The 60,948-nt window shown below is 36.9% G+C and overlaps 1 protein-coding gene across 1 annotated transcript; it reads right to left on the bottom strand.

Moving 5' to 3' along the window:
* Positions 1-6,819: 6,819 nt before the first annotated feature.
* On the bottom strand, positions 6,820-28,479 carry RIOK2 (RIO kinase 2). Its single transcript, XM_032627553.1, has 10 exons — positions 28,306-28,479; positions 25,521-25,659; positions 24,656-24,772; positions 21,778-21,953; positions 18,670-18,758; positions 16,476-16,667; positions 14,867-14,959; positions 13,191-13,715; positions 12,433-12,529; positions 6,820-8,151 (listed from the first exon to the last, which is right to left on the bottom strand). The coding sequence occupies exons 1-10, from the start codon at positions 28,369-28,371 to the stop codon at positions 7,987-7,989; spliced, it is 1,659 nt and encodes a 552-aa protein (XP_032483444.1). The 5' UTR covers positions 28,372-28,479; the 3' UTR covers positions 6,820-7,986.
* Positions 28,480-60,948: the final 32,469 nt, after the last annotated feature.

Genomic DNA, 60,948 nt, shown 5'->3' with positions numbered 1-60,948 from the left:
ACAGTTCACACATTAGATTTCACTGTCAACTGCAACCGTCTCTAGTCATATGGCAAAAGCAAAATCAAAGTATTGAAACAGGGTAGATGACTACAGTGAAAACCAAAACGATATTTTTAGAAATCCTGTTAAGGGTACCACTCAGAAATATGAGAAACGGAATCGAACTGACATATTCAGTGTTCAAAATTGATCACCCAATGATAAAAGTGGAAGGCTGAGTGCAACAGCACACACAAAGCTCCCAGAGAGTACCGATAATAATACAGATGAGTAATATTCTTGTTGTTAATTAGTTCATTACAGGTAAAAACTGATAAGGAGGCAGGGGCCACCAACTGAAATAACATCCAGAATGTTAGAAAACATAATGCAGCGAAGAATCATCTTCGGTTGAAAACAGGAAGTACCTCCACTATCCTCCTTGCTGTGTCACTTCATACAATGCTTGGCCCTGGAGGAGGAATCTGGGGTAGGTGAAATAGGAGAGTTGGCCTGTTGATAAGGCTACAGTGACCTTGAGAGTACAGGTCCTGAAAGGTTTTAGCACAAGGTATGCAAACTCCAAAGAGTAGGCGTTAATTAACTGAGTCTGAGCTTATTTAGAACTATTCAAAACAGAAACAATGGGGAGCAATTGACAGCGGCTCCTTCCAAATTCCAGTGGAGATGGGTGGGGGAACTGGTAGGTCCTAAATATACCAGATTGGCCGGAAGAGGGTCAGAGCCCTGTGCAATGTTGCTGGGGGCTTGGGGGAGGGGGAAGAAGGGCAAGGCTAGGAAGAAACTGACTTTGCAGGGGTAATGACTAATGACTGTTCAGTGTCAGCTTTGTTTAGCCTCAACTAGGAAGAGGCCAGTAGGAGGAATGAAAGGCTGGTTAGCTTCAACTTTGTTTACTCTCAACTGGGAAGGAACAAGTAAAAGGAATGAAATGGCTTCTTAGTGTTAATTTGTTTACTCTCAACTGGGAAGAGACCAATGAAATGTTTGAATCAAGGAAGGTATTATAATGAGAGGGTCAGTTGGAAAGGCAACTTCAGATTATCAGACAAAAGTTTAAAAACACAGGCAACGTAAAAGAACTTTATCTCAGATATTCGTTCATTGATATTTTGCTATATTCAGGAAATCATTATTAAGTACTAATCTGAACTACATGATAATTAGAAAATTGATAAATCTCCCATCTACAGATTAAAGGAATGTACATTCTCTCATTTTTATAGAAAATTATGAAAAATGCCTTCCTGAAATAATTTCCCTCCCCACCAGATAAAAACACTAGGGAACTGCCCTTTGTCTTTGCCAGGGCAGTCAGAGAACCAAAAAGCACAATGAAAGTAAACCCTTCATTTATCTGCACCTTCTGTTTCATATAATTTGGGGATCCTGAATGAGCCCAGGTCATCTTGATTGTTTTGTGTAACCAATTACCCAGTCCAATCTTGGTATTTTGTCTCCAAAGAGAAGTAAAATTGATTCTTCAAGAAATACTTTAGAGGCCAAAGATATCATTGGAGGAGGCTTTGCTAGTTCACGGGTTAACACTTCCAAGATAAACAGAGGTATTTAAAGGTGCAGGAATTTGGATGTTCAAATTTACTAGATTGGAGAAAATGATGCCAAGCCCTTGGGTCATAAGATATGTGTTCTATGAAAACTGAATTGATTACTTAACTGTGGCTGGCTGACTTCCAGCATAATAATGTATTTTGAAAAGAAGAGTTAAAAAAAATATTTAGCTTGCTTTTAGAGTGGACTATGCCAGTGGCCTTTACAACAATGTTTTATCTTTAATTAATGTTTATCTGATTATTGGTTCCTCTCCCTCTCCTTGCATTTTCTCACAGGACCACCACCCCTACTCCCCCTGCTTCCCACTTTCCAGGATAGGAATTTATTGGTTGTTGGGGAAAAAACATATAAGCTGTGGCTATAAAATGATCAGATTCATCTTAAAAGAGTTATCTGAACTCCAGTTAAACAAAAGTCAAAACCACCCGAGTATACTGGTTTTCCTATCATTCGCCTTACCGGTAGCGTGAATTCCATCTTTTCTCTCTCACTCCAAACCTTATTCAGTCTATGTGACTTTGGAAAAGTAATTTTACGTCTAAAGATGTTTTCCCATCCCTAAAATAAGAACTCCAGTTTTATGTTTTTATCTAAAAATAAAAATAAAGATGTGGTCTTCTATAAGGGGCATGCTGGGGGGGGGGGGTGAGACACACACCCAGTTTACATGGACTAACTAGAGCTACCTTCTTCTTTAGATGATGTCATGTTTCTGGGGTATGAGTTGTATGAAATGTTTAAATCTTTGCAACAGCAAGCAAGTTAAAATGAAAATCTAGACTATGAAAAAAATTATACTTGATTAAAACAAACCTAGGGAAAATGTTTTTGGCTATAAACAAATGACAAAACTGAGATTAGTTGATGGCAATGTTAGGTTCAAGCAAGCCAGTAACTTCACTGCTCTATATATTTTAGATGAAGCTTCCTGTAAAGACTGCATCATTAGTATACTCTTAATTCAATTCAGGCCACACTTATGGATATGCTTACATTAAGATAAAAGCCTTGTGCCCATCCATTTCACACTATAAACTATAATTTCCATTTCACTTCCTATGCAGTCACCACCAGAGCAATGCACTTAGCATGCATCCTGCTGACACAGAAGAAACATTATTTCTTTTCAAATTTGTTTAAAGAAGGAGGGATAGGAAACTGTATAGAAAGGGGGCTTATTTTTCCACAAATTGAAAACTGGAGAAAGACCAAGTGAGACAAAAATATATTCTTATGATCCTCTCAAGGTACCTCATTAGCCTTGAGCTCAAGGAAAAAGAACTACTCCACCAGCACCACCCTGCTTCCTAGGGAAAACGTTTTTGGCTATAAACGTTTTTCCACCTCCTCTAAACCAGAAATATTCCACTCAGGGCTTCAGTCTACTGAGATGGGTTTCTTGGGCCCGTGAGAAGATGAAAAGGCCTGTTATGGAAAAACAAGTGAAAAAATCCACCCACTTTCTAAAAATGGAGGAACTTTGTGAAAGATAGGACTCAAAGCCTGGACCTGGTTGTGAGGACTTTTTCTCGTATCTCCACGGCACCAGGAAGACAAGTCACAGTCTGTGTATCCTAGTGACTTGTAGAATTTAGACCCCAGGCCGGAAACAAAGGTCTAAACCACTCGAATACAGTGGTTTTCCTACCATTCACCTTGCCGGTAGCATGAATTCCATCTTTTCTCTCACTCCCAACCCTATTCTGTCGATGTGACTTTGGAAAAGTAATTTTACATCTAAAGACATTTTCCCATCTCTAAAATAAGAACAAGGCAATAAAGACTATAACTCTAGTATGATAGAATAGGATTCTATTCCAGGTTGTCTTAATTGGAATACTTAAGCTGACAAGACAACATGATAACACTTTAGATTCTAGTTTTCCTCCAATTCATTGTCTAACATTGACAAAGTTCCCTTAGTTCTATTCCCTCCTCCCTTTAAAACCAAATAATTGCACTGCTTAAAATCTACAATCACTTTTTTTCCTAATACATCAAGTTAAACTTAAAATTTTTCATATATAGGATGGATAAACAAGTCCTACTGTATAGCACAGGGTACTATATTCAATATCCTGTGATAAATAAGAATGGAAAAGAATATGAAAAAAATATATAACTGAGCCACTTTGCTGTACAGCAGAAATTAACACAACACTATAAATCAACTATACTTCAATATTTTTTCAAAGTCATCTTTAATTTGGACCTTTGCCACACAACACTTTCCCCCATGTACAGTATAATAAGCATATTACATTGATTTCTGACTTGTGAATTTTCTGCATGATTTCCTCTTAGCAAGCTCTTTCAGTCTACCTATTCAACCAAATCTCTCCCCCTTGCCCAAAACAACTCAGCAAAGCACTCTGGCCTTTCACTTATCTACTATCCTTGGAATTTCCTCAGCACTAGATCAGTGGTATCAGGCTCTTTAGTATAGTCTTTGTATTGTCATGTAACTGTTGTTTGTTCCTGTCTCTCCAAAAGACCTTCAGTTAAGAAAAATTTAAAAACCTGTGTACTCCTTCCCCAGATACCACTTTACACAACACCAAACCACTTGGAAAACTGATGTGGACATGTTTCTTGGTTCCTAATGCAGGCCAAACCTCTTCTACCAACAGCAGAGTTATAGTAAGCAGGGTTTTTTTTTGATTCATTTATTTCAAGTGGTTATTTTTTTTCTAAATGGAAGCACATAATACTGTGACAAATGTCCTAAATAGCACATCTATGAGCATGCTCCTATTTATGGGATTAAACCTACAATAATTTGATTCTAAATGTTACATAAAGTTAATTTTAATGTCATCATTATTTATAATACTAAGGTAAAAGAAAATCCTAAGATCTTTAAAGTATATCAATATTAGTCTTTTTGAGTGTTGTGGGCTTTGGGGTTATTCCCACACTCCCAGTTATTATGCAACTGTGCAGCTCATGATTATTCTGAACTTTACCTCATCCCCAGCCATTACAGTTGCAGAGTACTTCATAAAGCACATCAAGGGCAAACTAAGATAATGGCCTGATGTTCTCTAGGAAATTGTTCTGAGAAAGGATGAAGAACAATGAAGATGGTGAGCCTTGGCCTACTCAGAGCACTGAATGTGAAACGAAACAAACCTACACCTCAGGGAAGTGCTCTGAACTCAACCCCCTATCCTGTGGAAATGGCTGATAAAACTATGAGGCAGCAGGTTTACCTAAGTTTTTTAATTAGGCAACTATGTGTTTTGTCAGAAAATTTACAGTGCACTTAACTAAAAGAAGGATTATCTTGAACTGCACTAACCTTCCAGTTAGTACCCTTTAAAGATCTTTATGATTCTGGAGAAAGCTCAGAAGCCATCTGTACACCAAAGAACAGACTGATGGTTACCAACACTGCAAACTTGGCACAAATACAAACTGCATACCTTGCAGGAAAAGCATATTTCAAGGGAACATCAAGTAGACAATGGAAAGCTGCAAGCAAAGTATCTGTACGTCTTGATAAAATCATAGTTGAAATACCTTGAAAAATGGAAAGATTCCTCTGGAATCTCCCTTTTGGTAACCTTAAGTCATTTGAACAATACATACACTAAACATACAGTCAGCCCTCTGTATCCTTAGATTCAGAACCCACTGAGATGGAGGACCCACCGTCTGCGCTTTTATTTAAGGGACTTGAGCATGAGAGGATTTTGATACCCACAGGTGGTCCTGGAACCAATCCCCAGGGATACTGAGGGACCAGCATCAAGCACTGTGCTAAGCTGCTGTAAGGTGTTATTTCATTTAATCTTCAGAACAACCTCGAGACAGGGACCATTAAATGTCTTCATTTACAAATCAAAAAAGCGAGGTTACAGAGGCTACAGAAGGTACCTGGGAAGTGGTAAAACCAGGATTTAAATTTGAAACTCCCAGATTCAACAAGTGTTTTGCGTCATAATACAGTTTTACTATATTAGTAGTAGACTTAAAAATTTTTATTGTTCACTATGGATGTTTTAAAATCTGAGTGTTAAATCTTGTCTGATTAAGGCAAAGTCTCTAATTTCTACATGATGGCTACTCAAAAACATCTTTTAAAAATCATTGTGATTGGACCCAGAATAATTTGTTTAGGTTTGTACATTTGACTAATTTGTTCTGTAACTCACAGGAAATCTTAGGCTATTAAGGGTAAGCACTATGTTTATTTGCCTTCTAAGTTCCTCAAATAGAAGTTAAGCTTTTTATGTAATAGGTACCCAAAAGGTGGACTGAGTCAACTGAATAAAGCTGAGTAGGGTGAAGTCATAGTTTCCCAAATTGCTTTTGAAACTTTTAATATAAGAAAATGTATTCCAAAATAAATATTCTGTGGTTCTATTATGCTGTCTTCAACATTATGTTATCAAAATGCTTTAAAGTAGATAGATTATAAAAAATGAATAGGGCTTCCCTGGTGGCACAGTGGTTGAGAGTCCGCCTGCCAATGCAGGGGACACGGGTTCATGCCCGGGTCCAGGAGGACACCACATGCCGCAGAGCTGCTCGGCCTGTGAGCCATGGCTGCTGAGCCTGTGTGTCTGGAGCCTGTGCTGCGCAACAGGAGAGGCCACAACAGTGAGAGGCCCACGTACAGCAGAAAAAAAAAAAAAAAAAAAAAAAGAATACCTGAATTTAAAGATATACCTAAAATTCAAAGCTATGTAAATACTTTCAAAATTAATATAATTTTCAAGGGAATTAGATGTGACATTTTCTTGCATCTGTATTATTACAGTGATTTTATTAGATAGGTCTTGTGAAGGAACAGTAGAATTAATTTTGCAAAGGTTAAAGGGAATCTGCTGTCTTTGTCAATCTTGGAAAAGAATCTGCTATCATATCTCCTGGCCAATGCTAAATACAGATGCAAGTAATTCAAAGACATCCTGGCTGGTGACTGTGGGGTGACACTGCCATCTAGTGGCCATTTTCCACTGCAAGGGACATCCCTCTTACGGGCCATGCTGTTGCTGAAGAGACCGGATTATCATCAGGTACAGTACCTAAGAACCCACTTTCACATCTCACTGGATTATAAAGTCTTTGAGGGAGAAACCATGCCTTATGTATTTTCTTTTTTCCTGCACCCAGTGAAGGGAGTACAGCTGAATGTGGGGCCTAATTAGGGACGATGACCCCCAATCCAGTTGAAAATCCACCTATAACTTTACAATCAGCCCTTGCACATCCACAGATTCCGCCAACCTCAGATCACGCAGTACTGTAGTATGTATTTATTGAAAAAAAATCTGTGTATAGTGGACCCTCGCAGTTCAAACCGTTGTTCAAGGGTCAACTATATTTGTTATCTTTGACGTGAAATATGTTCTTGACCCACCCAGTTAAGAATATCAGAAAGAACTGTTCACTTCTCATCCCTTCTACTTCCCCCCACCCTTAAGTCTTCTACTTCTGTTTAGGCTGCATAAAAACTGGAAACTGTAAAAATCATGGTGTGACTATCTCAAATTTCTGTTCCCATGACCACATTACCAATTTAAGTAGCAGAAAATAAAAGGAGACATTGCCGGTTTACCCTTAATACAAGAGACTAAAAAAATATATGGCAGTGAATCCTTCCTGTGGCTAAACAAAATGCAACCAAGTCGTTAGCAGATTTTCTGAAAGATAAACATCATTGTAATTACCATTCCAATAGCTATACTTTAAAGTGCTAGACATTGTTCTAAGTGCTTTCTGTGCACTGTCTCATATAATCCGCACAACAAGGCTACAAAGTAGTTATAAATCCAATTTTAACACTAAGAAAACTGAGGCAGAGAAGGAGAAAGAGGGAGAGAGAAATAAGACTTGCCTAAGGTTGTTTCCACTAGTAAGTGGAAAAGCTGGAATATGAAACCAAGCAATCTACCTGTTTGTGGTAGAGAACAAAACCAGGCAAAAACAGTGATATTTCGATTTTAAAAAATACTCAAGGGCTTCCCTGGTGGCGCAGTGGTTGAGTCCGCCTGCCGATGCAGGGGACACGGGTTCGTTCCCCGGTCCGGGAAGATCCCACATGCCGCGGAGCGGCTGGGCCCATGAGCCATGGCCGCTGGGCCTGCGCGTCCGGAGCCTGTGCTCCACAACGGGAGAGGCCACAACAGTGAGAGGCCCGCGTACTGAAAAAAAAAAAACAAAAAACAAAAAACTCAAATATTCCTAACAAAAAATTACTTGGAAAACTGGGTTGCTTTAGCAGAATTACTATAGTTATTCTTTAGAAGACATGTACCGAATGAGTCAAATTTATTGATGAAAGAGGGTTTACTTATCTATTTATATATATATATATCTGCCTTGGTCCAAAAAATACTAAAGGTGGCTTAAAAAGGGATCATAGTAACTTTTTGAAAAATATTCAGGTTCTTAAATATATTACTCTCCCCAAAAGCTAGCTGCTTCCAAACTTGATTTAATATTTTGCATGTTTTCTCTCCGTTGCTTTGTAAATATATTTGCTTCTCCTTTCTGTAATCGTCGTCTCACAGCTGATTTTTGCTGTTTTGTCAACTGACGCTTCACCTTCTGTTTCACCAATTCCTGGAAAGATTTCATGAATTAGTATCACTGATAATGGAACATTCTGATAAGGAGTAAACATTCAATAAAACAAAGATTTACACTGCTAATATTTTTCAAATTTCTGTTAAAAGCATGAGTTTTAAAAATTCCACTGACAGTACTAAATTAAACAGCAATAAGAGAAAACACCAAACTGTTATAAAACAGGAGGAATTAAATTCCTAACAGAAATACAGATTACAGCAAAAAGTAGCACATAGTAGTGAACCGTCACATTTCTTTAAATAACAAATCATCATAGTGCCACCTAGTGGTCATCAGGAAAACTGGGAAAAACCAACCAACCATAACCAACAAGATGGAAAGAAAACAAAAACAAACGAACAAAACCAAAACAACCTGCTTATTCCTTTGCTTTCTAGGTAAAAGGAGGCATGGTTTTGTAGTGGAAAATTATGTCTGAAAGCATTTACTACTGGTCAAATATACGCAAGAGTGCCTTCATAACTTCAGGTGTAGAGATGACCTGATGGCAGCAGTTACTCACGGAAAAGTCCTCATACAGTTTCTGGGAGAAACAGTATGTTTTCACATGGTGAATGGTCATAAATTCAAATTATTTCTTATCACTTAAGACACAGGCTGCCAATGTCAAATGACTTACAAGATGAAGAAAAAAATCTGAATATTCCGTTCACATAATTTTTTTTTCCTCTGAAGCAGCCTGTTTAATTGTGTATAATCTTGCATCATCCAACCTCTCCTAAAAAAAGAGTGAACGCTGAAAGGGTTGAAGCAAGGGTCTCTTCTTAATATGCCCCACCCCATGCTAGGTACAAAGAAGCATTTATTAAAAATCTGTCAAGTTAAAAAATTAAAGACTAATGGATTTGAGAGGTAAAAAGGAGCTAGAAAAACCAGTCTGCCTAACGCACTGTTTCTTGGACTGTATATGTATAATATAAAACTCTGGATCAGATAAGTTAAATGCAGACTTCAGATATTTTACATAGTTAGGCAGACAGGCTTTAACAAGTTATCCCTCTTTATTTTAGTCTAATGATTCTCAGTGGGAGAAAAAGTAAAAGAAGATAAAGCGAAACAGAAGAATAAAAATGCCAGTTCCTGCAGAGGCTGATATCCCAGGAGATGCAGTTCCAGGAAGGCCAGAGTCTTAGAAGCACCTGGTTGCTATCCCAGAAATTTCATTACTGAAAGCATTAAGACTGGCTGAAAGTTTAACACATGAGTGACTGGCCTCTAGGACTTTTCTCTACCCTAGGAAGCCAGGCAACTATCATAGCCTCCTCACCCCGGCAGGAGACCAGAAACCTGAATCAGATCAGCATCGTCTTAACTATCACCAAGAAAACAAAGCAATACCTTCAGAATTCTGAAGGTCAATTATTTCCAAACCACAACTCTAATACTTAAATTCTCAATCAGGTGTGAGGACACGATAAAAAGACATTTTTAGTAATAAAAAGTCCTCTCTCCCACCCAAACTCACTCAAAAAACTACTAAAATCCGTTCTGCCACATAAAGAAGTAATAAACTCAGTAAGGAAAAGAGATAAAACTAGGAAAGAAGGTACCCAACAGGAGACTGAGACAACAGTAGAACATGCACCACATTTAAACTAGAGGAGTTCAGACAGAGGCCTCTGGGATAGTTCCAAGAAAAAAAAAATCAATTTATTTTCTAAATATTCTGCTTGAACTTCCCCTTCGTTCTTTACTTCAATGAGACCATAAGATAATCATATCAAGCAGCTAAAGAAAATAAGGAGGTAATGAATTACTATGCATATACCTCCTAATTCAGAACAATTTACAAATCCTACAAGGTTAATTTTCATGTTAAAAAAAAGTGGGAGAAAAATCCACACTAGTATATTTTTTAAAAAAGATGATGAAATGCGAAATAAAATACAGTTGATCCTTGAACAATGAGGGTGTTGGGGCATTGACCCACTGAGCAGTCAAAAATCTGAGTATAACTTACGAGTCAGCCATCTGTATCAGAGGTTGCTCTGCACCTGCGGATTCAACCAACCACAGATCATATAGTACTGTAGCATTTACTATTAAAAAACCCCACATATTCAAACCAGTGTTGTTCAAGGGTCAACTGTACTTCTGTATAATTTCGAGGAGTACATGAAAAAAATGAATGAAAATCATGTACTTTGTTATTGTTTTGTTGTTTGTTGCTACTGATGGTGGCCATGTATGTATTTTTTTTAAATCAATATACCTTAATGTTTAGCTGGAATTTAATTCTGTTACATATGAGAAAGAACAGCATTCATAAATGGCAACTTTGCCAATAAATAGGGAACTATAAAAGTATTTTAAAGAGGAAAACAGATTTTACAATTTCAAAGAACACAGAGCAAATCTTTTAGTTTTGCAGACACGAAAACAACAATCATCAAATTAACGAAGGTAATAAAAGTGTGTTTTCTCCTGACCCTTTAAAAAAAATGGAATACAACCTCAAGGAAAATAGTATGACCAAATTCCCAAAAGAATTAGAAGTTAACACAGTCAATTTATTTCCAATGATTAGAGGGAAACCTTTTTTGATTAAGCTGGCCAGAGAGATCTTTTCCCCCCTTAGACTAAAGGCAAATCTGTATTTTATAATGCAGTTTATTATAGGCTCGACCCCATTTGAAATATAAGTTCCTTCTGTTAGCTGTAAGTTAAATGGCATAAAGACAAGACCTAAAGACAATGTTAGTGTCATCATCTTTATATACAGGAAAGAGCATAACTTAGAATTTAAGAAAGTAGCAGGAGTAATCTAACTTTTCTTTATATGCAATTGCCAATTTTACAACACTGTATTGGGCTGGCCAAAAAGTTCATTCGGGTTTTTCTGTAACATCTTACAGGAAAACCCTAATGAACTTTTTGGCCAATCCAACAATTAGATATAAATGCACTTATGTTTTGAATCTGATAAAATCAAAGAAAGGAGGGTGAATACATCTCAATAAGTACAGAAAAATATCAAAGCCAAGAATGGACAGGCAACCATAAAGTGAGAGAAATTCTTAACCAAGACAGGTGATAATACTTAAAGGGAGATATTATCTTCCATCATAATTAAAAGATGTTTCAAAGATTTCACAGACTTAAATTTTATGTTCAGAAAATCAGGTAAATTATGAGGCCATCAGAAGAGTATATAAAATCAGTGCACTTACAGAATTTTATTCTTTTATTTTGGTCTCACAAGTTCCAAATGTTTCTATTATTGAGTAAAGATACCAGTACTACTAAAAGTGTACCATATTAATAAAACAGAGTACTGTTATTTTTAGCTTATTTTTTGATAACTGATTTAATTTTGTAAATGTCCCGTATTACCCTCCACAGGGTGTACATTTTAACTTGTTAACAATATATCTGAACTTAAAAATGAAAAGTTCAGGAAAAAACAAAGTTCTTTCCCTGTGAATTCACTTTCTAAATAATAATTTGATTTCCTCCTTTCTACCTTCTAAACTGACTTTCTTCTTTTGCTCATTTTAAGTAAAGTTATCACTAAAAACTAGTTTCAATGGTATTCAACTTAGTACCTTCAACCAGAAGGAAAAAACCTACCACACCAATTATGTAATTTTATCTCTGCTTAAAATCTACAAAGGAAACAAACTGATTCTTCCTTCAGGGTAGCCAGGAGAAATGGCCGGCAGGCATAAAAGCTCATCAGTAGGAGCTGGACTATACGTTCATTATCCCGTCCAGAAAATGTCCTTTATGAAATTCTTTTGGACATTTGTTGCTAAATGTCCCACAAAAGCTTGAGACACTGAAAGTTTTACAATTACCTATTTTCCTCTTTCAAAATTTAAGAACAAGCTAGCTAGCGAAGCTCGTGCATTTTCACATTTGAGGTGCAGTGCTGTCACTAGCTGAGTAATCTTGAGCAAAGTCATGTAACTTGTCTGGGCCTCAATTTCCTAATTGTTAAAATGCAGGGACAAGATCACATGAGAATCTACAAAGTCCCCCTTGGATTTAAATTTCTATGATTTTCATCTTTCAAATTCAAGCCAACTTACATGCTGTGTTTTCCCTGAAAGCGCTGATCGTTCCAGCTAAAAGTGAAGTGAACCCTCTCTATTTCCTAAATTTGCACTTGTTATCAATTTTATACTATCAACATGTGAAGTCCAAATGGCCAAGGTGGTCCTGTACATCATCTAATCCTCAGAGCGCCTTAGCTTAATAATCTGTCCACAGTAGTGCTAATAAACACCTGGGAAATACTGAATGAATAGTTACCGGAGGAATTGTTGAACAGCTTAACACACTGCCCGCAGAAGTAACACTCAGAGTTCTTGTTCTATGTTGATTAACATCTTCCATATTTTCTTCATCTCTAAAATTAAAATCAAAATTTAGTTAATTTTAAATAGTTAATTATGCTTAATTTATATCATATTACTACTTTGAAATACATAAAGCCATATTTCATCAAACTACCCCAAATCTAAAAGTTAAATTTTAGACCTTTTGCTAATCTAAGCTGAGGCTGATTCACTAATATTTGTCAAAAAAAAAAAATCTTAAAGGAAAAATAACATAACAGTAATTTTAATTGCACATTAACAAATAAGTACAGAAGGTTCAAAGCACGAGGGAAAATTCATTGTAAGTAGATATTTTGAGAGCACACTTACTGCATGTTTATTGGACTATACATTAACCAAACATACATTAGATGAATAATTATTAAAAAATACAAATAATTCACCCATCTAAAACCTCATCAACTTATCAAGAGACCTTATTAACTATTTGAAAGTAATCAGTTTGAATTTGAAAGCAGAACTGCTTAAAATTGAATAAATAGGCTGTCTAGCATAAGTCAATTGTAGAGGGTTATTTGAATTTTAACTATAAAAGAGTTATTTGCTTTCATTTTGCACATGATGATGCAGAATATAGCTGTCATGTCATTTGAAAAAAACATTCATTTACCAGAATCAAAGTCTAGGTCTCCAGATTAAAGTAAAAAACCAATCAACAGAAGTCTATACCTGAAAGGCCTTAATTCTTTGTTTACTGATGACAAGGCAATCACATGAGGGCACTCATCTTCATACTCCTCAGGGCCCATGAGGATTCCACCTTGACCTGTCTTATCATCTTGCCTGGTGTCATGTTCAGTTCTGCTATTCTCCTCAGAAAACTCAGTTACAGAACTGTTTGTAACAACCTGCCCTTTTATTTCTTCTAAAGGCTGATTGAACTCAGTCATTTCAAAACTACGTGCATCAGCACTGTCCTCTGACAAACTGTCTTCCTTTACTTGTTCCAGGTCTCCAGAGGATCTGTAACAGCAGTCAACTGATTCACCTATAGAGTCCTGTCCACTTTCAATATGTGACCTACAGTCCTTTGCTTTTTCTGATATCTCTTCATCAGAAAATGAGAATTCAGATCCCTCCTCTGTTTCAATATTTTTATCATCTGGACCTACTGGATGAAGTAGTTCATCATCTGCCTGCATTTCCTTTGTGTAGCCGCTGGCAGAAACCTCTACATCAAGAGAGTCCTCCCTCCTAGGAAAAGAAAAGAATGTTATGCATTTAGAGAGCGAGAAAAAAAATCCACCTGACATGAATTAAGTATTTAGTGTTCTGATAAATTACGACTCTCAAATGAGTTTAACAGTTTATATATTTTAAAGGTTTTTCTCTGCCTAAGAGGTAATACTTAAATCACTTAACTACACAAGTGTAAAGGACATAGCTGGTTATCATCTAAGAATAAAATGACTGTGAGGGACTTCCCTGGTGGTCCAGTGGTAAAGAATATGCCTTACAATGCAGGGGATGTGGGTTAAGTCCCTGGTCAGGGAAGTAAGATCCCACATGCCGCAGGGCAACTAAGCCCGCACGCCACAACTACTGAGCTCTCATGCCTCAACCAGAGAGCCTGTGTGCGGCAAACTATAGAGCCCACACGCTCTGGAACCCGTGGGCCTCAACTACAGAGCTCACATGCCCTGGAGACTGAGCACCACAACTAGAGAAGAGAAAACCTGCACGGCACAACTAGAGAGAAACCTGCACGCCACAAGGAAAGATCCCTTATGCCTCAGCAAAGATCCTGTGTGCTGCAACTAAGACCCGATGCAGCCAAAAATAAATTAAATAAATAATGAATCTTAAAAAAAAAAAAAAAGGAATAAAATGACTGTGAAGAGCAACAGATATTAGTAGAAAAGTTACAGAGACTTCAGTTGATACTGACTTAATAAATTAACTTTCAGAGGAGGCTAAAGATTTTAAGTTATGTCAATCATCCCAAACCAGAAAACAATATCTTAACTACATATACAAAATGAGAACATTTGGCTGTGAGAATTTACATATAATTATGTTCCATGAATCAATTAAATATAGCTCCTATAGTGAATAAAGGAAAAACACAATTTCTGATAAACACTTGGCTTGATTCCTTAAAAATGGGTTATTCACATAGCATCCTATATTGAATAAGCGTTCTCGAATTTATAAGAAACTAAGTAGGTTCCTCCTCCCAATTCAGTAAGGTTAATGGACCACAGGTAGGCATAGTTTCTAAGTTTCATTTGTATATTATATAGCAATGATACTGAACAACAATAATAATGAAAATTTTTTAGATGAAAGTGTTAACTTTTAGAACTAAATAAATTCTATCATTTTATGCAACATAGTATACAAACCTGATATCACTAAAGGTTGGGAAAAGCTCACTTTCATAGCTGAAACGTTTCATGAAGAAATCTCTGATGCATTTAACATCTCTGTCAAAATACCTGCAAAAGCAAGAATCATTTTTTATATAGCCTTTGTTGTTCATCTTTTTCCTTATTAGCCAAAGACAACATCCTTGTTATGACATTCTTGTTACATGAAAGAGAAAAGAGAAAAGGATGTTACTCAAAAGAAAAAAGAAACAAATCAGCTGCTGGTGTTTGAAAAACTAAAAGCCCAGGAACAAGGACTATAAGCTGTCAATGGCATACAGTTCTTATGGTTAGAAAACTCAACGTTTTCCCATACTGTGAGACATATATATGAATCCCAGAAAAAAAGATAAGGGCCTGCAGTTTGGGGGCAGATTTCTACTTTCCCTCTCTAGTTTCGTCTGTCTGATTATAGTTCCCATCAGCTTCAGCTATGTTCACTAGAACCTCTAGTCAACTGGGAAAGGTGAAGACAGAAATAAACTAGTGACTCATAAGAAAAAGTTTGGGGACTAATGCTATGTTTATATTATCTTTATTACCCATTAGCTAATATGCAGTAAACATCTATAGGAGATAACTAATGCTGTGGCTTATAAATGGTTATCTGGAGACATGTTAATCTGGACTGAGAGTAGAAGGACCTCTGAATATCAGGTTGCTTTTTAGGCTACCATAAAGCAGCCAGAACAGATTGAATTCTCTAGAAGGTTTCCAGAAAGGGAGAATTAAGAGACAGGATGACATGGAATTGAGAGAACAGGAGAAAAAAAATAATCTTAATTCGATTACACTCAATTGCATCATAGAATACAAACACATAAAGGAAAATATCCTGTCATATTTCACAATTTGGCTGTTTAAATGGTCAAGTAATATGAGAAATAAGATTATCACAGTATATGAAGTGATTCTGCCCTGTGTCAGGGATGAGGTTTTACGTGAATTCCTTTCTCTTATCAAAATAAAAGCTAAAAACAACATGAGAGATATTACCAGTCTGGTAACTGAGTTCAGGACAAAACCGTAACTTTCATCAAGGCCATAAAAAATTATTAAATTATGCCTGGTGAAGCCCTCTTGGAGGCAACCATGAAGCAGAGAGAAAAGGGGAAAGGCAGAGAGGATGTGGTTCTAGGGTTCCTCCTTCCATGTCCCTACTTCTTCTGAGCAGGCTTTTGTTTTAAAAATTGGGCTTCCACCGAAACGTTTGTTTGAATAAAGAGTTCCATGGCTGAGAAAGTTTCACTTTCGCAAGTCTGTCAGGTTACAAGAGTAATTCAAATTCTTTTGATGATTTATAAAAGTAGGCAGTTTCTTCAGATTTCTAATATAAAGCATTATTTTAATGAATAGGTTTTAAAAACTGTATCAAAGTGCATTTTTTTTCAGTTTTAAAATACTGAGGAGTAAGAAAAATTCTTAGGGGGAAAATCAGAGCATTTTGACATCCCAATTTTTAGACTCTTAACATCAGCCACTTCAAACCAGTTATTAACCCCAATGACAGTATGACAAAGCTGAAAAATTATTAATAAATAAAAGATGACTGCATCACACATAAACAGTTACATCCAGAATATACCATTCAGCATTGGTATGAGAAGTTGAAACCATCTGTGGAAAATCGATCATGGTGATGTGGTCATCTTTATCCAAAATGAGATTGAATTCATTGAAATCTCCATGAATTAGCCCATGATTTGCAAGTTTAACAATTAGTTCCATAGCTTCATCATATACTGATGCAGGATCTTCAACATGGTGTATCTGACATCTGAAAGTGTAAGTGTGAAAAAGGTTATTTGTCCTCATTTATGATTTTAATGAAAGCAAGCATGTGTGTATTTACATTTAAATATTATTTCCATTTCATCATGCCTCCCTAGCAGTTTTCTCTTCAATCCTATCAGCATACAGATATAACAGCTTTAAAAAAAAAAAAAAAAGACACAACCCATTCAATTCTGTATCTTCTTCCCAGTACACCACATTCTTTCTTTCATCTTAACAGCCAAACTCCTCTAATTGTGCTTTCTCCAATTCAATGAGCACTCTAATGAGCCCATTTCAAACAAGCTTTCATTCAACCTTGTTCCAATGAAATAGCTCTCGTCAAAACTACCAATGACTTACATGTTGCTATATCCAATGGTCAATTCTCCACCTTCATCATTATCTGGTCTGTCAGTTAACCTCTTCCCCCTCCTTGAAGCAGCTCCTTTCACTTGACCCTTGGTACACTAACTCTTCAGGCTGTCCTCTTTCTGCCCTGATCATTCCTTCTTAGTTTTTTTAGCTAGTTCTTCAGCTTTTCCCTGACGTATAAATTTTGGAGCTCCTCAAAGGTTAATCTTAAGACCTATTATCTTAACCATTCTTGGTGATCTCATACAGGCTCATACACAGACTTCAATCTAGACTTCTCTGAGCTTCGGGGCATCTCTAACTTACCATGTCCCAAACTGAACCTCTGATTCTGCCCCACCCTCTAACTCCAAACTGTCTTTCTGCAGTCTTTCCCATTTCTGTAAATGGCAACTTTATCCCTCCAATTATTCAGGCCCCAGATCTTGGTGTTATCCTTACCTGCCCCTTCCTTTTTATCAATACCCAATCCCAAACAAATCATGTAGGCCCTGACTGTAAAACATATCCAAAATCTGACCACGTTTCATTACCTTCACCATCTACCACTCTGATCTAAACTACTATCATCTCTTGCTTGCATTATTACAATAATTTCCTAACTTTTCTTCCTAATCCTGTCCTAGTCTCCTTTTAGTCTATTTCCAGTACAGCAGTCAGAGTGATCCCATTAAAACATTAGTCAGATCATGTCTCTTCTCAATTCAAAATCCTCCAATGGCAGGGAGTTCCTTGGCAGTCCAGTGGTTAGGACCTGCAGTTTTCACTGACACCAAAAAAAAAAAAAAAAAAATCCTCCAGTGGCTTCCTGTCTCAATCAAAATAGTCCTTAATACTATTGCTACAATGGCAATCACATTAGGAAATATAAATGTATCAAATCAACCTTAAAGTTACTGAATGTTATATGTCAAATATATCCTCCCCACCAAAATAAATAAATAGAACATCCTTGCAATGGCTTACAAATCGTCTGCTGCCTCTGTGATCTCATCACTTACAATTTCTCTCCTTACTCACTCAGCTCCAGCCACAGTGGCCTTCTGTTTCCTGAACATGCAGGCATACTCCCATTCCAGGATTTACGCATTTGCTCTTGCCTCTGCCTGAAATGTTCCTAGATATCTGCATGATTTCCTCTGTCACTTCTTTCAGGATTCTGCTCAAAAATCCCCTTATCAAGGAGACTTTTCCTGGTCACCCCATGTAAAATAGCAGCCTCCTACACCCACCCACCTCAACACTTCCTGTCCCCCTTACCCCACTTTATTTTTATGCATGGCATTTACCACCATCTGATGTATCAAATATTTCCTTGTTTAGCTATTTCCTGCAAGTTTCCTTCCATTAGAAAGTAAGCTCTATGAGGGCAGGGACTTTGTTTTGTTTACTGGGGAGCCTAGAACAGCGCTTGGCACATACTAGACTGTTTATTTACTGACTGAGTCAGAGAGTATAAAATCCATATTGTCAGAATGAAACTGAATTTTCAATTTGCCTTTAAGTCTACTACTTTATGTTAATTTCTAACCTCCCAGAAGCAATATTCCATTTACAGAAAAAAAATTATTTTTTAAAATTGAACCTTATAATTATTTATTAGGACTGAAGGTTCCAAGAATTATACTTACAGAGGATAGCCTTTTATGAGTTCCATGACCACTGCATGGCGATTATAATCAACTGGCTTTGGAACTGGAAATTTCCTTTCATACAATGCCTAAAATATAGCAACAGGTAAAAAGTAATGAAGAGGTCATTAATTTTTAGGGAACAATAAAATTAAATGTACCTGTCCACAACCAGAAAAAAAACATATAAGCCTTTACAAAATTACAGTTAACACATGATTATTTATGTACGGTTTATTCACTGCACAGAATGAGCTGTACATAAAAACAACATTGTAAACCAGTTTTTGTAATTCACTTTTTTTTTGGCGATACGTGGGCCTCTCACTGTTGCGGCCTCTCCCGTTGCGGAGCACAGGCTCCGGACACGCAGGCTCAGTGGCCATGGCTCACGGGTCCAGCTGCTCCGCAGCATGTGGGATCTTCCCTGACCGGGGCACGAACCTGTGTCCCCTGCATCGGCAGGCGGACTCTCAACCACTGCGCCACCAGGGAAGCCCCTGTAATTCACTTTTTTACCAAACATTCATTTACTGAACATTTACTAAATATTATACACTGTGCTAGGGTTACAAAAATGAGTGTGAAAATGTCTCTGCCTTCAAGAAGTTTCGTCTCTTACGATATGTATATCTTCTATTTTGTAAGTTTCTGTCATTTACTGGGAGTGTGCTTAAAAAATTCAAATGGAAATAAATTGTGATTTAGGAAATATTCTGTCTTCTGGCATATCAGGAAATGAAATATTCCAATATATTAGGCATTTCAGTTTATATAGCACTGGCCTTTTTCTTCTGACCACAATATACAATATAAATCTATTATGTGACAGGGCTTCCCTGGTGGCGCAGTGGTTGAGAGTCCGCCTGCCGATGCAGGGGATACAGGTTCATGCCCCGGTCCGGGAAGATCCCACATGCCGCGGAGCGGCTGGGCCCGTGAGCCATGGACGCTGAGCCTGCGCGTCCAGAGCCTGTGTTCTGCAACAGGAGAGGCCACAACAGCGAGAGGCCCACGTACCGCAAACAAACAAACAAAAATCCATCATGTGACAAACAGTCACTGTAGTCACAAATAAACACCGTAGTGGTCTGAGTCAAATGTTACTACCCACCATCCATAAATCCATTTTTTACCCTATGTTTAACTTTTTCTGTCTTTTTGCTTACAAAGGCCTGTTGTATTACTTTCTTCAAAATATCTTAGATTTATGCCCTCTGCCATTTGGAATGCTACCATTTCTAAGCAGGCCTTTGTCATTGATATCTGAATCACGCCAACAGTGGTTCTGGTTCTTGCTACCACACCAAACCTTTCTTCAAGTGTACCAATACCAACTAAGACGCTTACGTCAATGCTCCATTTTAAAAAAAAACTACAATGGCTGTAAATATCGACTTCAGTCTGAATAACTTTTCCTAGTTTTCAAAACTCTTTAATCCACTTATCCAGTCCTAGTTCTCTCAATACTCTGTCCAATAAACACTCTGGAGTGTGATCAAGACAGTCACCTTAGTGACTGTCCCCATACACACAGGGCTCACACGAATATTCATGTCTTTGCCATTCTGGTTCCTTTGCAAAGTACACTGTCTTATTGTCTTTTCCTTACAGACAAATCATATGCAACTCCATTACTCTACTCAACTCCCACTCACTTATGAAACCTCCTTCATCGATCATTCTACTCTACAGAAGATTCTCTAAACTCAACATATAATTTGACATTTAAACTGTTCTGTTTTAGGTGTGTTCATGTTATCTTTCCAACTTTAAGACACACACTGCACTCGTTATTTCTTTGGTATCTGCTGTTCACCTCTGCCAACAAAATACTTAATATAGAGGTAGGCACACAGCTGACACTCAATATATGCTTATTAACAGGGTTAATTTTAAGAGCTGTCTACTCTACTTCCTCCCTTCTTTGGACAGGAACTGAACTACTTCCCTCTCTCCAAAGACTGTCTGCTTGGCTACATATTTGTTATTTTTAAATCCAAATGGTTTTGAACATGCTTTGGCAGCTCAACAGTATGTAACAACTCTAACTATTGTCATAGTGGTGTAGCCCTTGTACCATAGCTTAGCCCTTAAGTTATAGCTCAATCTTATCTTATTTTCGCTTAGGAAAAGAGAGAATAAATTTAAGAAGCATATTTATCCACAACCAGGCTCTATTCCTGTGCCTTCATATAAACACACCAAGAAGACACTTAATATAGTTTGGGGGAAATGTGTAACAATTCCTACCAAACTGCCTACTTACTATCACAGGATACAAACCACTGAAATAACACAAAAAACACAACATGTATGGTATTGATATCACTTACTTATACTGACTAGAGGATTCTTCCCTCAGGATTACTAAAAATTTAAGCACATGAATTAAAATAACCTACTCAAAGAACATCAAACTGAAATTCCCAAGAAACAACAGGTCATACACTGGAGTGACTTTTAATAATTCAAAATTTTAAAAAAATAAGTTATAACAAATAAATCCTACTGGAGAGAATAATAAGAATGCAGCTATTTTCTAATTTAAATTATTAGTGAAGACAATTAATTTGGTTATTATTAAAGATATTTAGTAAATCTATGTTGAACATAATTTGGGAGGTAAAAGGTTGAAAACTAAAGATTTTTACCATTTCTAATATACATACAAATTCATGAATTGATATTTCTTCCATTGTGGGAAAAAAAAATACCAGTAAACTTACCTGAGAGACTAAGGTTTCTACAGAAGGTAATTATCTGGTGTTTTCAATTAGAGACAGACATATGCATAGACAGGTATAGATTTACATTCACACATACACATTTGTGAGGCAATTACATCACTAGTTATTTCAGGCTACTCTATCTTGCTAATATTGTAGAATACAAGTTGCCTTTATGCATTTATAACAGCTAAAAATACCTTTGTGTAGAAGGAAACCACGAGAAAAACAAATACCAGAAATAGTCTAAAGAGTTAAAAAGTGACTGTTAAGGATTGGGACTGGGAGTAGGGAGATGCGGAGGCAACAGACCGATGCATGTCACTACAACCTTTTAACTACACATATTGTTTGGTTAAAAATATAAAATTAAAAATACCTTCATATAAGCAAATTCTTTCATGGCAGAGAGACGAGATAAATAAAGCCAAGACATGTTATGCCTGTGTTTATGATAATCACGCTTGTTTTTCAGATTTCGAAAGGAGGTTCTTCCCAGTCTGTGAAGCTTTAATGCAAATTGCTGCCCTTCTTCATTTGCAACAATGTAAATATCTAGAGTCAAAATTTTAAAAGGATCATTATTATATTTTTATTCCAGTAAATTTAAACAATTCCAATTTTCTAACTTTGGTTTTATTTGTACCAAATTTTATCTTTCCTAATAACTAGAAATAATTACCATTCAGCAAAATTCTTTTTATGGTAATTTTAATTACAATACAAAATGATGACATGTATTAATATCTACTACAAAAGAAAACAGGGATGCAAAGGTGTCAAAGGTTACTGCTTCCAAAGATGCTCAATGCTCAATTCCATTTAGTGGGAATACATCTAATTGTTCCTTAGTGTCCTACATGTACGAGCAGTGATTAATAATATCTTCCTTTTCAACATAGGACTTGTCTGGCGGTCCAGTGGTTAAAACTCTGCGCTTCCACTGCAGGGGACATGGGTTAGATCCCTGGTCGGGGAACTAATCCTGCATTACCACACAGCAGGGCCAAAAAGAAAAAAAAATTCTTTCTTTTCAACAATGTGAAGTTCAATTCTTAAATTGCTTCAATGAATAAATACTGAGTATCCAAATATAATCCTATAATAATCAGAATGGAGATCTTCCCATAAATATTCTATCAAACAAGTTTCTATTTTAATACTAACATTTAGAACATGTCCTAATTACTCATGAGAGAAACAGCCTCTCATGTTCGTGAGATTATAAACTGACACAATTTGGAAGGAAATTTGGTAATATCAAAATTTTGAATGTGCATAACTTTAGCTCTAATAATTTAATTTCTAAGACTGTAATACTTGGCAACTACAAGAAAGACACCTCTGCTAATATGAAATGATGTCAGGGATGCACCAAGTGGAAAAAAAATCAAGGTGTAGAATTGTAAGTACTGTTTGCTTTCACCTATGATTAAAAAGATATGTGGGGCTTCCCTGGTGGCACAGTGGTTGGGAGTCCGCCTGCCAATGCAGGGGACACGGGTTCGTGCCCCGGTCCGCGAGGATCCCACGTGCCGTGGAGCGGCTGGGCCCATGAGCCATGGCCGCTGAGCCGGCGCGTCCGGAGCCTGTGCTCCGCAATGGGAGAGGCCACAGCAGTGAGAGGCCCACGTACCACAAAAAAAAAAAAAAAAAAAAAAAAAAAGATATGTGAATGTATATACATACATCCTCAGTACATTATATACTTGTATTTACATAGAATATTTCTAGGATATGTACAATATTAATAAATAGTGATAGCTTTGGGAAGTAGTAACAGGAGATGGAGACCTGGGTTAGGAGTTAAGATTCACTTTTTACCGTACTCGTACTCTGTTTTGCAAGTAATGAAGTTCTTAAAAATTAAAAGAAAGCCATTTTTTTAATTGAAAAAAATTGGACATAAAAAAATTAAGAGGAAAAAGAGGTGTTTCATTACATCATTTTATACATTTTTACACACACACACTCCCGTATTTAGTAACTCTAATATTACTTATTAAATATATACCATACTCTGGATATTAATATAGTAGACATACAAACCATATGAAGTACCAAAACAACCTCCTTTGGAATAGGTTTCCTAATAGTTCTTTTACTTCTAATTTTAATTTTTTTTTTTTGCGGTACTAGGGCCTCTTACTGTCGTGGCCTCTCCTGTTGAGGAGCACAGGCTCCGGACGCGCAGGCTCAGCGGCCATGGCTCACAGGCCTAGATGCTCCGTGGCATGTGGGATCCTCCCAGACCGGAGCACGAACCCGTGTCCCCTGCACCGGCAGGCGGACTCTCAACCACTGCGCCACCAGGGAAGCCCTAATTTTAATTTTTTTGCTCTCTCAGTTTAAAGTATGTAACTATACAGCATAAACTTTGTAGGACAAAAAGTAGTGTATAAGAGAGCATGGCATAAAGAAAATCTCTCTGTTCTTTATTTTTACCACACATAAAAAACCACTACATAGGTATTTGTTTAATGCTATTTTACAATTTTTTTCTGTGGTTCTACACATATGGTTCTACACATATCTAACTTTGCCCTGTTGATCATACTGCTGTGATGGAAAGTGTGGTTTTTATAACTTCCTTGTGATACTTTTTAAAAATATATTTATTTATTATTTTTGGCTGCATTGGGTCTTCGTCGCTGCACGCGGGCTTTCTCTAGTTGCGGTGAGTGGGGACTACTCTTCGTTACCGTGCATGTGCTTCTCACTTGGGTGGCTTCTCTTGTGGAGCACAGACTCTAGGTGCATAGGCTTCAGTAGTTGTGCACGCGGGCTTAGTAGCTGTGGTTTGTGGTCCCTAGAGCACACGCTCAGTAGTTGTGGCACACGGGCTTAGGTGCTCTGTGGCATGTGGGAACTTCCTGGACCAGGGCTCGAACCCATGTCCCCTGCATTTGCAGGTGGATTCCCAACCACTGCACCACCAGGGAAGCCACTTGTGATACTTTTAAAAATTATTACAAATGTTCAATTTATCAGATATTAAAATAAGAACAAATAAAGTATTTGCCAAAGATTTCAGTTATTAGAGGAAAACCGATTCTTGGTATAACTGAACTTTCAGTGATAGACTTATGAAAAAACAGTAGTTTACTAAACTAAGGGTAATTTCAAAATCTGTATTGCTTTCAACCAACTTTTCAATTTACTGTTTAGTTAGAAAAATAGAAAAGATGAATCCTTTCTCAAGGGGAAACATAAACTAAAGCAAATAAAATGCACTCAATAGTACTATCAGCACTTACCAGATTCTTTGCCAACACCCATCTGGTTTCCAACAGACTCAACCACCTGTCTAGAAGAAAGTGTTTTCAAAGCTAGGTAATCATAGCCTGCATTTGTCAACCGATAGCCCTGGACAGCTAGAAAAAAATCAAATGAGAAAGACCATATTTTAGTTACTCTGTACCATCAAGTCACATCAGGTCAAGAGAAAAATTTAAACAAGGGAAGTCTTAGCTGGAAAAACACTAGCTACCCAGGCTTATGAGTTTTAGCATTTCTTGCTGTAATTTTTATTTCTTCTCTAAAGCAGTGTTACTCAAAGTGTAACCTACAGACTGATACCAGTCTATAAATGTTTGTTACTAGTCTGTGACAAGTTATAGAAACTAAGTGGTTCAAAAATTTTTGTATCAATTTGACTAAGTTATTTTATGTCTTCAATTCTAATAAGAAGGAATTTGTGCCTGTATTTTGTCAGTTTTTTATTTTTCTAGTAATTATTTTTATTATTTTATAAAGGTACGGATCCATAATAGGTGGAAAAAGAAAAACTCATCCCTCACCACTATGGTTTGAGAGGTAATGCTCTAGAGTCCTTTGGCAGACTGTACTTGCCAAAGACAGCAACAATATCTTAATCCCACTTGTTCTTCTGCAATTGGAACTTGCTAATCCCCTATGAGGAAATGGAGGCTATTTCTCTAGCCTCCTGGATCTGGGTGGGCCCTGTGATTGCTCTGACCAATAGAACATGGTAGAAGTGTACTGTGTCAGTTCTATGTCTAGTGCTTTCCTAGTCTGGCAGCTTCCACCTGCTTTTTGGAATACCTGCTCTGGCGGAAGCCAGTTACAGGGAAAATCACAAACGGTGCCTCAAATACTTACTTTTGGTTCGCTCCCAAGCTATAAGTTTATGTTTTACTAGTTCTCTTAAAACTTTATTACAACCACCATGTTTAAGGCTGGCTATAGAAGCAACCAAACTGCAGGGAACAATTTCATGGTTCTTCATGCCCATTTCAACCTGCAATTGAAGAAATCAAAATGCAATCATAATCAACATAGAGCTGTTGTCTACCAAAACCTTGTGAAAAACTTAACTTCTCCGTCAAACTTTCCTGACCATGCAGTTTCCCAACCAATTGTGAGACATAATTATTACCTTCTCTAGACATATTTTAAATCACAATTTGGTATATAATCATTGATATTCATATTCTCTCTCTCTCTCTCTAATATACTATATGCAGTTCAAGAGTATGAATTGTGAGTGCTTAACAGTTACTAACATATGGTATGTACCAAAATACGTATTGACATCCAAATATTTGTGTTTAATAACTACAGATATTCCAGGTATTTATTAAGAAGGTATTTAATGAGAAGATATGAAAGGACCTGAAATGTAGACCAAAAGTTTTAGATTTTATACTTAGGAAAGTAGGAAACTCATGAAGATGCTTAGGCAAGGGAGATTTAAGGGTTGTTTTAAGGATGTTAATCTAGCAGGAATACGCAAAGTGGTTTAGAGAAGGCAAAAACTGGAGGTGCTGTATTGGAGAACTAAGACAACAGTCTGGGCCAGAGAAAACAGAAGCCAGGACAGGGAAGAGGTGGTGGTAATGGAGGGAAAGAATTAAAGAAATTAGTATGAGAGGGATTGGCACTGGATGTGGGAGGGTAAAGTGAATGAAGAGTCAAAGGTGAAGTGAAAAGAAAGAAGACGCTTTAAGATAGTAATAATTATTATTATTTTAATGGAGTTTGGGAAAGGAGTGAAGGGGTAGACAAAGTTGATTAATTCGATATGAGCACACTGAGTCTGAGGTGTTGGAAGGTCCTTCATGGAAGGTACTTCAGATGAAGATGTTTAAGGAAAATTGGAAAGGCTGATCTGCACTTGGGAATGAAGTCATAACTACAGGGAAAAAATCGTCAATTACTTGATGGAGGTAAGCGATAAAGTCATACATAAAGTGGATGTGATCATTAAGCGAGAGATAATGGAAGAAAAAGGAGGGATAAGGGACAGAACTTGGGGGGGAAATTCACACTGAAAGGTAAGGGCAGCCAGTCAAAGTATGATTATTGATGTAGGAGGTGCCAGAGAAGTAAAGGGAAGATGGTCAAGGAAAGGTGGCCACTGATACCAAAACTAGTAACACTCAACTGAGACTGAAATATTTAATGAATTAGGCCATTCCTTGGTGAGCTTCAAAATGAACTTAAGAATTGCAAAAATAAAGTTTTGGAAGATAAATCTGGCATCGTTTTGATGTCCCAACCAAAACCTCACACTTTAAACTTAACTAATCTTCCATGCTTTGTTCTGTTTCTCCCAGCCTCTAACATTCTCTTGACTCCCCTATTTCTGTCAGAGGCATTAAGGAGTGAGTTAATGTGCTGAGGAAGTAGAGAAGGAAGGTATCTTTTGACAGTAGGTATTTAGAGAAAGTGTGGCTGAATTTCAGAATCTATGGGAGGAGAAAGAAGTGTCTTCCAAATTTTACACTGAATTTGCATTTGATAGTTTATTCCTTAAGAATAAATGCCTATTTAAGCAAAAAATAATAGCTCCTAAATAAATGTGTTTTATTCTGCAAATGCCTAATCTATGTGTTGATCTTTGTGCTATAAGACTAAGACCATAAAATCCGTTTTTGTCACTTCCTTAACAACATTCAGTGGCTCCCCTATACTTAGAATATATTCAAAATTCTTTACCAAGCCTGCATGACTATCTATAGCACATGATCTGGCTCTCACCTTTCCCAGTTACATCTCCAACTCTTCAGTCTCTTGCTCACTATGCTCCAGCCACACTGGTCTTTCTAATCTTCAGAAATTGTTCCTGCCTTGGGGCCTTTGCACTCACCACTGTAGCTTCCTCTCCCTTCAATTCTTTCCAAGGACTTCACTGGACCGGCTCTTTCTCATTCAGCTGTTATGCCCGCCCCGCATTCTTTCTTTTACTTAGCAAATATTTATTCAGTACCTACCAAATACCAGGAACTTTATAAAAACAGACAAGATTCTTGCACTCGGGCAGTCTTCTCTGACTAAACAATTTAAAAACAGTATTCAGGCTCCCTGCCTCCACCATGAGAGGTCTCTATTCCGTTATTCGCTTTATCATCTTCATAGGACTTATTATCTTCATATTACCCCTTATTTATTCGTTTACTTGATGATTTGCCTCCTTCGTCTTGTCTGTCCTGTAACCCGTGGAATTCTCTAAAACAGTTACTACATATCCGATAAGTATGTGTGGATTGAATGAAACTGAAGGAATACTATGTGACTCAATCTGTGAGTAGGGAACTCAATGCTATCAATTACTCTTCAGGATTCTTAAACCCTTCTCAGCTGGTCAGAAGCCCAGGATCAGAGAAACTTCCCAGGCTACAGAGATTCGATGTGGCTCTGCAGAACGGGAGCAAAATAGGAAGGAAAAGAGGGGTCTTTGCTTTACGTGGGGGAAGATAAAAAGCTTCTGAACAAAGGCTTTTGAAAAATCCGACTGTCCGGTCTTTCGGTCTTTTCCCCATTCCCAACCTCGGCCGCGTTCCAGGGCCTAAAGCGCGCTCAGCTCCCATCAAACTTGGAGGAAGAGGAAGAGCACGCGCGGTAGAAAAGGTCAGGGGAGAGGGAAAAATGGCGAACTTCTTACCGCGGTCAGGACCCTGAAGTCATCCCGGCTCATGTAACGCAACTTGGCCACATTCACCTTCCCCATGGCGGCCCCGGACCCAGGTCAGACTCCTGTTTCAACAACCAGACGGCGATAGGAAAGCTGGCACTCCTGCTTCTGCCGCGCCTCACAGCGGCCGGGCGGCTCGCGCCTGCGCAGCTTATACTACAGGTCCTTGTTACTAAAAAGAGGTACCGTTCTCACTGACTTGGGGGCAATAAAACGTCTTCTGAGTCTTATGAAGCAATTAGTACGGAACAAAGGAGAGTATTTTTTTGTAAAGTGATTTTGTTATGTGGCTTAGTCGGCGGACTCTAAGTGCTCTCTATCATACGCCATTTATTTTTCATATCTGTCAGGACCGGCTGCCTAAAGGATGCGACCCGCCTCTAAGAGCAGAGTGGTAGTTTAATGGGAGGAGCACGTTTAACAGCAACTCCTACTTTAGGCGAAGTGACTTCCACTAAGAGATGGAGAAAATGAACCTGAGCCGGGCGCCGGACGATCCAGGAGGTTAGAAATAGAGTAACCGCACTAGCAGGCCCCTGTCTAACTGCGCATGCTCAGGACAGGGGCAGACGTGGTTAAAGAGAACTCTGGCATCTGCTCACTACTTGGTTTAAGTTGGTCCCCGAGCCTCCGGAGTGCGCCTGCGCCTGCGCCTGCTGGGGGGTGGAGCCTGGAGTGACGTGTAGAGGCGGGGCTGTAGCCGGCGTCTCTCCCGCGCTTTTCCAGAAAAAGTGCGCATTTTGACGTTTCTGAGCTTACCTACGTGGGTTGTCAATTGAGGACCCGATTTAAGGGCTTTAGGAGAACTGCCGACACCCGCCCTGGGACTCCAACCTACGTCAACAAAAATGTAGCCGGAGCGGGGCCGTAAAGAGCTTGCACCCCGACAAAGAGGGTGCGTACTCTACTTTCTTACAACAAGTATAACAAAACTTGTATGATAATGTTTGCATTTATATCTCGTTTCATGAACTATATTTTAAACCTTTAAAAGGCGTGGGCTTACCTGGTGTTGCAGTGGTTGGGAGTCCGCCTGCTGACGCAGGGGACACGGGTTCGTGCCCCGGTCTGGGAGGATCCCACATGCTGCGGAGTGGCTAGGCCCATGAGCCATGGCTGCTGAGCCTGCGCGTCCGGAGCCTGTGCTCCGCAACGGGAGAGGCCACAACAGTGAGAGGCCCGCGTACCGCAAAAAAAAAAAAAAAAAAAGCAGTTATTTTGGCTCGCTACTCACGTGAGGTGAGGGTGCTGCATTTGCTCGCGGAGGTTTGTGGGCCACTGCTGTTCAGCCTCTCCCTGGGTCTAGCCTCAAAACTTTTAATATAAACTTCGGAAATCAGTCTTTACAAAGAGTTCCTGTCCTTCCCCCGCCTCCGGTTTTTCACTGACGCGTGTGCTGATTTTCATCTTCTCAAAGCCCCCACTGGGTATGTTGCTCTGTCCAGACACAGAACTAGCCCTTTAATAAAACATGCACTGGAATTCTAAGGCAGGCAGTTGAATCTGCCCTATCTTTTCAGCCAGGATAGTTAATATTCTGAAATAGAGAATAAAGAAAGCAGAGCAACCCTCTATTCCCTCAACACAACCTTTGCCTTCTTTTTTACTTGAATTCAGTAAATTTTTGATTAACCAAGCTCAACTAATGGAAATCGTCATTGAAATGGAATTTTTTTTCTGTAATTCACATAAGACATAAAAATGAAAAGTTTTGGGATTTCCCTGCTGGTGCAGTGGTTAAGAATCAGCCTGCCAATGCAGGGGACACGGGTTCAACCCCTGGTCCGGGAAGATCCTGCATGCTGTGGAGCAACTAAGCCCGTGTGCCACAACTACTGAGCCCCTGAGCCACAACTACTGAGCCCGTGTGTCACAACTACTGAAGCCCGCGTGCCTAGAGCCCATACTCTGCAACAAGAGAAGCCACTGCAATGAGAAGCCTGTGCACCACACCGAAGAGTAGCCCCTACTCACTGCAAGTAGAGAAAGCCTGTGTGCAGCAACGAGGATCCATTGCAGCCCAAAATAAATGAATAAAATAAATAAATTTATTTTAAAAAATAAAAAGTTTTTAAGGAAACCAAATGACTAACTTATGGAGCAAGAATGGGATGAGAAACACGAGTCATTTGGGGTCTATTTATAATCTAACACTTTAGCAGACATTATTAATCTATTGTGACACAAACCTTAGCTTACTTCTTAACTCTGCTCCAGGCAACCACCACTAATTGATTGGATTTGGCTAGAATTGCTGTCTTGGTTCTGGCGTATTCCCTGGGGATAATCACACTGAGCCCAAATATTTTATACTTTCAATATTAATATACATCTATTTTTAAAACATCTTATTCAATGCTTTGAAGAGTAAAAGTGATTCAAGTACTGTTCAATATTCTGCTCTACTCTACCATACCATGCTTAGTAATGACAAACAAAAAATGCACAATATTCTTCATTCACTCATTTACTGTTTATCTGTATGTCAGAATTTTTTCTCGATCTTGGGGAAACTCAATCCCAACCCTTAAGCCTTGTGGTGGAAGAATATGAGTAAAAAGTTAGAGAATAGTATAAGAGGTATGCAAAGGATTTATCACATCATTATTTCTTCCTTCCATACTCTGTCTCCTACCCCTCTCCCCTCCACATACGGGGCTTGTCCTCACAAGCTGCAGAGATCTTGACTGTCCAGAAATTAAAGCTCAAACTTCTTAAAGTTCAGACTTCTTAGGCTGGCATTTAAAATCTTCAGTAATGTATCATTACTTCCAAGTGGCATATACACTTGCCTAATTGAACTACTTTGTTTTTACCTTGTACAACTCCCTTGATTTTCTGTCTCACTGCGTTTTCTCTTCATCTCTAATGCTCACTTTCCCTTCCCCTTTTCTTTTTTTTCTTTACAGTCACTGTATATGTAAATCCTACCTGCCATTCTTAAAATGCCATGCATTCCATAAAGCTTTTGTTTAATATCCTTATATTAGTTTCCTAGGGCTGCTTAACAAATTACTGCAAACTTGGTTGCTTAAAACAATCAAAATTCATTCTTTTACAAAAGGTTCTGGACCATGCTGCAACCAGAGTGTCTGAGGGAGAATGTTTCTTGCCTCTTCCGGTTTCTGCCAGCATTTGGTGACTGCTGGTGTTTCTTACCTTGTGGTTGCATCACTCCAGTCTCTGCCTCTGTAGTCACGTAGACTTCTCCACTTCTGTGTGTGTCACCCTCTGTCTGTGTCTTATAAAAATACATGCGATTACATTTAGGGCCCACCCAGATTCTTAACCATATCTGCAGTTTATTTTTTTCCATAGAGGGTAAATTCATAGGTTCCTTTATATTATGAAAGGGTTGGACTTGACTTGGTGTTTCTAAACTTTTGGTTAATGTAAGTCCCCATCTCAGCCCCATAATCTCCATTCTGCTCTGGTTGAGAATCACTCTCTTCTGTGTATGCCTAGGAACCAAGAATATTTGGTTAACATTTGTTTTATGAAAATAATATTTTTTTCATATTGATGACTTTGATAGCACCATTTCCCTTTGGAACTACTGGACAGGTGATCAGTCAGACCAGGTTTAGTCAGAGGACAGAACCCGTATTAGTTATTCAAAAAGAATTTAATATTAGGAATTAAGAATTTGGCATAAAGCTAAATAGAAAACTGAAAAGGGGAAAGGAGAATAGTAAGACACCACAACTACCAGGAGGACAAGATAAGGATTGGTTTGGCAGGTGTTGCACAAACTGCAAACTACATTCACATGTTATTATGGAAGGGTTTTGCTGCTGGGCTGAAGAAGTGTTGGGACAATGCTAACAAGAATGGCTTACCAAAGAAGCCTGGAGGAAGCAAATGAGATGCGGACTGAAGGAACAAGTTGATTCTTTCTCCTTCTAGGATTCCTTTTCAGCAGAATCCAACATGGAGGCAGCTGGCAAAACAGAAATGTGGTTTACAAGGTCTCAGCCCTGGTGTCAAAAAGTATAACGTAGAAGTCTGGGTTTGGACTTCTAAAAGACAATAGCTTAATAACTGACACAATCTCTGAAATGCTTTTGAGAGTTAAGATTCTGTTAGCCTCTTAGACTTCCACAGGCTAATACTCAATTAAGAATCTTTATGGTTTGCTTTTTTTTTTAATGTACTTTGATACAGAGAGTAAATGTTTCAGATTTTTGATCTTCTATTTCATTGCCTTACTTGAATTAATGAATGTCCTTGCTTTAGTCCTGTTCTTGTTTTGTTGTTGTTGTGTTTTTTTGTTTACAAGAGTTAAAAATAATCCCATTATCCTAATAGAGATTTTTATTAAATAAGGGCTTTTGGTTTACCTAAAATAGTGTAATTGTCTTGGTTCCAAATTAGAACACTTGGTATATTATTCCAGGTTACTCTTTCAAATGATGGAATTTTAAATGTTTCCACACATTAAATTTTACATAGTTTTATTACTTTTTCTTTGAATAATGAATCTGAGCTTTAAAAGTATTCTTCAGACTTGGGGTATTTAACTGGTCCTCTGTTAGAACAGTTTTTAGTCTAAGCTACTGCCGAACTTCCAAACTTGGTTAAACATTCTTACCATTCCTCTTTTTTTTTTTTTTTTTTTTTTTTTTTTTTTTTTATGCGTTACGCGGGCCTCTCACCGCTGTGGCCTCTCCCGCTGCGGAGGACAGGCTCCGGACGCGCAGGCTCAGCGGCCATGGCTCACGGGCCCAGCCGCTCCGCGGCATGTGGGATCTTCCCAGACCGGGGCACGAACCCGTGTCCCCCGCATCGGCAGGCGGACTCTCAACCACTGCGCCACCAGGGAAGCCCCCATTCCTCTTTTAACGTGGCTTAATATGCTAGTCTTTAACATGAAAACATTATTTGCTCACAAGGAGTTCTCATGAAAGCAGACTTTATATAAATTGTGATACTCAGCTTTCAGTAGGAAATGGTCAAATAAATATAGAAGATTAAAAATGAGGTGTTCAAAAGTGGAATGGTTGTTTAATTAGCTGAAGAGTACCTAAAAATGTCTGTTGACGTAAACTGACATACATGAAAATGTATTTAGTCATTTGTATTTATCAGTTGAAACTTTATTATAAATAATAATCTATGAAAAAACTTTAAAAAATATTGTCTTTAAGCTATTATATATCTAAAACTTTTACCTTCTATTTAAAATTTGATTGTCCCAAAATACACATTCTCTAAGATCCCAGTTGTGAAAATGAGTTCTAGTTAAGCTAATGAAAAGCAGTAACTGTGCCAGACCCCCAAATACTGCAAATTCTCTCCCATAGGTAAATTTATAAACACCTCAACATGCTTTCTCAAAGTTCAGCCTGAACAGGGCAGTTCATATACTGGGTTCTTTCATCATAGTTTTGGGAAGACCACTGGTCTTGAGACATGTTCAAATGGTTCTACTTTTATTACTGCAGGTGTCCCTTTTCAAACACGTCTCCCAAGTATAAGATTGTTTAGTTATCTTGGAATTTGTAACTTTGTTAAACTGCCATCTATAGTCAGAGGACATCTGGAAGCTTTGGAATTAGCTTTTTAAAAAGTGACTATGAAAAAAAAAAAGTGACTATGGTAATCCTAGTCACAAATTCTCTGATACTCCAAACGCATTTATTAACCTACTAGGGATTTTTCGCCAAAGAAGTCAGAAGTTGGCTGTAACTGATCTGTGGTTGCCGCGTGAATATTAGTTCATGTTGAATTGATTTGTTTTTCTGAACACATCTTAACATATGTTAAGCCTGTATGGAATAAAGCTCACACAGTGTAGTTTAGCCAAAAATAACCTGTTGGCTGGTAATTTTTAGAACTTTCACTATGTCTAAAAATATTAGAGGTGGTGTCTTCTAATACTTAATACATGGCCTCTTTACAGTCACTGAAGGAGTTGATTATTTAGTTTGTGAATGAACAGAACGCTTCTCTTGAGTTTTTCCTCATAGCTCCTGCTCTAGGAATTTTCCTACCTGTTTAAGTCAGGGTAGGTAGATAAAAAAATGAGGTGAAATGAAAACTATGCTGTTTTTATTGTTTTAATTTTATTGGCTCTGATGAAATATTTCAGAATTTGAAGGAATTGAACTGAAGGTCCTAGCTCATGTAAGGATCTTTTCTGTTGTTGTTTTCACTATTTCTCTACATCACTGAAAGTAGATCTCAACATTAGTTTCTTAAATGTCAAGATAGATTATAATTTATGCAGGTTTAAGATATTTTAAGACTAAAGTTTTAAAGAAAACTTTATTTTTAAAAATATTCTGAATGTAGCATTTCGTGTTAAAATTTTCAGTAATTTCCTTTTCAATATTAATTTTTAATTTTGAAATTATTTAGAAGTAATTATTAGCAGAATCTGCTAATTATCGCCAGTGTCTTTTCCTTTTAGCAATAGAAGCTGCTGACTTCCAGCTGGGTACATGGCCCCTGAACTAGAGATTATATTTCTGAGCCTAGTTAGAGTTAGGTGTGATTACATGTGTAATTTTTTTCCTATGGCATGTGAGTAGAAATTATAAACGTAATTTCTGAGTCTTGCGTTTAAAATATTGGGTATGTAGATCCGTCTATTGCATTCAATTCTCCTGAAGGCTGTACTTCGACCATCACAGTAGTGAGCCAGCTTCAACTATGTAAGTGAGGGCAATACTCTAAGGGGATGTCAGAAAAATAAAATGGAAGGGCCCTGGTCCTAGGTGACCCCATGGAGCAAGCTGTCTTCTCATGAGGTAAAAGTTTATTCTTCCATAAGGTAGAAGTTTATTGCTCTCTTAACATGAGAGAGCAATAAACCTTGACCTTATTTGAGCTGCTGTATTTTGGGGTCTTTTGTTATAGAAGATTAATCTATACCGTCACTAATACAGATAGGATTTTAAGTGAAAAATTTTCTGATGACTTGGAGTTTCAAAGGAGGCTCTAGGGGCCAAGGCTCTGGGGGCCAAGGCTCATAAATGCTAAGTATCTACATTCTAAATTTAAGCACTAGTCCATCTATGCATAGTTGGAAAAGGGGGTTTTCAAAACTCATTTCTACTGTCATTAACATATCACCTTACTAGATATAAAAAGGCTGAAAGATGGAGGCCTGTATTGAGTATTTCTTGTGACAGAGATGTCAGTGTTTAATGATGTTTCCTCTCCCACCTTTCCCAGAGAGAGGAGAGTGGTGCTGGCCTCTACCTCAAGTAAAGTGATGGGGCCTTGAAGAGACCCATTTGGAGAACTTCACATTTGGCACTGAAAATTTAGAAGATATAGGGCCTGGCAACGGTCTCACTCCTAAGAGTCTTAAGTCAAAAGGTTGGCTGGAGAGGTCTTCGTAAAACCAAAAGGAGAGGGTTATATTGAGGTCATCCTGTGCTTCCAGAGTTTGGTTGGGTGGCACTCAAAGGGGTTAAAGAATGTTGCCCATTTACAGCAAGTGACTGAGTGTAAAGCCTTTATGGACACCTGTATCATGCCAGGTGGGTCTCTTTGTCGTCACCACTTGCTGAACATGAGCTTCAGGATAATGTCATATTCTATAATGTCGTATTCATGGGCTCTGCATTAGGTTTTATTGAAGACAGTGAAACTTATGAATCAGTCAGAGTTTAGTCAGGAAACATATCAATTATTTTAAAGGAAAATTTTTAAAAATTAATTTATTTATTTATTCGGTTTTGGCTGTGTTGGGTCTTTGTTTCTGTGCGAGGGCTTTCTCTAGTTGTGGCGAGCGGGGGCCTCTCACTGTTGCGGCCTCTCTTGTTGTGGAGCACAAACTCCAGATGCGCAGGCTCAGTAGTTGTGGCTCACGGGCCTAGTTGCTCTGCGGCATGTGGGATCTTCCCAGACCAGGGCTCGAGCCTGTGTCCCCTGCATTGGCAAGCAGACTCTCAACCACTGCGCCATCAGGGAAGCCCTAAAGGACAATTTTATGTAAAGAATCATTAACCAAGTATTAGAGAACAGATAACTCCTTTAAGTCGGGGGTACAAAAGGGAAGAGGTTGGTATTTTAAAGTCTTAGAGGTTTAGAGGAGGAGTCTTGAGCTGGGACTCAGACCTCTGAGGTGGGGTCATTGCTGGTACTTTAGGAATATGGATGCTGGACTGAGAACTCTGGTGAGGGCCACTGGCCATCTGGTACTGGCATATCTGAGGGACACAATGAAGGTGGTTTTGGGAGTGAAGCTGCAACCCACTGCTGCTTTAGGATAAACTGTTTCTGCTGAGGGTAAAGTATCATTGCTGGCAGAAGCTGACAGAAATAGGAAGCATACAGGGAGAGGCCAGTTCTTTTCTCCTCTTCCTTTCCTCTAGCTTTCTTCGAATGGCCCTATAGACAGAACGCAATAGGGAGCTAGGTGTTCCTTTTGGATAGGATCTTGGTTTGAATGATTCCAGACCAACATACTTACCATGAATTCCATATTTTTAAAAATTTTTTTATTTTTATTTTTTGTGGTACGTGGGCCTCTCACTGTTGTGGCCTCTCCTATTGCAGAGCACAGGCTCCGGACTCGCAGGCTCAGTGACCATGGCACATGGGCCTAGCCGCTCCGCGGCATGTGGGATCTTCCCGGACTGGGGCACGAATCCGTGTCCCCTGCATCGGCAGGCGGACTCTCAACCACTGCGCCACCAGGGAAGCCCCATATTTTGTTTAGGATTGACACATTTTGGTCAGCCATTGGAGAGGTGTGCAGTTACTTCCCAGATGAGGCCCTGTCTGTTCTGCTGTCATAATCTACTTTAGTTTTCTCAGGAACAAGTCATTCAATAGATGACTTTGTCCCCCAGCTGCAGGGAATACATGAGAAGTTTTCCAGGTTTTTTTGGTCAAGTCCCTCTCTTTAGGCTTGGGGTAAAGTGAGGATATCACCCACACCCTCTCTGGAGTGGGTCAGAATTACAGCTTTCTTAATGGAAATCCTCTTTGCAAATATTTTCATAATCCTTATCAACAAAATTCTTTATAGCCTTGATAAAGGTGACTTGTCTATCCATTTCTCAGCTACCTATTTTGAAATATTGTGGTATGAATGGCCCTGGTAATAGTGAAGGAGCTGATGTTGAAGATGCATGTGAAGAGTTTGAATAAGATTGTTTCATCAAATTCTTAAGTGGAACAAAGCAATATTTCTAGATTACTATGTAATCTTATGTAATTTAAGTATATATCTAAATTAATTAATTTAATATTATTAATAGGTGTATGGGGATTCCATTTACATAAAAGTTTATATATTCATTTTGGAAAATAAAACTTTTAAATTGGACTTGCCCTTGAAAAAATAGGAAATCACTTTATATTAAGGGTAACCTTATATCTAGACATATACAATGGCACATAAATGTGTCATAAACCACAATTTAATTAGGCAAGGAGCCATAAATCAGTGTTTTCCTATCCTCTTGATATTTAACTATACCAAGTAATACAACATTGGGGTCTGTACCACCATTTTTCATACCTCTGATGAAGAACATGTAACACAAATATATGGTTAACATTTCAACAGTTCTTGCCCATTGAATTGCTTTCTAATGGTGGATTATGTATTTCTAGGGTTTATATATCTGGCATCTATTTTAATTTTGATGAGGTATTTTTTATTTTTGGATATTGTATTGCTGATGGTAGTTTATTAGCCTTTAAAATGTCCTTTACATAGCGACATTTCTAATTTACCTTGTACTTGAGACATTAGCTTACTCATCTGAATCTTTCATCATTTTTGACTTTGATTTAATCTTTAAGAATTTTAACATTAATAATAATTTAGAAATATGCTAAAGTGTTTATTATTACAGTTATCTTACTGACTTAAATACTGTAAATATGTGTGTGTATCTATATTTCTGGAACTCTCAGTTGAGTACTTTCTTTTTTTTTTAATTTAATTTTATTTATTTTTTTATACAGCAGGTTCTTACTAGTCATCAGTTTTATACACATCAGTGTATACATGTCAATCCCAATCGCCCAATTCATCGCACACCCCCCACCCCCCAGCGGCTTTCCCCCCTTGGTGTCCATACGTTTGTTCTCTACATCTGTGTCTCACTTTCTGCCCTGCAAACCAGTTCATCTGTACCATTTTTCTAGGTTCCACATTTATGCGTTAATATATGATATTTGTTTTTCTCTTTCTGACTTACTTCACTCTGTATGACAGTCTCTAGATCCATCCACGTCTCAACAAATTACCCGATTGTGTTCCTTTTTATGGCTGACTAATATTCCATGGTATATATGTACCACATCTTCTTAATCCATTCGTCTGTTGATGGGCATTTAGGTTGCTTCCATGACCTGACTATTGTAAATAGTGCTGCAGTGAACATTGGGGTACATGTGTCTTTTTGAAGTATATTTTTCTCTGGGTATATGCCCAGTAGTGGGATTTCTGGGTCATACGGTAGTACTATTTTTAGTTTTTTCAGGAATCTCCATACTGTTCTCCATAGTGGCTGTATCAATTTACATTCCCAACAACAGTGCAAGAGGGTTCCCTTTTCTCCACACCCTCTCCAGCATTTGTTGTTTGTAGATTTTCTGATGATGCCCATTCTAACTGGTATGAAGTGATACCTCATTGTAGTTTTGATTTGCATTTCTCTAATAATTAGTGATGTTGAGCAGCTTTTCATGTGCTTCTTGGCCATCTGTATGTCTTCTTTGGAGAAATGTCTATTTAGGTCTTTTGCCCATTTTTAGATTGGGTTGTTTGTTTTTTTAATATTGAGCTACGTGAGCTGTTTATATATTTTGGAGATTAAACCTTTGTCCATTGATTCGTCTTACCCTACTCCTGGTTATACATCCAGAGAAAACCATAATTCGAAAAGATACATGTGCCCCAGTGTTCATTGCAGCACTATTTACAATAGCAAAGGCATGGAAGCAACCTAAATGTCTATTGACAGATGAATGAATAAAGAAGACGTGGTACATATATACAATGGAATATTACTCTGCCATAAAAAAAACCTAAATAACGCCATTTTAGCAACATGGATGGGCCTAAGCCCATACTGAGTAAGTAAGTCAGACAGAGAAAGACAGATATCATATGATATTGCTTATAAGTGGAATCAAAAAAGGCTACAAATGAACTTACCTACAAAACAGAAATAGAGTTACAGATGTAGAAAATAAACTTATGATTACCACGGGGGGAGGGATAAATTGGCAGATTGGGATTGACATATATATACACTGTGTATAAAATAGATAACTAGTAAGGACCTACTGTATAGCACAGGGAACTCTACTCAATACTCTGTAATGGCCTGTATGGGAAAAGAATCTAAAAAAGAGTGGATATATGTATATGTATAACAGATTCACTTTGCTGTACACCTGAAACTAACATAACATTGTAAATCAAGTATACTTCAATTTAAAAAAAAATGAAAAAAATGTTTTTCCCATTAAAAAAAATTGTTGGAAAATCCTTTTGATTGTCAGAATTAGAGTAATGATTTGTTAATGTAGGTCTATTTTAGATTTGTCCTTAGTCCTAGGGTTTCTCTCTTCTTTTAGATTTTGGTTCTTACTGTTAAGGAAGACCCTTTTGGGAGTTGCAACTGAGTACCTGAGAAATTCTACAAGATCCTTCCATTCCCTTTGCCCTGAACTTTTTCTAGCTTTGTGCAGCTTCTCTTTTTTTCCACTCAGCTCTTGGCAGCTACCGTCTGCTAATTCTCATGGAGTCTTATCTTGAAATGCATGGTTCTGGCTGTGGCCAAAGTCCTGAAGGAAACTACTATGCATAATTCTATGTTACCTCCTCACCACAACTCCCTCCTCTGTGAATCCTGCCCCATAAATTCCAGTTGCTGCAATACTCCAGTCTCCAGTCTTTGCCTTGTCAGCTCCGTGAGAATGACAGTTTTTACTTGAGCTCCTCCTCACTGCACCAGGTGCAGAAAGAGCCCCAGAGGCTCACCTGATTTGTTCCCTTTTGTACTACAGGCTGTCCAGTTTATAAAAACAGTAAGTCATATATTTTGCCCAGTTTTATAATTGATAAGTCCAATACTAGTTACCATACAGTGGCCCAAAGCAGAAGTCTATGCTCCTGCAAATCCTTTATATAATTATCTTATCTTTTTTTCACTCAAAATCTGAATGTTAAATGAGTACATAAAGTCTTATAAATCTTTTTTTTAAATTCCTCTGCTTTTACAAAAGCTAGAAGAGAAGGGAAAATGCTTCAGATCATTCTGTGAAATCAGTATTACTCTGATACCAAAACCAGATGAAGACATTACAAGAAAAGACAACTACAGATAAGAATCTCTGTGAATGTAGAGCCCAAAATTTCTCAACAAAATATTAACAAACAGAATCAAGCAAACTTAGGAAAAGGATTATACACTATGATCAAGTGGGGTTTATCCTAGGAATGCAAAGTTGATTCAATATGCAAAGCCCAATCAATAAAATGGACCATAACAATAGACTAAAAACCCATGATCATCTCAAAACACAGAAGAAGCACTTGAAAAAAATCCACATCTTTTCATGATAAAAACACTTAATGTATTAGAAATACAGGGAACTTCTTCAAACTGATAAAGGGCATCTATGAAAAATTCAAGGTTAACGTCTCACTTAATGGTGAAAAACTGATAGCCTTACCCCTAAGATTAGGAACAACTCAAAGATGTGCACTCTAATCACTTCTATTCAACATTGTACTGAAGGATCAAGCTAGGGCAATTAGACAAGCAAAAAAAATATAAGGCATCCAGATTAGAAAGAAAGAAGTAAAAGTACCTGTATTCACAGATGACATGAGCTTGTGTATAGAATATCTTAAGGAATACACACACACAAAAGTGATCAGAACTAATAAATGAGTCCAACAAGATTGCAGTGTACATGATTAGTATGCAAAGCTTGATTCTGCATCTATTCACTAGCAATAAATAATCCAAAAATGAAGTTAAGACAATTCTGTTTATAGTAGTAACATCAAAAATGAAAAAAATATTTAGGAATAAATTTAACAAAAGTATAAGACTTGTACACTGAAAACTACAAAACATCATTGAAAAAATGAAAAAAAGACCTAAATAAATGGAAATATTGGATTGGAAGACTTAACATTGTTAAGACGAAAATCCTTTCCAAATTGATTTATAGATTCAATACAATCCCTTTCAAAATCCCAAATGCATTTTTTTTTTTTTGCTGGAATTGACAAGGTGATTTTAAAAATTCATGTGGAAAAGCAAAGGACACAGAATAGCCAGAAAACCTTGAAAAAGAAAAAAGTTGGAGCACAGTTTTGAATTTCAAAACTTACCTCAAAGCAACAGTAGTGAAAACAGTGTGGGACTGGCATAAAGACTGATATATAGATAATGATGTAGAGTTGAGAATTCAGAAATGTGCTGGGACAACTGGATATCTACATGCCAAAAAATGAAATTGGACCCCTACCTCACATCATATATAAAATTAATTTAAAATGCATCAAAAACCTAGATATACCCAGTTAGCGTTGGAGAATTTATTGTTGGTATGGGAAAAAATCCACAGAGTTCGTGTCAGAAGTGTCGGGAGAAAGAACTACACAGGTTTCCTTTTGGGATGATGAAATGTTTTGGAATTAGATATTGGTGATGTTTCACAACTTTGGAAATATCTAAAAGACACTGAATGTTACTCTTAAAAAATTACTCTGCTGTGTTAATGAAGAAGCCAACCTGAAAGAACCAATAGCCAAAGTTGGAATAATCTGAACAACACAATAAATAACAATAGTATGGATTATAACCCAAAGAATAAAATAAATATCTGTGAGTCCATACTGACATAAATAAATAATTAAGTAAATAAATAAATGGAGAAGGGACAAATTTTCCTTACAAAAGAAATTCAAATAATAAATGTAAAAGGAATAAGGGAAATAGAAAATCACAATTAACGTACCACAGTAATAATTGCTGCAGGCAAATCTACTGATGAATGCTAAAATTAGTGGGCAACACTTTAAGGAGAAACACGGTATTTGCATAGCCTGGAAGTATCTCCCCCCAAATATTTATTAATTATTATAATGATTTAACATATGTTCACAAATGCTTTGATACTCCTTCCTCTAGGAGGTTGAGCTTAATTCTCCCTCTTCTGGGTGGTCTGGATTTCAGTGACTCATTTCTAATGAATAGAGTATGGAGAGGGAAACAGTAATTTTATAGTAAGAAACCTGACTGACATTACCTTAGTCAAATGATTAAGATTACCATCACTAGTTTAGTCATGTGGATACCATATACCTTGTGGTATGATGTGATGGTAAGGGCACTTCACCTCTCTAGTATTCTCAAAAATTCCTAACCCTGGTATTATCATGAGAAAACATTAAGCAAGCCCAAATTGAGGAACATTCTGCAAAATACCACAAGACTGCTCTTCAAAAGTGTCAAGGTCATGAAAAAGCAAAGACCAAGGGACTCACAGATACCGGTGGAGAGTAAGTAGTCATCAAGACTAAATGTAACATGGTATCCTGGCTTGGATCATATAACGGAAAAAGAGCATTGCTAGAAAAACTGGTGGAATCTGAATTTTAGTTTATAGTGTTACGCCAATTATAACTTCTTAGTTTCTATAAGTGTACCATGCTTATGTAAGATCTTAGAGTTGGAAAATTAAAGAAAGCTGTACCTTCTTTATCATGCTCTGTAAACCTAAAATTATTTCAAAATAAAGTTTTAAATATTACTGTAACTTGCATGCTCTGTAATTTCTCCTTTTCTTCCATTGGATAAATTATTATCTTCCTCCCTCAGAAAGGATCCACTTAAAAATAATACGTGATTGGGCTTCCCTGGTGGTGCAGTGGTTGAGAGTCAGCCTGCCGATGCAGGGGACTCAGGTTCGTGCCCCGGTCCGGGAAGATCCCACATGCCGCAGAGCGGCTGGGCCCGTGAGCCATGGCCGCTGAGCCTGCGCATCCGGAGCCTGTGCTCTGCAACGGGAGAGGCCACAACAGTGAAGCCCGCGTACCGCAAAAAAAAAAAAAAAAATGTGATTGGCCCTTAATTTTGTGGGCTATTTATTATTCTTATTTAAAAGAAAGTCTTTACAATCCTCATCAATCTAATTATTATATTTTAAAACCTATAACAATATACTTTTGTTTCTCTGATTCCAGAATATTATATTGTTTTGTTGAAAAATCTGAATGTTATAGAGTACTTGATCCATCGAATAATTTTAACATATGTTTAAATTCAAGTGTCATATTTCAATTTATTTTAATTTACAATATGATGTAGGTTATTTTGCCTTTCAATAATGACAAAAATCAGATTAAACTAATATTATACTATGAGGGTTAATATTTATTTATATTTTACATTTTACCAATTTCCAAAACGTTTTCGAGTTAGATTACAGTAAAAACATACACAGAGTTATTTAAAAGTCATGTTTTGGAAAAATAAGCACCTGGAAAGGTAATTGTTATATTAAAAAAGTTACACAGAGTTTTCACAATATTTTCATAGCTTTGTAAAAGAGAATGCGTATCTAATCTAGAAGAACATATACTAAAATTTTAAGAGGAATGATTATCTTTGAATTGTAGTATTTAAAAATTTTCTTTTCCCTTTTCTGCATTTCAGAAGTACAATGTATATCATTATTTTTGTAATCAGAAAAACAATGTTATAAATGTACATGCACACATACAATAGGATAGAGGTAGGAAATAGCACAGAGAAAAGAAAGTCAATGTATTTTGTTCTCCTGAATAAATTAATCTAAAATTTACAAGATTTGTTCATTTCCTGAGGCTTATAAAATAGCTACAAATTGTTCATGCTTAGTGCTTTAATTAATACACACACATTTGAACACAGATGAAAACCTTGTATATGTCTCCATTCACACAATACACTCACACCCTGTTTTTGGTGCAGTGAATCCTCAATTCTTAAAAAAAAAAAACTTAAAAAATTTTAAAATTTATTTATTAGTTTGTTTTTGTTTATTTATTTTTGGCTGCATTGGGTCTTCGTTGCTGCGCATGGGCTTTCTCTAGTTGCAGTGAGTGAGGGCTACTCTTTGTTGTGGTGTGCAGGCTTCTTACTGCAGTGGCTTCTCTTGTTGCAGAGCATGGGCTCTAGGCACACGGGCTTCAGTAGCTGTGGCACGCGGGCTCAGTAGTTGTGGCGCACGGCTTTAGTTGCTCCACAGCATGTGGGATCTTCCCGGACCAGGGCTCCAACCCGTGTCCCCTTCATTGGCAGGTGGATTCTTAACCACTATGCCACCAGGGAAGTCCCAATATACTTTAAATTTTTAATGGCTGGCTGGCCATTATATTGTACAATGACACTCTACTTAGCCTGTATCATAAGGATAATTTAGAGTTTTTAAAATAACTGAAGCTTAAATTTCAGAGCTTTTGCTTTACTCATTTAGAAAGAAAATATTTGTACAATGCTTGACTTCCGTGACTTAAATCCTATTTGAATCTCAAATATTAAACTAAATTGTGATGCATTGACACATTGTTGAATATGTTGTTTTATTATTCATTAAAATCGAATGCCTTTAGGACTTCTCTGGTGGCCTAGTGGTTAGGATGCTGGGCTCTTTCACTGTGGTGGCCAGGGTTCACTCCCTGGTCGGGGAAGATCCCACAGGCTGCGGGGTGCAGCCAAAAAAAAAGGAATAAAAAACAATTGAATGCCTTTAGATTGTATAGAAGAACCAAAAAGAAGACAAGATCTGGTCTACTCTTTCTAAATTGTCTACTAGCTTTTACTTCTCGCTGGCTATTGTATCCACATATAATTTTTATGATATGGTTTACTTAATTGTTGGTGTCTACACATAACTCTGCTTGTCCTGTCATTAAAAAAAGTTCATGGATTTTACAACAGGCCTTTCAGCTTTTTTTTTTTTTTTTTTTTTAATTCCAGCTTCTAGAGAACACTAGAGATTGTCAGAGGTCTGACCTGAGTTAAGTGGGGGCATTATTGTATTTTTATATTTAACTTAATTAAAAAAATGTGACCAAACACTTTGAGACTAGTGCTTGCTTATGATCTAAAAACAAATTTCTTACATTTTTGGCAAGTCTTTATTGCAGAAGGCTTTAGTTGAGGTATAGTACCTTTAATTAAGTACTCACTGTACTTGGCTCTTCCATGGCAAGGCACTTAACTTCTCTTGTGGAGATGATAACGCATCTAAGGTTTTGAGGGGATTAAATGAAATGTGTATGAAAAGTGCTTAATACAGTGCCTGGAGCATAACAAGTGCAAATGTTTTTTATCCAAGAAAGGAAGAGAAACTGAAAGAAGGTCAGTATGGATGGAGAAAGGCAGAATGCTGTGCCACTGGAGGAGGAAAAGTAGGCAAGGCTGAGGTCAGGCTGTGTTATGATTTGGGACTTTATTCTAGGGTAAGGTGGGAATCACTGAAGGATTTTAAGTAAGGTGTGACATAATCAGGCTTGAATTTTGAAAAGAACATACACGACACTGTTTGAGACTGGAAACTAGAGGAGCCGGGTACATATTCTTTCTTTTGGACTATATGTTAATGAGTTGAGTGTCTCTGATTTAAACCTGTGGTTTTAAATCCTTCCCATGAATTTACAGCAGGATTCTTGGCTTCTTTTCTTTTGATGTAGTCATAGTACACTCGCATGTCGTGCAGCTCCTGTGTTGTTGGTATTTTATGAACAAGTTTGTCTGTGTAGGGCCACCCACATTTGGTAGAGAATAGGCAGAATGCCAAGGAGCAGGCCAGCCTTTTATGTGACTCTGCAGTATGATGCATGGTACTTTTGACTTTCTTCTGGCTTCCTGGATTCTCAGGTAATGCCTGCGTTTTACATGGAAGGTAAGTTTCCTTTCCAGGGTTTATTACTTTAACTCCCAGACAAGAAATGGCAACTCTGGGGCATAGGTGCTACCATTTCCCTATTCCTCACTGATCCTGGATTTTTTCCCTCCTTGGAGTGCTGGAATCTTTATAAGAGCACTCCATGTAGCTATCAAATTGTTAGAGTTAGCAAGAGCGTTAGGACTTACAAACATTTCTGATACAGACACTTGGTTTATCATTGGCAACTATGTGATATCATCTCACTGCTGCCTTACTCTACATATAGGTCCTAACTGTTGAATCTATGTCTGAGTGCATCTACCATAAATCCCTTTGTTTTTACTATCTTTTGGTATGCAGCCCTTGGCTTACTTCTTATAGCCATGGAAGGTTTGCCCTATCACATCTGGGATGTCTGCTCTGGTCCCTCCCATTAACTACTTTATTAAACTAGTTTCATTCTGTTGCGCATTTTCCGGGTTGATCATATCCAGTTGATCCTGAATATCTTTCTTCAGGGGTAAATTACATAGGAAGAAACTGAAGTATTAACTGGTGAAATAATATGTTGACAGAGATTTGCTTTTAAATGCCCCAGCAGAACCACTAAGCAAGAGGGGTAGAACCAAAAATGAAAATGACAAGATCAAAAATGAAAGAATGTTGATACTTGCTAAAGCTGGGTGATGGCTACATTATACTATTCTATTTTGTGTATGTGTGGATTTTCCATAATAAAAAGTGAAAAAGAAAGACACATGGAGGATTCATTCGAACATATTAACTTTCAGCCAAATAGAGGTCCTGGACAGATGGGACAGAGGTGTGAATAGCAATTTGGTGATGGCCACAAAGAAGGTACTCTGTGTTTTCTTGACAAATTGGACAGGCCAATCATGTTGTCTTCTAAAACATGGCCCTTTTCTGAGGGATTCTTTATGGAGATGACTATTCATTGTTCCATTTGACTCTGCTATTCTGGTCACAGCTGACTGACCCAGAGACGGGGTCTTAAACAAAGGCATGTATCTGTATAGCAGAGTGTCTCAGTCTGCACACTATTGATATTTTGGACTGGATAATTTTTATGTGGGGTGCTGTCTGTACATTGAAGATGTTTAGCAGCATTCCTGACTACCCACTAGATACCAGTAGTGCCACTTCCCCTACTTCCCAGTTGTGATAATCAGAAAATGTCTCCAGACATTGCCAGATGCCCCTGGGGGGCAGAATTGACCCTAGTTGTGACCCACTGAAATATGTGAATAATGTGAATTTTTAGTTAGGCTCCGACCTTGTGAGTGCTGGCTGACTTGATTTGAGTATTTAAATGCCGTAATTTTTCCATGCTATATTAAAAGGCTGATTGTAAGTATTATAAATAAATAATAATTTAAAAATAGAAAATTTCAGGTCTCCTACATGTATGTCTCCCTGTAATAACATAACATCTTTTATGTTATGAGTCCCCCTGGTTTTTCATCTTAATCATATGCAGTCTTGATTTTTTTGCATAAAATGTTCTTAGGATCATTATTTCCACAATCTCTGCATAAGATTCTTTATTTTACAAAATCTTTTGTACATTACTTTTTTCATCATTTACAGAATACTCTTTTTATTTTTTTCTGATTTTTAGATATAATTATGTGATGCTAGTTTTTACTTTAAAATTAGTCTGAATTTTACAGTGTCTTTGGAAATGTAGCCTTTGCTTGGATGGGAGAGTCTGATAAATTTTGTGGTTCTGGGCACCGTGTAAATGAAACATTTTCAGGTGCTGTAGTATATAAATAAATGAATGTTTTTCCTGGCTCAGTTTTGTACTGTAACTAGCCAACAGCTCTTGTATTAACTTCTTCAACTGAGTGGAAGCGTACTAGTACATACTTCTGATTTAATAAAATTCTCAAAATAGGTTTTTGTGCTAATATATTTATAACATTCAGGTGTTTGACACAGGAACATAAATTACATGTACCTAAAATTGGTTCAGGGAAATACTGAAATGTGCTGGGGAGGATATTAAAATATATATTTGAACACTTATTTTATAATTCAGCTTGAATATTTTTCAGAACTGTTAGAGAGTTCATAGCTCTATTATATGGTTCATTTTTCTCTGTTAAACATTTATAATCTTTTATAGTTTTTATCATTTCTCTATTTTTCTTGAAGTAATGTTATTTAGTTAGTCTGGTTGTGTAATTTCTTCTTTTTTGGAGCACACACAGAAATCTGATTACTAAAAAATCTGGGTAATTATTCCCAAGAATCTTATTTATCAGCTCTTTTTATTATGCTTTCCTATAGAAAATTGTATAGTTTATGGTTATCTTGCTTCTCAAGAAACAAATCTGCTGGTCTACTTAGAATGGCAGTATATTTGCATGTTGTGCTAAAAAATATTGGTCACCTATTTGAGATTTTATAGAGACAGTGCTATTAAATGCATTATTTTAAAGATATTTAAATTAGCTGAAGGATCATCTCTGAAATTTACACATGCAAATCTAATTTGCCTCTTAAAACATTAAAAATATGTTCATTGAGTGCTCACTAAATGACAGTGTTCTTTTTTTAAATTAGAGTATTTTATTTTATTTATTTTTATTATTATTTTAAAATTATTTTATTCATTTTATTTTTGGCTGCATTGGGTCCTCATTGCTGCACCTGCGCTTTCTCTGGTTGCGGCAGTGGGGGTTTCTCTTGTTGCAGGGCACAGGCTCTAGGCATGCAGGCTTCAGTAGTAGCGGCATGGAGGCTCAGTAGTTGTGGCTTACGAGCTCTAGAGTGCAGGCTCAGTAGTTGTTACTGATTTGGGGTTACTGTGTGCACAGTTTCCTAGTTCTGGTCCAAATTAGTAGCCTCAGTTCCTTTCTATATAACACACTGTTATAACTTTATATTAGCGTTAGCCTTCACTGTTAGCAGTAAAATAGAGCTTGACGACAGCCAGAGAAGACCAAAGCATTCCATTATAGCTTTCCTCAATACAAAATAAAACAAAATTTAAAAAATAGATATGATAGAAGTAATACAAATGGAATTTCAAAATTTTTAGGGGAATTCATCAGATGTTGCTTTCTCTTAAGAAAATAGTAAAGAAGATTTGATCATGGTCTTCAGTATGGTGTAACCACATAATGGGTGCTTTATTGAGAACTTGTTTAGTGATAAATACTTTGTGAAATTAAATCTAAGGATATAGATTCACTGGTGGTAGAAATAGTCCTGAAAGCATCATTAACAAGTTTGGCTTCTACCTCTTTTCTGTTACTTCCTAGCTGTGTGACCTTAAGCAAGTTGCTTAAATTCTCTGATCTTCACTTTCCTTACTTGTAAACTATGGTAAACGTTGATCTCCCAGCCTCATAGACTGTTCTTTATAAACAGATGAGAGCAAATGATAAACAAAAGTATGACATCGTAAAGTATTAGATGTGTTATTCATGGTATTTCAAACATTAAATATCACCAGTCATCACTGGAAGTCATTGGGTTCTAATTATTTTATTAATCTATTTTATCTTAATAGCATTCAGTTATAGATTTTCTCCCCTAAAAGTATAGGACAGGGTTATTTTAAGATAACATTTCTACTTGAAGGAACTATGGGCACTGCAGGGCTGTTCTGGCATGTGATATTGAGGAAATTATGGGGACAAATTTGAGGCTTTGGCCACTTTCTTGAGATCCTTGTGATCAGCCACTTACAAAATAGAATGATAGTCCCTATACTGTATACACTGTTGAGAGAGAGTAAGGATAATGTTAGTGGAAAAGAAATATTGGTTGTCATTGCTTTGTTGCCTGTGTACATTTGGTGAAGAAAGGAAAAGTAAGGAGGAAGGGAGGGGTGATATTAGTTAGAGTGCTTTCCTGGCAAATGCATTTTGTAACAGAGGGTATTTACTTTGCTAATTTTCTGTTTTATGATTTGTGCTTTATAAAGCCCATTCATTTCTAGTGCTTTGCAAAGTTGCAAAGAGTATTTACTAAAAATGTAAATAATAAATTCATGTATTATAAGAAATTGAGAACTTAACGTTACAGAAAAACTGCAGGGTCACAGAATGTTATGAGGATATGTTTAGACTAGAAGATAACATTGGGATCACACTTATAGAGTAAACCTTATGTGTACTGATGTATTGTAAATTAAAAAAAGGTAGATGCTGTTACGGATAATATGAATGGTCTATTTTTTATTTAGAATTTTTCTGGGAAAAATATCCATGATCTTTACCAAGAAACCTGTTATTCTGTTGATCTGGCAGCAAAGTGTGACTCATTTGATTTTTTACATGATAAGGGCAAAAGTGTCTGGAAAGCTTTAAGTCTATATCATGGTACCTTGGGAGTCAGGAATAACAGAATTTCACAAGTCAAATGAGATAGGCACCATAATGTCAATATTTGTGTACTGATAAATGTGAGTTGTGAAACTTGGCTCCAGTAACAAGATGCTTTAGGGCTTTGCACTTTAAAATTACATTAGTAATGAAAACTAATGAATACAAAATTTCTATTTTTTTAAAAAAAGTCCTACTCAACTTCTACACTTTTTGAGAAAACTAACTTTAGATAGTTTTGGTAACTGCTGATTAAATATTTGAATCTGGTTTTGTGCACACAGAGCACATTTTATTCATTACATTAACCACACAGTAAATAAATGAATACCACAGTCATTTACTTTGCTTAGTGTAACTAAAAAGTTAAGTATTAAGTGTGCAATAAATATGTAGAAATGGAAAAGTAATGAGGAATACTATGTACAGAAACACAACATTTTTGTATCTGACCATTACATTTTTCTTGAAATTAAAACTGAATAATCCTAATTTTATTTCTTATATAATTAGATAAAACCTTTTGGTTTCAAATATAATTTTCATCATTCCTTAATTTTCTTGAACTATTTGTTTATTATTCCTTCTATTTGTAAGTCAAAACTTGTGCTTAATTGTCCTTGTTGATAAGAACATTTTTAAATATTGAGAGAAACTTTAATTGGCTGTCAGTGACTTCAGATCTTTTTCCTTTTGATATAAAACTATTCTAGGTATTATTACAAATGTGAAGGTAAACAGCTAAATCACAATTTTAACCTTTACATAGAAATAAGGTATTACCTGAGCTTCAATCAGAGTTGTTTTCCCTTTTTTTGAATGTTTTTTACATATATTTGGTGGGTATGTATTAAAAGGAATGAGAAGTATGCCTTTGGTAGACACCAGGGCATACGTAGATTGTTTTAGTCTTCCATTAAAACAAAAAATTAGAATTTCAGATGACATTTTCAATGATAATTAAATTTCATATTTTTTGCCTTAAATAAATTTGTTATTTTTCACATAAAAATGGGAAAGTGAGTTATTTGGAGGGAAGGTTGGTAGCTATAGTTACTAAGTACAAATAAAATGATGCAAAATTAAGTAATTTAAACATAACATAAATCTAAAATTATATTGTTGATAACAACATATTCAAGACCTCAAAACAAATTTGCATGTAATATTTTATTCTGTGTAGGAACCACAGTTGATGAACTTTCCTTTAGGCTCATTATGTAACTAAAAGACATGTCAGGAAGTTGATGCTTACAGAAAAGTTACAGTTAGACACATTTCCTTATTTATTTTCATTGGTAACCATTATTGGAATATAACACATATATGGTATGTACCTTTTCTGCAGTAATTATGAAGAGCTGTGGTTCAGAAGGCCTTTTTGTTTCAAACATTTATAATACTTTTAAGAAAATGTGAAGTAAAAAGCTCCATGTTTGCTTTTCCTTTCAGGTTGAGAATTGGAAAATTTAGCCTGGTATGAGGTCAATGATCAGAATATATTATGTTTTAAAAATTTCCCATGGAATAGAAATGGAAATGATTTAGTATGAAAAATATATTTCAAAACCATTTGACAGCGTATGTCCAAAGTAGAGGTGAACTTTTGGTTAAAATAGTGAATCTTAAGCTTTAGGGACCCTAGCTTGAGTGGGCTTTTTTAAAGGCTGACATTCTGGAAAAAAGGACCAAATTAGCTTTCCTGTCTTCATACGAAATGATATTTCAAATGATTGATATTTTAAGAAGTGGTTAAATAGTATAGAGCCAAAAAAATACGAAAAAATGTATTATGGCGATAGACAGATAATAAAAATATATTTGTCTCCATTTTTGTGAAGTTTTTGTTGTATTTTTCAGCTTTTAAAAATCTATAATTTGTTGTGATTTCTTTTCTAATTTTAAACAAAGTTTTACTTTTTTACAAAATTTTATGTTTGTTAATTTTTTCATTAAAGAGAGGCCCCCATATTGTAAAATTTCAGACCTCCCAAAGCCCTCACACCAAAGAAGGCTCTTTGCTGTTGATAGATTTAAGAGTAATGTAATTTTCAAAGTCAAATTCAAGGATGAGTTATATTTATTTATTTATTAAAAAAATTTTTTCCCCCATTTTATGGGTTGTCTTTTGACCTTCTGTTTTTAAAAATATTTGTTTATTTATTTATTTATTTATTTATTTTTGGCTGTGTTGGGTCTTCGTTGCTATGTGCGGGCTTCCTCTAGTTGCGGCAAGTGGGGGCTGCTCTTCCTTGCGGTGCCTGGGCTTCTCATTGTTGTGGCTTCTCTTGTTGCGGAGCATGGACTCTAGGTGCACGGGCTTCAGTAGTTGTGGCACGTGGGCTCAGTACTTGTGGCTCGCGGGCTCTAGAGCGCAGCTCAGTAGTTGTGGCGCACGGGCTTAGTTGCTCCGTGGCATGTGGGATCTTCCCAGGCCAGGGCTCGAACCTGTGTCCCTTGCATTGGCAGGCAGATTCTTAACCACTGCATCACCAGGGAAGCCCTATATTTATTTTTAAATAGTTTAATTTATGTGGATTTTAGTTGTCCAATGTAGTACCAGATAGGCCATTTTCAAATCAATCTCTTTGATATCACCATGAAACACATACCTTTGTTTAGAAAAGTAAACAGAAGAATTATTTCACATTGCAGCTTCAAGTTCGTATACTATTTTTCCTAATATAGATATGTTGTTTGTTTTTCCAAAAGTAAGATATTTATTTTGATAATTAAGGGTGATATTTTCTGTTTTTATTCCAAGTTAAGTTCCTTCACCTTCTTTTACTCCCTATTTTACTTTTTCAGTTTGAAATTTTAAGAAATTTTCAGGAATTTCTTTAAGAGTGTAAAAGGTTTTCACGAAATGCAGAGGAACTAGTCTTCTTGAAAAGGCAGAGTTTTTCAAGTTCCAAGTGTAAGAATCCTTTCTCTGTTTTGAAACTTATATTAAGAATATTCATAGGCAATCTGTGACTTTCAAATGTTCCTTCTCTTATATTGTTAGTCAGAGAATTTCTAACCATTGCATTTCACCTGTGTCTCTTTTCATTTCTTTAAATAAAGTATTTATTGTCATTCTAAAGAACATTATCGTGGTGCTGTACAATTTTTAGGCTAGCTTGCTAAGATGGGGAAATCTCTGCAGTATCTTTAGGATCTAAGCACACATTTCCTTACTAGACTTTTTGGAGGCTTTTCAAGGTAGTTGGGGCCCACAGCCAGACTGCCTGGGTTTAAATCCTGGCTCTGCCAATGGTGAATTTTGGCAGATTATTAACCTGTCTATGCGTCTCTTCTTCGTCTGTAAAATGCCAATAATAATCAGACTCTTAAGATAGGTTAATATATAAAAAAGTGCTTTTATAGTATGCGACATGCAGTAAATACACAATAAATGTGAGCTATTATTATAATGGCTCAAGAACAATAGATAATTTGGGGACCTTTCATTCTCAATAGGGGATAGTACCGGGCCTCCTTTCTTTCCAGGATGCTTCGGGTACGTTTGGAACACCGATATCCATTGTGTACATTGTTTAACCTGTCATGCAGTCAGTCACACATAAAGGATTTGATCATATTTGGGGAGACCTTTAAAAGGCATGATTAATTTTGAAAATGATTTATTGAAGATAGTTAGTATAACATTATTACATCTTCCAAGCTTGTGTGAAAGGAAATCATGGATAGGATTTGGATTGAGAGCTGGGTTGTGACACTAATCATTGACTCATTTTAAACATCTCTGCTCCAAAATGTTTTTTTGTAGAAATTTCTGGTGTAAAATCCTGTTCTCTAATTCTTTGTCTATTCAGTTGCATTTCTGCTTAGTTATATCAGACAGTTTCTTAAGTGAGAGAGTTATTTTTAAACCCTGTTATGTGAAGACAAATTATTTGGCAGTAGACAAAAATGAGGTGACCGAGTTGGGGGGAAGAAGGGATTTAGCACTTACCAGGTAAGTTTGGAGGAGAGGGTGGGAGAGGCTGGAGGTAGAGCAGTGATGGAATTTGGGTCAACTGGATGGATAAAAAAATAGAAGGGCTTCTGAAGTGCTTGCTAATTGCAAGTTTAGAGTAGTAAGCAACTTCTGCAAATGTCAGGAAAAAGCAGAAGGGATGTTCTAAGAGTTATTCAGGAAGAGTTTCATTTCTTCTGTGGTGGTGCTGCCACATCTGATAACTGCTGGTGAAGAGGGGATGAAAACAAGCCAGGATTGATGTAAGCCTAGCCAATTTGGATTCCATGATTCCATGAGTATAAGTAGTTTGTGTGCTAAAATTCCTCATGTCCTGGTCAAAGAATCTTTGCATTCAAAACAAGTGACTGAGAATTTTACAATATGGTTGAATCTCAAGATGCAAAAAAACTATGGTTCCCAGTTCCTTTCCTAAAGAGCAGTTTAATCATTTGCTTATGGAAAATCAACAGAGAGAGGCAAACCAGAAACTTCTCTTGGCAATTTCCCTTAATAGTTCATTAAAACCTCTCATCCTGCTATCTTGTGACATATTAGTAGATCTGTAAATATTTAAGACATTTATAATGTGTAAATATTTAAGACATTTATAATGTGTAAATATACCATGGTACCTTGGAGTAAGACAGAAATGGGAGGGACATGTCTAATTATGAAAGTCATGTGAGATAGCTGGTAGATATTTGTTGAGGAAGACAAATGCCATGTTACACAAAGAAATCTTCTGCATCATATAGTGTGTTTAGACCCACATTGTAAAATATTCTTCTGTGTATTTTCTACAAGTCTTCTACAATGTCGACTCTAGGCTAAGAACATATAATGCTCTATGCTGTTTTCATCCATTTGCTTTAGGCTTGGGTTTGTACTTCCTGTTATCTCTCATTTTAGGAAGTAGCCTGAAGCAACCAGATCTTTGTTGCTGCCAACCCTGGAGAGGGAAAAACAAAGGAAATAGTTATATAATCTAAGAAGGGAATTTAAAGAGACCAACAGTTTTTAAGCTGCTTTTTTTCCTCTCCTTTCCTTCTCTCCCTCCCTCTCTTCTTCTCTTTTTTCCTTCCTTCTTTCCCTCCCTTCCTTTCTCTTTTTTCCTTCCTTCCTTTTTAAAACCTGGAACTGTTTAAGTTTATATGGAACCCTAACAGATTAGAGAAAGTCAGCTCTGGTGGAAACATGGATGAGGCAGTGCCCATAACTCTTCCTGGTTGTGGTTCTGGGGAGAATAATTTGAAAACAACTGATGAATTATATTAAAAGCAGAGACCAGAATGTTTAAACAACTCGATTCGGCTTCTGACTTTGACTCTTGGGATGATGTGAGCAGGCTGAAAACTCTTCTGGTAATAGGGAAATTCTTGACATGGATTGCCAAAATAGCCATTGAAATTTTAAATTCTCTTGTATTTCTTACTTGCTTTTAAACTCCCTAAATATTGAGTTTGAATATGGTAGCAAAATTATATGTGTCAGTTTTGTTAGCCACTTTTCTTTATAATTTAATATAAGATCATATGTATTTTACATACACATGGTTCTGTTGTTTTAGTAGCTGGGAAAAAGTCTGGTAGATTTAAATCTACACATTTTAAGAAAACTAAAAACTTTCCATTTTCTAAGACAGACCTTTATTTCATGATTACAGTGCAAATAATTGATTAAAAGTTTATAAATTAATATACCAAAAATTAAAGAGTTTACCAAACTCTTGAAAAATTCTAAATTTATTAAAAAAAATTTTTAGCACTTCTTATACCAAACTTATTTTCTATTTTCTATACCCTACAGAAGAACATAAACCTGAAATTAGCAGGACAGTATGTATATAACGACATTACATTATTATGAAATAGTTATCTGCTCTAGAGAGCTCTTTTTCCTCTAGAGGGCAATGCTTTACTTTTACATCACTAATCCAGAGAAAAATTTAAGAACAGCTTTTTTTCTTAAGAGACAAAAATGGTTCATTTTGCTCATTCTCTTTTAAAATATATTGTATAGCTGAGACATTTAACATGCTTTTAACCAGAAAATATCCAAGATAATTAGAACTTTCATAAACTAATATTTGATTTGGATTTTTAGGGAAGATTTCTTTGGCTTTCCTTTTTTATTTTCTGAGAAAGCATTAGAAAAAGCTTGACCTATACTCTAAAGTTAGATATAATTGGGTTCTCTTTTTTAAAAGATAAACTTTCTTTCCCTCTTAAAAAAAACATTTTGACTTAAGGTTCCAGATTTGTCACTTGACTTGCTAAAAAGCAAACAAAACAAAAAGAAAAACCGAAAATTAGAACTAAAAACTCAGACTCTCCTCTTTGTTCTACTTTCCTATTTGTGTTTTTCATGCTATTTAAAATTTTAGGTGATTTCTCTTGTGCCATAGCTTTCTTTTTTGTGGTATTTCCACAAAACAAATGGATTTGTTAAGAAAACAAAAACCTTCTCCACCCCCTTTAGCACACTCTTACTCTACCCTCCTTAAAAGTGAAACCAAAATATATTAGTGTGGTAAACTGAACTCTAAGATGGTACTTAAGATTTCTGGCCCCTGTGCATATATACCTTCACCTAGTTATTCAATCAAATCTAGGTACTGCTGTGAAGGAGTTTTGCAGATGTAATTAAGATCCCAAACAGTTAATCTTAGAGAGGGATTATCTGGGTGGGCCTGACCTAATCATATGAGTCCTTTAAATATGTGGTTAGAGATCAGAGACAAGTCAGACAGATGTGAAATGTGAGAGGAATTCAATTTGAGAGAGATTCTCCTTTGGTGGTTTTGAGATGGAGGGGTCCGTGGCACAAGGATCTGGAAGTATCCTTTAGATGCTGAGAGTGGTCTCCAGTGGACAGCCAGCAAGAAAACCAGGGCCTCAGTCCTACAACCACAAGAAACTGATTTCTCCCACAACCCCATGAGCTTGGAAGTGGACCCTGAGCTCTGGATGAGAAAGAAGCCAAGACAACACCTTGATTTCAACTTCATTAGACCTTGAGTAGAGGGCTCAGTCAAGCTGTGTGCAGACTTCTGACCTACAGAACGGCAAGACAATAAACGGGTGTTGTTTAAAGCCTCTGAGTTTGTGTTAATTTGTTATGCAGCAATAGAAAACTAATACAATCAAGGTAAATAAATTCCTTTAACACTGTGCTCACAGAGTTGGCTTGAAAAGTGGAAGCTCTCATATGATATGATACTGAAACAGTAGTGTTCAACATTTGAAGATCTGCTATCCTTGTTATAGTGATAGTTTGCTGGCCAAAATCCATGCTCCCTTTTTCCTGGTACCATTCCCTACTGGGTTGACTTCCTGCCTAACTTCAGAGGTGAGACTCAGCTTAATCTATTAGAGTATACCACCTGAAGACAGCACATGTATTCTAAACTGGTCCATATGAATAAAACAGAGGAGGATTTTGGTGAGAATGTTGGGGCACATACTCTCTTTTCTCCTCTGAGCTTGGCGATGTGAGTATTGAGATTTTTGGCTATTGAAGCTCCAAGGGAGAACCTGGAGTTTTGAGGAGGCTATTATATACAGCCTAAAAATTAAACTAGAGGAAGCAAAGCTAAGAAAAGGATTCTGATGAGGTTTGAGGATGGCGTCATGCTGTATGTGAATATAAACCTATTCTTGACTGTTCAGTTATATGGGCCAATAAATCTTCCCCTTCCGTTAAAAAATTTTTTGTTTAAGCCTATTTGCATTGAGTTTCTTGTTTCTTGCTACTGAAAAAATATCTACATTAATAGACCAGTCATAATCTTTTTGATTGTCATGATACCATCTTTCCATAGAATATGTTCTAGACTAGTAAACTCTCATCATCTGGATATATTTTCTTTTGTCTTTGTCTAGTTTTAGGTCTAGAGGTAGAAATCGGTGAAAAAATTATAATAAAATGTTATAAATTTATTGTTTTTATATTTTAATCCAATTGAACAATTCAGGAAAATAAGTATTGTGGCTCCCATAATATTCCTATTGTAACACATATTTTCAGACTATTAACTTATTATTAGCTTCGTCTAAAACTTGTCCTTTTAGAAATTATGTCAATAAAGTAGAAACCATTTTGTTTAAAGGTTATGTTTCAAGTTAGTGAAAATGTAAACCATACAATTCTCATTAATTTCCATTATAATTCTATTGACTGAAACATGTTAGAGATAGTTGCACATGAAAAAAATAATTAATATTTGCCCTATGTAAACATGAAAACAGTTGGTTTGTGTTGCTAAAATTAGTATTCAGTGCCTCTTCATAATCACAATCTTACTAGCAGAAGTGAAGAGTCAGTGATACAAAATGTGATATTGCAAGCATAATAGTTCCTCTTTAATAATTTAAAGTACTTTGAAATGTGTGTATTTTAAATGTGTGTGTGTATGTGTGTGTGTGTGTGTGTGTGTGTATTGAAAACTGTGGGTTTTCATTTATTTGTTTACTTGCTTTTTATACTTTAGGGTCTTGTCTTTTACTTGCAGGCATTAATTTTCCCGGAATGTAGTTGTGATAACAGACCTCCCTGGTCTTAAGGTTTTCTTAGATGAGCTAGCCCTTCTAGGAGGGTATCTTAAATATTAGTGTCTTAGCAGGTTAGAGTTGACTTAAATAAAGTATAGCAAAAAATACTTCCATTTTTTTTTTTTTTTTTTGCGGTGCGCGGGCCTCTCACTGCTGTGGCCTCTCCCATCGCGGAGCACAGGCTCCTGACGCGCAGGCTCACTGGCCACAGCTCACGGGCCCAGCCGCTTCGCAGCAGGCGGGATCTTCCCGGACTGGGGCACGAACCCGCGGCCCCTGCATCGGCAGGCGGACTCTCAACCACTGCGCCACCAGGGAAGCCCTACTTCCATTTTTATAAACACTTAAAAGTAATTTGGGGATGAGTAAAATGTACATGAGATATCAGGTATTTTTAGATTTCTTAAGGAAAGACCACAAAGGAAATTTCCAGCATAAGAGATACATACTTTAAATATATGAATTTCAAAATGGAATTTAACTATTCTTATAAGAGGAGGTAGAATACAAGTTGAGTGAAAAAGATCAATTATTGATATAGGAGGAGCCTACTAGTTTTTTTTTTTTATTGCAAGGATGGACTTATAAAGGAAGCTTTAATTTAAAGAGGAAATCTAGGGTGGATTGATCTTGAGTGGCATGACTGAGGGGAAGTATGGTAATGGATATAATTGAGAACATGGAAAGGAAGGGCAGAGGAGGAGCAGAAATGACACCTAATGTGTGTCTTTTATATCAGGGAAATTGCATAAAGAGGTAAAAACCCATAGCCAAGAGAAAAACATGCTAAATATTTACTGTGGTCAGAGAGCAAGGGGTCATTGGCCAAGTTAATGGATCAGATGAAATGGATGTTGTATTAGTTTGCTAGAACTGCTGTAACAAACTACCACAGACTCGGTGTCTTAAACAATAGAAATTTATTTCCTCACAGTTCTGGAGGCTAGAAGTATGAGATCAAGGTGTAGGCAGAGTTGGTTTCTTCTGAGGGTCTCTCTTTTGTCATCTTCTTCCAGTGTCATCACATGGTCTTTCCTCCGTGTGTGTCTGTGTCTTCATCTCTTCATATAAGGACACCAGTCATATTGTATTAGGGTCCATCCATATGACCTCATTTTACCTGGATTACCTTTTTAAGGGCCCTATTTGTAATACAGACACATTGTGAGGTATTTGGGGTAAAGACTTCAATATGTGAATTTTGCAGGGGTGCAGGGGTTATGATTCAGCCTACAATAGACATGTTTACTTCGAGTTTGCTATGGACCTAGCCTAATATGGTGGCTGTGGGAATTGAAGGGAATAGCCTGGCCAATAAAAAGAAGAATCATTAAGATGAATTATTTAGAATGCAGGATAGATACATTTTTTTAAACTTTTGTTTTTATTTGAACTTTTGAAAAAAAGGGAAAACCGTGTTTTGAATAGGGAGCTATATTTGAACACTCACTGAACATCAGAATGATAACTTTTCTAAGAAAGCACACTCTCTAGTAGGTAATATTATAAAAATGTGTGAGTTGTCAATGGAAATAAGAGAAAAAGAGAAGAGAAAACTTAGCTCCATGGGATGACTTTAGTGAGGAGTGCTGTTAAATGTCTCAGATCTTTGTAAAAGCAGGAAAATATCTGGGATTGTGGAATGCCACCTAAACTAAGACAAGAGAAATTATGAAATGCTGGCCAAAGAATCATTGAGAAGAGGATTTGTCAAGAAGGAAGTCATTGATATCTTCAAGGCAATACTTTCTTTTGTAGTGACACTGTGGGTGTGGGTTGCAGTCAGTGTATGTTGAGATGGAAAGGTGTTGTAATTAGGGGGAAGGGGTTCAATTTTATCCTTCACAAAATTCATCACTATCTTTTC

The sequence above is a fragment of the Phocoena sinus genome, chromosome 3 (assembly GCF_008692025.1).
Source record: "Phocoena sinus isolate mPhoSin1 chromosome 3, mPhoSin1.pri, whole genome shotgun sequence".
NCBI lineage: Eukaryota > Metazoa > Chordata > Mammalia > Artiodactyla > Phocoenidae > Phocoena > Phocoena sinus.
The sequence above is the reverse complement of the archived record's forward strand: the minus strand, read 5'-3'. Positions and strand labels throughout refer to the sequence as shown.

Excerpts from the sequence above, each read along its gene's own strand:
- RIOK2 (XM_032627553.1), bottom strand. The coding sequence starts at position 28,371 with ATGGGGAAGGTGAATGTGGCCAAGTTGCGTTACATGAGCCGGGATGAC. Across the intron at positions 25,660-28,305 it reads ACTTCAGGGTCCTGACCGCG|GTTGAAATGGGCATGAAGAA; the intron begins GTAAGAAGTTCG and ends CTTCAATTGCAG. Across the intron at positions 21,954-24,655 it reads GGGTGTTGGCAAAGAATCTG|ATATTTACATTGTTGCAAAT; the intron begins GTAAGTGCTGAT and ends TTTTGACTCTAG.